At 45.1% G+C, this 67,342-nt stretch overlaps 1 pseudogene across 1 annotated transcript; it reads left to right on the forward strand.

Moving 5' to 3' along the window:
• The first annotated feature begins 11,945 nt into the window (after positions 1-11,945).
• LOC311127411 (sodium-dependent organic anion transporter-like) lies at positions 11,946-35,990 on the forward strand (annotated as a pseudogene). Its single transcript has 5 exons — positions 11,946-12,330; positions 13,058-13,146; positions 20,788-20,876; positions 21,012-21,187; positions 35,918-35,990. The product of its transcript is annotated as a sodium-dependent organic anion transporter-like (transcript).
• The last annotated feature ends 31,352 nt before the right edge of the window (positions 35,991-67,342 follow it).

Below are 67,342 nucleotides of genomic sequence, written 5' to 3' on the forward strand. Positions count from 1 at the left end.
CGTGGGGGCTCCCGGAGGAGTCCTCACGGGAAGAGGAGTGCCGACGACGGAGACCCAAGAGGCAACCCCAATAACATTTTTGGGGGGGCACACGGGGTGGATGACGAGGCTACAGGAGGCTAAAAGGGAGAAGGAGAGTGTAGAGGCACGGCGAGAGGAGCTGGTTAGGCAAAAGAAGGAGCGGGGGTTAATAAAGGAACCCAGTCCCGCTCCTCGCACCAAGCAAGTGGTGCGTGTCGCCAGTCCGGTCCGGCCCGTTCCTGCTCCCCGCACTAAGCCAGTGGTGCGCGTCGCCTGCCCGGTCCGGCCTGTTCCTGTCCCTCGCACCAAGCCAGTGGTGCGCGTCGCCAGCCTGGCCCGGCCTGTTCCTGTCCCTCGCACCAAGCCAGTGGTGCGCGTCGCCAGCCTGGCCCGGCCTGTTCCTGCCCCTCGCACCAAGCCAGTGGTGCGCGTCGCCAGCCCGGCCCGGCCTGTTCCTGCCCCTCGCACCAAGCCAGTGGTGCGTGTGTCCAGTCCGGCACGGCCTGTGCCTGTTCCACCGGTGCCTGAGCAGTCCGCTCCACCGGGGTCCAGTCCAGATCCGGTCAGCGGCTCCACTCCGGAGCCAGAGCAGTCCGCTCCACCGGTGCCCAGTCCAGCTCCGGTCAGCGGCTCCAGTCTGGAGCCTGAGCAGTCCGCTCCACCGGTGCCCGGTCCAGCTCCGGTCAGCGGCTCCAGTCCAGACCCAGACGTCAGCCACTCTCCAGGTTCGGGGTCTCCCACACCAGGGTCCAGACAGGGCTTGGAGTATAGTGGAAGGAAGGAGAGGGGAAGCAACGCGCCGAGGTCTAGACCAGACCAGGGAGGCGAAGAGTGAGAGGTCGTCACGCCCTGAGCCGGATCCGCCTCCGAGGTGGAATGCCCACCCGGCCCCTACCCTGTTATGTTTATGTTGTGCGGTCGGAGTCCGCACCTTTGGGGGGGGGGATACTGTCACGCCCTGACTCTGGGGACTCTTATTTGTTGAGTCAGGGTGTGATTTTCTATGTTGTATTTTCTATGTTTGGATCTAGTATGTTCTAGATCTATGTTGGCCGGTGTGGTTCCCAATCAGAGGCAGCTGTCGCTCGTTGTCTCTGATTGGGGACCATACTTAGGCAGCCTATTGGCACTAGTGGGTTGTGGGATCTTGTTCCGTTAAAGGTATGTTGTTTGTGTCTATCTTGGACGTTTCGTTTATTGTTTTGTTGAGTGTTATTTAAGTTTAAATAAACATGTATGCATATCACGCTGCGCCTTGGTCCGTCCCGTCTATGAACGAACGTGACATACAGTATAAACATGTCGTATTAAACAGCTTATTAACACTCCAAATAGGTCAGGAGCCAGACAGGTAGTCTAAGAAGGAAAATGAATTATTTAGGCTATATTATTATTAGCCTATTTTTTCAAGGCTATAGCCTATTAAGAAATAAATTGTGAAGCATTTGCAAGTGCGACACACTAGGCTGGCACGAACATTAATGTCACGACTATACCCTCCTGCGCCTGACTCCTTCTAATCACACTCATCACAATGAAGTGCTCAACATTTAAATAACATTTTGTTTTATTAAATCATTATAGTCTATAAATTGAGCATATAGGCTGTGACTTACTTAGAATTAAATAAAAATGTAAGTGCCTTCAAATTCACTTTTAGAAACATGAGTTTGGCCAGAGTCTGTGGGTTCAGGCTCATGCTATGGTGCCTGGAGAGCAGGCCAGCAGCGGAGAATACCCTCTCCGCACTTGCAGAGTCACTGGGGATGCTAAACACCCTTCGGGATACTCTTGCCAGGCTGGGCAGGGATGTGATTATTATTATTTTCTATAGGTAGGCCTAAAGGTTTTTAGGCAAAATAACCCTATCAAAACGTAAAGCTCCTTGAAAGAGGTAATATGTCAGGCCTATTGGGCCAAAATCAATAATAGCCTATTGTATAAATAATAGAATGAAAATGAACTGAACTTTTTAGATGTTTTTGTTTATAAATACTTTGCTACAATGACACACTTAGCTAGCTAACCACCTTGTTCTTTTCTGTTAGCTTGCGGGATACGTGTCTATTGACTATTGCTCTTGGTTCTCCTCATCTTTGTAAGTCACCTTGATTTTGCACATGTGAGTTTTATCAGTTTATTTATGAAAATATTTAGCGAACTCCATGACAGTAGCTAAAGCAAGGGGCTATAGCAGCACACAAGTAGCCTACAAATGCATGCTAGGCCGGGCATGCCCTGAGATCTTGAAGTGAGCAGTACTGGGGCGAAATTGGAGTGGGTGAGAAGGCTGCGCTTGGGCCTTTTGGAAACTCGCTCTGCTCCAGCTCCACCCCACTCACATAATGTGCTCTCTCTGCCCCATGGCAAAATGTATAGAATTGTTGGATTTTGTCCCTTGTTATATGCCAGCACATATGCTAGATTCCTCCTCTTCTGTGTAGAAGTCCTGCCAGGTTTGAAGTACTGTTAAATGTCATGTAGGCTGTGCTAACTGCTAACTAAACCATGCTGTTGTTTACTAGGGGCGACCCACAGAGTTGTCCACAGAGGCTAAGACCCAGGACTATGGAGAGATGGAGGCTAAGGACTACATCCCTGGAGCAGAGGTTCTGGAGGTGGAAGAGAAAGAGGAGGGAGAAGAGGTGGATGATGGTAAAGACTGGATGTATAATCCTCATTGTGTGGGATTATAGCACTGCAAACTTGTTTGGATTACATTTCTGCTGCAAGGACTCTCATTTGGATTTAACAAGGACAGGATTTCAGAAATGTACTAGACGATGTACATTTATGCTAGTATGTTCTGTTTGAAAATAGACTAGTTTAAATAGTTTAAAATATTGATTATTTGGTCAAAAGATAAAACAGTACATCATATAACATTATTACACCACTACATATCTACAATACAAAATGTACAATACAAAATGTATAATACCACCATACAACAATATTACAATGTATGTGTGTGTCTGTACCTTTGTGTGTGTCTCTTCACGGTCCCCGCTGTTCCATCAGTTACCTCTTTTTAGTTACCTGATGTGGAATAGAGTTCCATGTAGTGACGATGATGAAGACGGAGAATGGATCGATGTTCACCACTCCTCTGATGAAGACACCACAGAAATGGTAAGATTCTGAACCAGACATGTCCAATAAGAAATATTAAGTTATTTTTAAAAAACGTTTTAATACGTTTTGCGCTAATGGTGAATAAGGCATTCTGATTGGTGAATAAGGCATTCTGATTGGCGAATAAAGTATTCTAATTGGTGAATAAGGGATTCTGATTGGCCTGTGTGTGTGTCTTCCCCTCCAGGCTGAGAAGCTCAAGAGAATGGCTCCAGAGGAGAGGATGGCCAAGGCAGCAGCGGTCAGCTCCAGTCGACTCCTCACTCAGGACGACTTCAAAAAGATCTGTCTGGCTCAGATGGCTAAGGAGGTCAACTCTGCCCCTGGTAAAGGACAGAAGAGGATGGTCGTTGACGATGATGATGGTGAATGGTAAATTGTTGTTTTTTACCACGGATTAATAGATTTCAAAATGGGGTTGTTATAATGTTTATTGTGGTTATACAGTTGAAGTCGGATGTTTACATACACTTAGGTTGGAGTCGTTAAAACTTGTTTTTCAACCACTCCACAAATTTCTTGTTAACAAACTATAGTTTTGGCAAGTTGGTTAGGACATCTACTTTGTGCATGACACAAGTAATTTTTCCAACAATTGTTTACCAGATTATTTCACTTATAATTCACTGTATCACAATTCCAGTGGGTCAGAAGTTTACATACACTAAATTGACTGTGCTTTTAAACAGCTTGGAAAATTCCAGAAAATTATGTCATGGCTTTAGAAGCTTCTGATAAGCTAATTGACATCAAAATGTAGTTTAAATGTATTTGGCAAAGGCGTATGTAAACCTCCGACTTCAAATGTAGGTTTTGCCTGATGGGAATATCCTATTTAAAACACATTTAGTGTGATTAACAATTTCCAACAGTATGCACATGTGATCTGTGTTTAGCTGCCATTGATATGTAATACAGTATGTATCACGACTCAGGATATGACCCAGATGCAGACACAGGAGGCGGATAGTACAGTTCTCAATGATAATTTATTAGAACACGGGGCAGGCAAAGGGCAGGTCAAGGACAGGCAGAGGTTCGTAATCAGGTCAGAGTCAGGCAGGTACAGGACGGCAGGCAGGCTCGGGGTCAGGGCAGGCAGAATGGTCAGAACCGGGAAAACATGGAAATAAACACTTGAGAAACAGGAAAACAGCAAACCATGCTGGTAAGACCTGACAAGACAAGACGAACTGGCAACAGACAAACAGAGAACACAGGTATAAATGCACTGGGTATAATGGGGAAGATGGGGGACACCTGGAGGGGGTTGGAGACAATCACAAAGACTGATGAAACAGATCAGGTTGTGACCGTATGTGTGTACATCTTAACTAATAACATGCCTAACCGTTTTCAGAGGGGAAATCCTTACCTTGAGAGACATTGAAAAGCTGCACTAGAAACCCAAGGCAGACAAGGAATCACGATTAGCAACTGCACAGGTGAGAATCTCATCCCAATCAATCCCAACCAATCAATCTCTGAATTCTAGGAAATGGTTAGCCTCAGTTCGAGTCTTCAGCCGAATGATGAACAAGCCTTGGGAGTATGGTCATGCAAAACTAGGGAAGTGTTGTCTCATGCGAGTGTTGGTTTGGTTTTGATCAAATGCTGGCCGGTCAGAGAGGAAGGACTTTGTGAGGAAGAGGAAGGAGAAGCTTAACCCATTCGCCTCCTCCAGCAACAAGAAGAGGAACAAGAACTTGATGAGACAATTGCAGCATAATTGTTAGATCTTCATTTATGTCAGTATTATTTATGTGTTTTATTTACATTTACATTTTTAGTCATTTAGCAGACGCTCTTATCCAGAGCGACTTACAGTTAGTGAATACATATTTTTTAACATATACTGGCCCCCGTGGGAATCGAACCCACAACCCTGGCGTTGCAAACGCCATGCTCTATCAACTGAGCTACATGCCTGCCGGCCATTCCCTCCCCTACCCTGGACGACGCTGGGCCAATTGTGCGCCGCCCATGAGTCTCCCGGTCGCGGCCGGCTGCGACAGAGCCTGGATTCAAACCAGGATCTCTAGTGGCACAGTTAGCACTGCGATGCAGTGCCTTAGACCACTGCGCCACTCAGGAGTATAATATTTATGTACTTTATGTTGGATCTATTTCTATCTCTCCATACAGATTGCTCTAAGAGATGCACTCATAAAGAGAAAGAAGCAATACAAATAGCAACATCATTGTGTGCCGTGGACTATGAAAATGATGGCTTTCATTAACTTGGGATGTTAAATGAAGATGGGGAATGGTATGTAACATCTTGCTGTCTTTGTAATTTTTCTGTATATGTAGTAGGCTATAATCACATTGCTGTCTATTAAAATATTTACAGTCAATCGTTTTCCCATTCTCCTATTTGCCTTTTTTTCAGTTTACTTAACATTTTTACACACCTTTGTGACCTCATAATGTGACGATAATGTTCCCGGAAACAAATTAAACGTAACTCATCTAGTCTGATTTATGTAATTGTGTAAATGTCCCAACAAGATTCCCAAGGAAAACACACATATAATGTGCAGACAGAAATCGGGCCACGCCAATTTTACTATGATGCCACCTTCAACCCCTTTGCCTACAAGTAAGCACAGTTAGAATCTGACCATTAGAGTTCATGTAATAGTTCTGTCATCTGGAATTTATTCACATTTGCAGCTATGGAGAGTTGAGTGGAACATTCCTATTAGAGATGATTATATGCACTTTTCTTTTAGGCAGAGACTTCTAGGAGTCACCCAGTTTACAGATTAGTTTCTTGCCAACTTCAGAACAGAACAACATTACAGTTTACCAATATCACAGGAGATGGATTTGTTTCACACTAAGTACCTGAAACGTGTCAAGATCAAATGTGCTGCAACTATCAATGTAGATGGTAAGTAATTTATGAGAAAATCTATGCCCCCTGATAGTTTTAATCGTAGTGGATGTGGTCAATATTAATATATTTTTTCAGCAGAGAATAATAGGTTTGTGTCTAAAACTACATAAGTACATCCACCATAGGTATACTTTTTTTTGTTTAACTTAATTTATAGGACTTGATAATGTCCTGACCTGTGCAGGTCCGCTGTGCACTCAAACAAACAACTACACTCAAACAAACAACAAACAACTGAGTTCTGACTCTTTCTTAATGGTGAAGCTCTTGAGGAGGCCAGGTGTTGTGAGGCCTTCCGCCTGGAGCACCTGTCTTCAGGACCTGCTATTTGTCTCCAGACCCAGACACTGCAGGACAAGAGGGGATTCTCACGATCACCAAAGGCCCCCAGACCACCCCCGAGTTAGGAGAGTACAGAGAGACCTCAATGTTTCTCCCCATTAAACCACTGGATCATGTCATCAATGGAAATCATAGTTTGGTTATTCCACTGGTATATTTGGGTGTGTGTATCTTAGCCTCTTTCGCTCTGTCATCCATTACTGTGACGAGTACTGAGTATACGAAGAGGCAGGATGCAGACGCAGGAATTAACAAGGTCAAGGTCTACTTAACAAAGATAAATAACAAAGATAGAGTAAACGACACGAAGCTAAACAATCACACATAACATCATATAGCACAGTCCAGGGCTAAATAGGGGTGGTGATGAGATAATGAGGTGCAGGTACGCAGGAGGTGATTAGGGTGCATTGGGTTTCCATTCCGGTGTTGTCGAGGTGGTGTGCTCAGACCGGTGGCTCAGTACACTGGTGAATCAGAGCGCCGGAGGGGCGCAACGGGAGGAGACGTGACAGTAATCCCCCCCACCCGGACGCGCGGCTCCAGCCGCTGGACGTTGCCGGCCAGGAGTACGACCCCGAGGACGAGGAGCGGGCCGGTCAGGGCGGCGACAGAGGAAGTCCCAAATTAGTTTTGGGTCCAGAACGTCCCCAGCCGGAACCAAGCTCCTCTCCTCAGGACCATACCCCTCCCCGTCCACCAGGTAATAGAGCCGACCCCCACGGAACCTGGAGTTCAGCAGGTCCCTCACCGCATCGTCAATGTCCAGGGGCGGAGGAGGCGTATCCTGGGGGACGGCATCCGCCAGAGGACCAGGAACTACCGGCCTGAGGATAGACACATGAAAAGTGGGTGAGACACGGTAGTGAGGGGGAAGGAGCAGCTGGTATGATACCTCATTTATCCGTCGGAGGACCTTAAACTGCCCCACAAACCGGGGGCTCAGTTTCTTGCAGGGCAGGCGGAGAGGGAGGTTTTTTGTGGACAGCCAGATACAATCCCCAGGCTGGAATAGAGGGGCCTCACTGCGGTGGCAGTCGGCTTGGTCCTTCTGCCGACGAATGGCCCTCTGTAGATGGACATGGGTGGCATCCCAGACCTGTCCGGCCCTGTGGAACCACTCGTCGACAGCGGGCGCATCGGTCTGGCTGGGTGTCCAAGGGGACAGGGCCGGCTGGTACCCCAGGACGCACTGGAAGGGAGTGAGCCCCGTAGAGGAGTGAACAAAGGAGTTCTGGGCATATTCTGCCCAGGGAAGAAACCTCGCCCACTCACCCTGCCGGTCCTGATAGTGACAACGAAGAAACCTCCCCAGCTCCTGGTTCATTCGCTCCACCTGCCCATTCGACTGAGGCCTATACCCGGAAGTGAGGCTGGCCGTGGCCCCGATCTTCTCCAGGAAAGCCTTCCACACTCGGGAGGTAAATTTGGGGCCACGGTCCGAGACGATGTCCTCCGGAAGTCCATAATGCCGGAAGACCTGTTGGAACAGGACCTCAGTGACCTGGAGAGCAGAAGGAAGACCAGTTAGTGGCAAAAAACGGCATGATTTGGAGAACCGATCTATGACCACCATGACTGTGGTGAACTGTCAGAACGTGGAAGGTCGGTGACAAAGTCTATGGACAGTTGTGACCAAGGTCTCTGAGGCACTGGGAGAGGAACTAGTTTGCCTGCCGGGGCATTCCAAGGTTTCTTCGTTTGGGCACATACGGAACAGGAGTTGACATAGCGGGAGACATCAGAAGCCAAGGTGGGCCACCAGTATTTTTGGGCTAGAGAATGCAGGGTGCGCTTAATACCAGAGTGCCCTGCCGTAAGGGTAGTGTGAGCCCAGATCAGCAGGCGTCACGGACACTGGTGGGTACATACACGCGCCCCGGAGGGGCGTTGGCAGGCACTGGGTCCTCCTGAGCCGCCAGGCGGATGTCTTTGTTCACATCCCAAACGACAGGTGCAACGATGAGAGACGGAGGCTGGATAGGACCCCCCAGATCCTTCCTTTCTCCGGCATGGTGCATCCTGGAGAGTGCGTCGGTCTTCACATTCTGGGATCCTGGGCGGTAGGACACAATGAATTGGAAGCGACTGAGAAATTGAAACCACCTGGCTTGACGAGAGTTCATCCGTTTCGCTGCCCGTATGTGCTCCAAATTCCGGTGGTCAGTAAGAATCCGGAATGGATGGACTGCGCCCTCCAGCCAGTGTCTCCATTCCTCCAGAGCGAGGACCACCACCAACATCTCCCTGTCTCCAACTCCATAGTTCCTCTCTGTGTGGGTAAGCTTTTTAGAGAAAAAGGCACAGGGATACATTTTCTCTGGCTTACCGTGCCGCTGGGAGGAACTGCACCCACGCCCTCCTCTGATGCGTCCACCTCCAAGATGAAAGGACGAGATGGATCTGGGTGTTTAAGGACGGGGCGCTGTGGTGAACCTCTCCTTCAGCCTCTTTAAGGCATTGTCAGCCTCAGGGTTCCAGGCCAGTTTCTGAGGCCCACCCTTAAGGAGAGAGGTGAGCGGGGCGGCTATGGCGCTGAAGGACCTGATGAAACGCCGGTAGAAATTAGCGAAGCCCAGGAAGCTCAGTAGGCCCTTGATGGTGGTGGGAACTGGCCATAACCTGATGGCATCCGTCTTCACTCCTTCCATGAACACCCCCTGAGGACTGATCCGGTATCCCAGGAAGGAGATGGCCTGTTGGTGGAATTCGAATTTCTCCCCCTTCACCAACAGGCTGTGTTCACGGAGGCGGAGTAGGACAGCTCGGACGTCCCTGATGTGCTCCTCGAACGTAGCCGAGTAGATCAGGATATCGTCAATGTACACCCCTTCCTGTCCACTCAGCATATCCCGGAACATGTCATTGATGAAGGACTGGAACACAGAAGGTGCGTTGGCGAGGCCGTAGGAAATGACGCAGTATTCATAGCGGCCTGAGGTAGTGCTGAATGCCGTCTTCCACTCGTCTCCTTCCCGGATTCAGATCAGGTTGTAGGCACTCCTCAGGTCCAAATTGGTAAGGTACCGGGCCCCTCGTAGCTGCTCGATGGCCGACGGAAGCAGAGGGAGGGGGTACCGGTAGTCAATGCATGATCTCAGTCCTCCGTCTTTTTTGGCCACGAAGAAGAAGCTGGCGGAGGCAGGAGAGGTAGAGCGTCTGATGAACCCCTGTTTCAGGCTCTCCTCCACATACTTCTCCATGGCCTCAGACTACGCCATGGAAAGGGGGTAAATGCGACTCTTCGGGAGGGTGTTGTCCCTCCAGCAGGTCAATGGCGCAGTCCCAGGGATTGGAAGGAGGGAGACACTTAGCCTTTAATGAAGAGAAGACGTTGGTGAGATCTGCGTACTCACATGGAATGTTGGGCTGGAGGGCGGACTCCGGACTCTCCACTGACGTGGAACAAGAAACCACTGGCAGGCAGGTCTTCCGGCATGAGGTTGACCAGGCTGTGATCCTCTTGGTGCTCCAATTGATGGTGGGGTTGTGTAGTCTGAGCCAGGGCAATCCCAAGATGATCCAGTGAAGGGGTGACGTGACGATGTGGAATGACAGCTCCTCGTGGTGCTCCGGTAGTGTGGGAATGGTGATGGTGATGGGGTGTGTGACGTGCGTAATGGTGCCTGAACCAAGGGGTTTATTGTCCAGTGAGGTGACGTGTAGCGGAGATGGCAGTGGCACGGTGGGCAACCCCCATTCAGAGACCAGCTCCCTATCTATAAGGTTCCCCGCTGATCCGGAATCTATCATAGCAGTAGAAATGGAAGAGAAGGAATAACCAGACACCGTTATGGGAACTAAAAACAATGGTTTTGTGATAGGAGCTGACGTAACACTCACAGAGCGGCGACGGGAGTCATACCGCCTAGATAGGGAGCCGCCAGGAGATCTGTGGTCCGTGGTGGTGTAGGGGGTGCTGCCCACTTCCATGGGTGAGGACTCGGAAGCTCAGATAGGGTGAGCGTCGAGACTCCGGGAGGTGTTGGGAACGCCGTCTTGATGTCCTCCCGTAAACCTCTCCTGAAGGCCGTACGCAGAGCACGCTTATTCCAGCCGGAAGACGCCGCCACCATGCGAAAGCTCAGAGCGTACTCGGACGCAGGCCCCTCTCTCTGTTTTAGATGGAGGAGACGCTCACCCCCGTTCTTTCACTCCGTGGGATGATCAAACACCGCCCTGAACCGAGCGAGGAAGGTGGGGTAGGGTAGTGCCACTGCTTCCTCTCCTTCCCAGATTGCTGTGGCCCAATCCAGCGCCTTTCCTTTAAGTAGCGAAATCCCCAGCGATTTCCTGGCTTGGTCAGATGGATATGCCCCAGGCTGACACACCAGATAAAGTGAAACCTGTAGCAGGAAGCTGCTACATTTAGTAGTTTTACCGTCATAGCGCTCCGGTAGGGCGAGGGTTCCCGCAGAAGTGGGTGATAGCATGGGAACAGGTGGATTGGGGGCACTCACCGCTCCCTAAAGGTGGAACCGGAGCGTTGGGCAGATTATGCAGAGTTTGGATCATTTCCTGCATGGCGGCGTTGAACTGGGCAAGCTGCTGCTGCTGCTGGTGCTGGTCGAGGCACTGGGAAACTCCTGCTGCATCTATTTTGGTTTGGTGTGTGACGAGTACTGAGTATATGTAGAGGCAGGTCGCAGACGCAGGAATTAACAAGGTCAAGGTTTACTTAACAAAGAGAAATAACAAAGATAGAGTAAACGACACAAAGCTAAACAATCACACACAACATCATACAGCACAGTCCCGGGCTAAATAGGGGTGGTGATGAGATGATGAGGTGCAGGTGCGCAGGAGGTGATTAGGGTGCGTTCGGTTTCCATTCCGGTATTGCCGAGGTCGTGCGCTCAGACCGGTGGCTCAGTAGACCGGCGAATCAGAGCACCAGAGGGGCGCAACAGGAGGAGATGTGACAATTACATTGGATTCCCATCGCTGAAGTTTGTATAATCATGCCACCAGAATATTTGCCAGTTTCCCATAACCTGTTTACTTACCAGAATAATTACCTGTTTCCGAAAAACATTTCTCATTACCGAAGGCATATCTTTAATCTGGAATCCAATGTAATGGATTAATAATAATAATAATATGCCATTTAGCAGACGCTTTTATCCAAAGCGACTTACAGTCATGTGTGCATACATTTTTACGTATGGGGGGTCCTGGGGATCGAACCCACTACCCTGGCGTTACAAGCGCCATGCTCTACCAATTGAGCTACAGAGGACCATTAACGAATGACTGAGTGAAAGTGTGTGTGCTGCCTTCGTACGCTAGGAAAGGGTCAAGTTCATGATTTGGACCAGGGTAGGGGTAATCTAACCAACTAAAAAACAACTGTAGAGTTAAGCGGATTACTATCGGTTGCCAATAGTAACGGGTATTCCATAGGCCATTCACTCATTCCAGTGTTTTTCAATTAGGGGAGTGCAGAGCTGAGGAGGGAAGGGAAGAAGACTGGGGCTCATATGGCCCTCCTGCCTTCCAGTCCCCCTCAGTCTTTGTTTTTATCCATCTGGAAGTTGGACTGAACATGTTGAACAGCAGCAGTGGTTTCACAGCGGAGTGTGATGGCGAGGGGAATGGGTCCCTGGCTGGGCTGGGTGGTCTAGGGGTGGATGGGTCAGACGGCGCTCTACACCGGGCCCTGGGTGTTGTCCTAACTGTCATGTTAGCCCTGGTAGTCTTCTCTCTGGGCTGCACCGTGGATGTAGGGAATCTCTGACTCCACCTGCGCCGGCCCAGGGGTATCCTGGTAGGGCTGCTGTGCCAGTTTGGCTTCTCACAGCCTACCTGCTGATTCTCGGATTCTCTGTCCAACCTGTGCAGTCAGTGGCTATAATTATCATGGGCTGCTGTCCTGGAGGAGTCATCTCCAACATCATCACATACTGGATCGAAGGGGACATGGACCTCAGGTTGGTGGGTTTACTTTGGTTGCGTCTCAAGTGGCATCCTATTCCCTATATAATGCATTACTTTTGACTAGAACCCTGGTCAAAAGTAGTGCACTATGTAGGAAATAGGGTGCCATTTGGGATGTAGACTTTCTTTTGTGGATTCTCAAATCAACAGTCAACAAAACCTTTGTTCTAAAGGTAAACGTGATGTCAGCTGTATGAGATAAGATTCCATGGCAGCTCCATGGACACCTAGGAATGGGAAGGGACTTGATCTAATGAATAATGCTCACTGACTTTAATAGTATGTATATAAGCAGAATTTCATAGCAAGTACACAGTAATAAGGAGCTTATTGCACACCTACACATCTGTGTCAATCTTTAGAAACCTTTACTCCTCCCTTCCCTTTCCCATATTATAGGATGTTAACATTATATGATGATCTATGAGAATGTATGAAATGCCTATTACAACAGGTTTGAATTGTATGGTCCAGCCATTTACAGCCATTTTGTTGGATATTGAATCGAACAGTGAGGGCGATATTAAAGTGGTCCAGTGTAAACATTAACTCAGGTGACACAGGGGCTCCATTCAGAACCTGATGGAGTTGACACTTATACCCCATGATCAGCTGGTTCTCTGTGAACACGTCTCCTATCATTACAAGGTCATGGGCTGGTCATCCTGCTAGGCTAACCCGTCTGTCTGTTGTTTTGTCTGTTGCCGTCTATTGCTGTAGCATCACCATGACGACAATCTCTACAGTTCTTGGTTTGGGTATGATGCCTCTGGGTCTGTACGTCTACACATACTCCTGGGTGGAGGCAGGCACCATCTGAGTACCCTACTTTAATATTGGTAATGACCTTTTGGTTCTTTCACATTTCAATAAATTGCAGTTTAAATTTGTTTGCCTTCTTGATGTTTTGAATCTTCTCTCTCTTCGGTCTCGCTGTTTCCTTCTATCTCTCTCTCTCTCTCTCTCTCTCTCTCTCTCTCTCTCTCTCTCTCTCTCTCTCTATCTATCTATCTGACTATTTCTCTCTCGCTCTCACACTCTCTCACTTTTTCCATCTCTGACTCCTCGACTTTTTAATCTGGGAGAGAGCAGTGTGATAACTCTGTAGGTCAGAAACTGTATGAACATTCAAATGCACTGGAATGGAATTATAGTTCACCAGCAGTCTAGGATTAGGGCTTGAAACGATGGCTACGTAACATGTTGGTCATTTGGAGTCATGCTTCTGGTCTGATGTTATTCAATATGTCACGATTCTCTAAAGCGGAATCCAGAAGCAGACCAGGACAAGGTGAGTAGACTGAAGGTGAGTATTTATTTAAAGACTTAAATGTGGAAGCAGGAGAATCCAGGTGACTGAGCTGGCAGTGGAGGTGAGTTGGTGGGAGTGAATGGGCAGATCCAATGATGTTTCTGAAGCCACAGACGACCAGGCAGAGGTGGAGTGAATATTCCGGGAGAGTAATGTTCATGGCTAATGATCCGGCAGGGAATGGATGTCAGGTCAGAGCTTATGAAGTGGAGAGGTGATGATCAGAACCAGGTGTGCAGATAGCTGATGAGATGCAGGTGCGGGTAATGGAGAGATCTCCCGCCTTGCTTCGTCGCCCGGTAACCAGACAGGGTGCGTTCAGGAAACTCAGGAAAAAAGACTCCAGGACAGAAAACAGGCAACTCAGGCAGAAACCGACTCAGGAAGCGGGGTTCATGACAGTACCCCCCCTCCGACGAACGCCACCGGGCGGACTACCCGGAGCGCCAGGATGGAAGCGGTAGAAGTCACGAAGGAGGTCAGCATCAAGGATCTGATGCCGAGGAATCCAACTCCTCTCCTCAGGACCATAACCCTCCCAGTCCACGAGATACTGGAAACCCCGACCCCACCGTCTCGAATCCATGATGCGGCGCACTGTGTAGACAGGACCACCGCCGATCATCCGAGGAGGAGGAGGACGAGGAGGAGGGGGCAACAGAGGACTGAGGAGAACAGGCTTGAGGCAGGAGACATGAAAGGCGGGATGGACTCTGAGCGTTTTAGGCAATTTGAGTCGAACCACAGCAGGATTAATGACCTTCTCCACCACAAACGGACCAATGAACTTAGGTGACAGTTTCCTCGACTCTGTCCGCAGAGGAAGATCCTGTGTAGCCAACCAGACCTTATCTCCGACGGAATAAGCGGGGGCTGGAATACGGCGACGATTAGCCTGGAGCTGATACCGGTCAGAAACTCTAAGGAGGGCCTTTCTGGCCCGATGCCAGGTCCAGTGGCAACGGCGAATGTGGGTTTGGACAGAGGGAACCGAGAGATCCTTCTCCTGAGAAGGGAACAAGGGAGGTTGGTAGCCGTAAAGGCACTGGAAGGGAGACATCCCAGTGGCAGATGTAGGGAGAGTATTATGGGCATACTCGACCCATGGCAACTGAGAGACCCAAGAGGTGGGGTTGGAGGAGACAAGGCAGCGAAGCGTGGACTCCATCTTCTGGTTGGCTCTCTCAGCCTGACCATTAGATTGGGGGTGAAATCCAGATGTGAGACTGACTGTAGCTCCAATGGCCAAACAGAAGGATTTCCAGACAGCAGAGGTAAACTGAGGACTACAGTCGGAAACTATGTCACTGGGCAGCCCGTGGACCCTGAAAACCTCCCTAACAAGGATCTCGGACGTCTCAGAGGCAGAGGGAAGTTTGGAGATGGGCACAAAGTGGGCAAACTTGCTGAATCTGTCCACAATAGTCAGAATGACAGTGTTCCCATCAGAAGCGGGCAACCCAGTGACAAAGTCCAGGGCCAGATGCGACCATGGTCGCCGGGGAACAGGTAGGGGGTGAAGAAGTCCAGAGCTGGGCCGATTGGTACTTTTATTCTGCGCACAAACTGGACAGGCAGCAACAAAACTCCGGGTATCTTCTCCCATGGCAGGCCATCAAAATCGTCTGCGTAGTAACGCCGTAATCCGAGCCACGCCAGGGTGACAAGCCATCTTGCTGGCGTGGGACCACTGGAGGACAGCAGAACGGACAGACTCTGGCACAAACAACCGACCGGGTGGACCTTTACCGGGACCGGGCGGCGTCCGAAGGGCCGCCATAACCTCCTCCTCAATCTTCCAAGTAACTGCTCCAACGACGAAGTTCTGGGGAAGAATCGTCTCAGTCTTGGCCCCACTCTCCTCCGTTTTGGAGAACATCCGGGACAAGGAGTCCGCCTAGCCGTTCTTAGAACCAGGTCGGAAAGTCAGGGAAAAATTAAAACGTCCAAAAAACAAAGCCCACCTGGCCTGACGGGAGTTGAGACGTCTAGCCGATTGCACGTAAGCAAGATTCTTGTGGTCAGTCCAGACAATAAACGGTTGCTCCGCCCCCTCCAACCAGTTGCGCCACTCCTCCAAGGCGAGTTTAACAGCGAGAAGCTCCCGGTTACCCACATCGTAATTTCTCTCCGCAGGCGAAAGACGACGAGAGTAGAAGGCGCAGGGATGTAGTTTACTGTCAGTGGAGCTTCGCTGGGACAAGATGGCGCCAACCCCCAATTCAGACGCGTCCACTTCCACGACAAACTGACGGGAAGTGTCAGGTTGAGCGAGAATAGGGGTGTTGGTGAATCGGCTCTTCAAGTCCAGGAATGCTCGGTCTGCCTCAGGATTCCAACAGAAGGTTCTGGGGCTAGAAGTCAGGGCAGTTAATGGAGTGGCCACACGGCTGTAATCATGGATAAATCTTCGATAGAAATTCGCAAACCCCAGAAACCTCTGGAGCTGCAATCTCGTACCGGGCTGGGGCCAATCAAGAACCGCCCTAACCTTCTCTTGGTCCATCTTAATCTCTCCCTTGGAGATTATGTATCCGAGGAAGGATGTAGTGTGGGCGTGAAAATCACACTTCTCTGCCTTCACAAACAGACGGTTCTCCAATAATCGCTGCAGGACCTGCTTGACATGCTGGATGTGGCTGGAAAGCTCCTTAGAGAAAATTAGAATATCATCCAGGTAAACGAACACAAAAAGACCGATCATATCTCTCAGAACGTCATTCACCATACTCTGGAACACTGCTGGATCATTGGTCAGTCCAAACGGCATCACTTGATACTCGAAATGTCCCATAGGTGTATTGAACCCAGTCAACCACTCGTCCCCCTCTCTGATCCGGACCACATGATACGCATTGCGTAAATCAAGCTTAGTGAACACAGTAGCACCCTGTAAGGAGTCGAAAGCAGAGTTCATCAAGGGCAGGGGATACTTGTTCTTGACAGTGATATCATTCAAACCCCGATAATCAATACAAGGTCGAAGAGAGCCATCCCTCTTGTTCACGAAAAAGAATCCTGCTCCCAGGGGTGATGACGAGGGACGAATGAGACCGGCAGCTAGAGACTCCTTTATGTAGGTCTCCATGGCTTCACGTTCAGGTCGAGAGATACTGTATAAACGTCCCTTGGGATAGGCAGCTCCAGGGATCAGATTTATAGCACAGTCATATGGTTGGTGGGGAGGAAGTGACAGAGCCTTCTGCTTGCTGAACACTTCACCCAAATCGTGATATGTTTCAGGAACTAGGGACAAATCTGGGAGGGGGGCAGAATCAATGACCTGACTGGGAACAGAATGAGAACAGGCAGTCTTAAGGCAGTTAGCATGACATTCAATACTCCAACTAGTTACCTTGCCAGTCACCCAATCGAACGTGGGATTGTGTTCTCTCAGCCAGGGGTATCCAAGAACCAGGGGGGCACGGGGAGATGGCAGAATGAAGAAGGAGATGAACTCTGAATGATTACCTGACAACAGCATTTTAACAGGTTCAGTTCTCATAGTGATTCGTGCCAGAAGTCTGCCGTTCAGAGTGGTAGCTTCAATGGCTTCCGGTAATTGCTCCTTGGAAAGCCCCAGCTGTTCCACCAAGTCGGCATCCATAAAGCTGCCATCGGCACCTGAATCGATAAAAGCGTTAATCTCCAAAATCTGATTCTTGTTCATGAGGGTTGCAGGAAAACGGGGTCTGACAGGGTTATTGAGAGACTGAAACTGTCTCGCTAAAAGTCCTCCCAAACTTAGTGAGCCGGGCAGTTTAACGGGCGCTGGGGACAAGCGGAGATGTAATACCCAGGGTTACCACAGTAGAGGCAGCTGTTGGTCTCACGTCTACGTTGGCGCTCCTCCTTGGTTAACCCGTGCCGCCCCACTTGCATGGGTTCAGGATCTGGAGGCAGGAACTCTCCTTTAATCTCGTGTGGTGAATAATGATCAGCTCGTTCTGGTCCATTTCCTGACTTGAATGGTAACCGAGTAGATGAGTGTTTGGAAGACCCCCATCGCGTCTCCCTCCTTTTCTCTCGGATTCTGTTATCCACCCGAATAGATAACGCTACCAAACTGTCCAGGTCACTAGGCTCAGGATAAGAGATCAGTTCATCTTTGAGTTGCTCCGACAACCCCTGATAAAAAGCTGCCTGTAGTGACTCCTCATTCCACCCACTCTCCACAGCCAATGTCCTGAATTCAATTACAAAGTCTGCTACACTGCGAGCTCCTTGGCGAAGAGAAAACAGACGATTAGCTGCATCCTTACCTCGGACTGGATGGTCAAAAAGCTTCCTCATCTCTGCCGCGAACTCCTGGTATGATGCCATGCTGGTGTCCTGTCGTTCCCACAAGGCTGAAGCCCACTCCAGAGCTCTTCCACGCAGCAGTTCAATTACAAAGGCTATCCTGGCCTTGTCTGTGGCGTAAGAGTTGGGCTGCAGGTCAAAATCTAATCCACACTGCATGAGAAATGAACGGCATCTTCCCAAATCCCCTTCGTGCTTCTCTGGTGTCGGAACCTTGGGCTCACGGAAGGAAACAGCTCCAGAAGCGGAAGGCGAGGGGGGTGAAACAGGTGGTGGATTCTCCGCCGGCAAACTGAGCTGAGCCTGGATACTCGTCAGACTGGCAGAAAGGTTCCGAACCGAAGACGCTATCTCCTGTAGCGCCGTGCTGTGTTGTCCCAACATCTTCTCTTGATGGGTAATGGCATGGCGACCGGATTCCAGGTCCGCTGGGTTCATCCTTGGCCGGATCGTTCTGTCACGATTCTCTAAAGCGGAACCCAGAAGCAGACCAGGACAAGGTGAGTGGAATGAAGGTGAGTATTAATTTAAAGACTTAAATGTGGAAGCAGGAGAATCCAGGCGACGGAGCTGGCAGTGGAGGTGAGTTGGTGGGAGTGAATGGGCAGATCCAATGATGTTTCTGAAGCCACAGACGACCACAGACGACCAGGCAGAGGTGGAGTGAATATTCCGGGAGAGTAATGTTCAAGGCTAACGATCCGGCAGGGAATGGATGTCATGTCAGAGCTTATGAAGTGGAGAGGTGATGATCAGAACCAGGTGTGCAGATACAGTGGGGAAAAAAGTATTTAGTCAGCCACCAATTGTGCAAGTTCTCCCACTTAGAAAGATGAGAGAGGCCTGTAATTTTCATCATAGGTACACGTCAACTATGACAGACAAATTGAGATTTTTTTCTCCAGAAAATCACATTGTAGGATTTTTTATGAATTTATTTGCAAATTATGGTGGAAAATAAGTATTTGGTCACCTACAAACAAGCAAGATTTCTGGCTCTCACAGACCTGTAACTTCTTCTTTAAGAGGCTCCTCTGTCCTCCACTCGTTACCTGTATTAATGGCACCTGTTTGAACGTGTTATCAGTATAAAAGACACCTGTCCACAACCTCAAACAGTCACACTCCAAACTCCACTATGGCCAAGACCAAAGAGCTGTCAAAGGACACCAGAAACAAAATTGTAGACCTGCACCAGGCTGGGAAGACTGAATCTGCAATAGGTAAGCAGCTTGGATTGAAGAAATCAACTGTGGGAGCAATTATTAGGAAATGGAAGACATACAAGTCCACTGATAATCTCCCTCGATCTGGGGCTCCACGCAAGATCTCACCCCGTGGGGTCAAAATGATCACAAGAACGGTGAGCAAAAATCCCAGAACCACACGGGGGACCTAGTGAATGACCTGCAGAGAGCTGGGACCAAAGTAACAAAGCCTACCATCAGTAACACACTACGCCGCCAGGGACACAAATCCTGCAGTGCCAGACGTGTCCCCCTGCTTAAGCCAGTACATGTCCAGGCCCGTCTGAAGTTTGCTAGAGTGCATTTGCATGATCCAGAAGAGAATTGGAAGAATGTCATATGGTCAGATAAAACCAAAATATAACTTTTTGGTAAAAACTCAACTCGTCGTGTTTGGAGGACAAAGAATGCTGAGTTGCATCCAAAGAACACCATACCTACTGTGAAGCATGGGGGTGGAAACAACATGCTTTGGGGCTGTTTTTCTGCAAAGGGACCAGGACGACTGATCCGTGTGATGGAAAGAATGAATGGGGCCATGTATTGTGAGATTTTGAGTGAAAACCTCCTTCCATCAGCAAGGGCATTGAAGATGAAACGTGGCTGGGTCTTTCAGCATGACAATGATCCCAAACACACCGCCCGGGCAATGAAGGAGTGGCTTCGTAAGAAGCATTTCAAGGTCCTGGAGTGGCCTAGCCAGTCTCCAGATCTCAACCCCATAGAACGTCTTTGGAGGGAGTTGAAAGTCTGTGTTGCCCAGCGACAGCCCCAAAACATCACTGCTCTAGAGGAGACCCCACCTCTTTAAGGAACACCTGGGATAGGATAAAGTAATCCTTCCACCCCCCCAAAAAAAAAAAGTATAATTGTAAAGTGGTTATCCCACTGGCTATAGGGTGAATGCACCAATTTGTAGTCGCTCTGGATAAGAGCGTCTGCTAAATGACGTAAATGTGCCCTTGAGCAAGGCACTTAACCCTAATTGCTCCTGTAAGTCGCTCTGGATAAGAGCGTCTGCTAAATGACTAAAATGTAAATTTAATATGCATGGAGGAATGGGCCAAAATACCAGCAACAGTGTGTGAAAACCTTGTGAAGACTTACAGAAAACGTTTGACCTGTGTCATTGCCAACAAAGGGTATATAACAAAGTATTGAGAAACTTTTGTTATTGACCAAATACTTATTTTCCACCATAATTTGCTAATAAATTCATAAAAAATCCTACAATGTGATTTTCTGGATTATTTTTCCTCATTTTGTCTGTCATAGTTGACGTGTACCTTTGATGAAAATTACAGGCCTCTCTCATCTTTTTAAGTGGGAGAACTTTCACAATTGGTGGCTGACTAAATACTTTTTTCCCCCACTGTAGCTGATGAGATGCAGGTGCAGGTAATGGAGAGATCTCCCACCTTGCTTCGTCGCCCGGCAACCAGACAGGGTGCGTTCAGGAAACTCAGGAAAAAAGACTCCAGGACAGAAAACAGGCAACTCAGGCAGAAACCGACTCAGGAAGCGGGATTCATGACACAATATGTATAAGCTGCCATATTCGCCTACGTATAAACGTATTCTATTTTTAGGCATCACTCTGATCACCTTGGTTGTCCCTGTGGCGTTGGGTGTTTTTGTAAACTACAAGTGGCCCAAAGCAGCAAGGAAGATCTTGAGGGTATGTCTAATCTGTCTACTTTTTAGTATCTTGTTATTGTCATGCTACAAATCCTCAGACACTGGCCCTTTACTGGCATCCCTTTCTGTCTGTGTGTCTGTCTGTCTGTCTGTCTGTCTGTCTCGCTCTCTGTAGGTGGGTACTGTGGTGGGAGGTCTTCTCCTGATGGTAGTAGGAATTGCAGGTGCTGTTCTCTACCGAGGCTCGTGGCATACAGACACCTCCATCATCATTATAGGAGCCATCTTCCCCCTGATAGAATACAGTGCCTGGTTCATCATTGCTGTCATCGTCAGGGAGCCATGGCAGAGGTGAGAGGTCAGAAAAGATCAGGGCCCATATTCACAAAGTGTCGTAGTGTATGAGTGCTGATCTAGGACAGGGGTCATCAACGTTTTCTGAGTCAAGATCACTTTCTGAGTCAAAATGCAAGCCGACATCTACCGCTCAGATTTTCTTTTTACATTACTTAAAAAACGGAAGCCTATGCATTAACCTATTTGTATTTGTATGTATTATGGATCCCCATTAGGCAGCAGCTACTCTTCCTGGGGTACAGCAGAATTAAGGCAGTTCATACAATTTTAAAAACATTACAATACATTCACAGATTTCACAACACACTGTGTGCCCTCAGGCCCCTACACCACCACTACCACATATCTACAGTACAAAAATCCATGTGTACGTGTGTGTATGCATGTGTCTGTGCCTATGTTTGTGTTGCTTCACAATCCCAACTGTTCCATAAGGTGTTTTTTATCTGTTTTTTAAATCTAATTTTACTACTTGCATCAGTTACTTGATGTGGAATAGAGTTCCATGTAGTCATGGCTCTATGTAGTACTGTGCGCCTCCCGTAGTCTGTTCTGGACTTGGGGACTGTGAAGAGACCTCTGGTGGCATGTCTTGTGGGGTATGCATGGGTGACCAAGCTGTGCGCCAGTAGCTCAAACAGACAGCTTGGTGCACCCATCATGTCAACACCTCTCATAAACACAAGTAGTGATGAAGTCAATCTCTCCTCCACTTTGCGCCAGGAGAGGTCGACATGCATGTTATTAATATTAGCTCTATATGTACATCCAAGGGCCAGCCATGCTGCCCTGTTCTTAGCCAATTGCAATTTTCCTAAGTCCTTTTTTGTGGCACCTGACCACACGACTGAACAGTAGTCCAGGTGTGACAAAACTAGGGCCTGTAGGACCTGCCTTGTTGATAGTAATGTTAAGAAGGTAGAGCAGCGCTTTATTATGGACAGACTTCTCCCCATTTTAGCTACTGTTGTATCAATATGTTTTGACCATGACAGTTTACAATCCAGGGTTACTCCAAGCAGTTTAGTCACCTCAAGTTGCTCAATTTCCACATTATGTATTACAAAATGTAGTTGAGGTTTAGGGTTTAGTGAATGATTTGTCCCAAATACAATGTTTTTAGTTTTAGAAATATTTAGGACTAACTTATTTCTTGCTACCCACTCTAAAACTAACTGCAACTCTTTGTTAAGTGTTGCAGTCATTTCAGTCGCTGTGGTAGCTGACATGTATAGTGAAGAGTCATCCGCATACATAGACACTCTGGCTTTACTCAAAGCCAGTGGCATGTCATTTTTTATATTTTATTTTATTTTTTTCACCTTTATTTAACAAGGTAAGAACAAGTTCTCATTTACAACTGCGACCTGGCCAAGATAAAGCAAAGCAGTGCGATAAAAACAACAACACAGAGTTACATATGGGGTAAAAAAACATAAAGTCAAAAAATACAACAGAAAATATATATACAGTGTGTGCAAATGTAGCAAGTTATGGAGGTAAGGGAATAAATAGGCTATAGTGCAAAATAATTACAATTAGTATTAACACTGGAATGCTAGATGTGCAAGAGATTATGTGCAAATAGAGATACTGGGGTGCAAAAGAGCAAAAATAAATAACAATATAGGAATGAGGTAGTTGGGTGGGCTAATTTCAGATGGGCTGTGTACAGGTGCAGTGATCGGTAAGGTGCTCTGACAACTGAGTCTCCAGCTTCAGAGATTTTTGCAATTTGTTCCAGTCATTGGCAGCAGAGAACTGGAAGGAATGGCGGCCAAAGGAGGTGTTGGCTTTGGGGATGTCCAGTGAGATATACCTGCTGGAACGCAGACTACGGGTGGGTGCTGCTATGGTGACCAATGAGCTAAGATAAGGCGGGGATTTGCCTAGCAGTGATTTATAGATGGCCTGGAGCCAGTGGGTTTGACGACGAACATGTAGTGAGGACCAGCCAACAAGAGCGTACAGGTCACAGTGGTGGGTAGTGTATGGGGCTTTGGAGACAAAATGGATGGCACTGTGATAGACTACATCCAATTTGCTGAGTAGAGTGTTGGAGGCTATTTTGTAAATGACATCGCCGAAGTCAAGGATCGGTAGGATAGTCAGTTTTACGAGGGCATGTTTGGCAGCATGAGTGAAGGAGGCTTTGTTGCGAAATAGGAAGCCGATTCTAGATTTAACTTTGGATGGGAGATTCTTAATGTGAGTCTGGAAGTAGAGTTTACAGTCTAACCAGACACCTAGGTATTTGTAGTTGTCCACATACTCTAGGTCAGACCCGTCGAGAGTAGTGATTCTAGTCGGGTGGGCGGGTGCCAGCAGCGTTCGATTGAAGAGCATGCATTTAGTTTTACTAGTGTTTAAGAGCAGTTGGAGGCTACTGAAGGAGTGTTGTATGGCATTGAAGCTCGTTTGGAGGTTTGTTAACACAGTGTCCAATGAAGGGCCAGATGTATACAAAATGGTGTCGTCTGCGTAGAGGTGGATCTGAGAGTCACCAGCAGCAAGAGCGACATCATTGATATACACGGAGAAAAGAGTCGGCCCAAGAATTGAACTCTGAGGCACCCCCATAGATACTGCCAGAGGTCCAGACAACAGGCCCTCCGATTTGACACATTGAACTCTATCTGAGAAGTAGTTGGTGAACCAGGCGAGGCAGTCATTTGAGAAACCAAGGCTATTTAGTCTGCCAATAAGAATGCGGTGGTTGACAGAGTCGAAAGCCTTGGCCAGGTCGATGAAGACGGCTGCACAGTACTGTCTATTATCGATCGCGGTTATAATATCGTTTAGGACCTTGAGCGTGGCTGAAGTGCACCCATGACCAGCTCGGAAACCGGATTGCATAGCGGAGAAGGTACGGTGGGATTCGAAATGGTCGGTGATCTGTTTGTTAACTTGGCTTTCAAATACTTTCGAAAGGCAGGGCAGGATGGATATAGGTCTGTAACAGAGTGTCACCCCCTTTGAAGAGGGGGATGACCGCGGCAGCTTTCCAATCTCTGGGGATCTCAGACGTTACGAAAGAGAGGTTGAACAGGCTAGTAATAGGGGTTGCGACTTTTTCGGCGGCTAGTTTTAGAAAGAAAGTGTCCAGATTGTCTAGCCCAGCTGATTTGTAGGGGTCCAGATTTTGCAGCTCTTTCAGAACATCAGCAGTCTGAATTTGTGTGAAGGAGAAGCGGGGGGGGGGGGGGGGGGGTGCAGAGTTGGTGGCCGGGATAGTGGTAGCCAGGTGGAAAGCATGGCCAGCCGTAGCATAATGCTTGTTGAAATTCTCGATTATCGTAGATTTATCGGTGGTGATAGTATTTCCTAGCCTCAGTGCAGTGGGCAGCTGGGAGGAAGTGCTCTTATTCTCCATGGACTTTACAGTGTCCCAAAATAAGGCGGGGAGTTAGTGCTACAGGATGCACATTTCTGTTTGAAAAAGTTAGCCTTTGCTTTCCTGACTGCTTGTGTATATTGGTTCCTAACTTCCCTGAAAAGTTGCATATCGCGGGGGCTATTTGATGCTAATGCAGTACGCCACAGGATGTTTTTGTGCTGGTCAAGGGCAGTCAAGTCTGAGGAGAACCAGGGGCTATATCTGTTCTTAGTTCTGTCTTTTTTGAATGGGGCATGTTTATTTAAGATTGAGAGGAAATTACTTTTAAAGAACAACCAGGCATCCTCTACTGACGGAATGAGATCTATATCCATCCAGGATACCTGGGCCAGGTCAATTAGGAAGGCCTGCTCGCTAAAGTGTTTTAGGGAGCGTTTGACAGTGATGAGGGGTGGTCGTTTGACCGCGGACCCATTACGGATGCAGGCAATAAGGCAGTGATCGCTGAGATCCTGGTTGAAGACAGCGGAGGTGTATTTAGAGGGTAAGTTAGTCAGGATGATATCTATGAGGGTACCCATGTTTACGGATTTAGGGTTGTACCTGGTAGGTTCGTTGATAATTTGTGTGAGATTGAGGGCATCTAGTTTGGATTGTAGGATGGCCGGGGTGTTAAGCATATCCCAATTTAGGTCACCAAGCAGTACGAACTCTGAGGATAAATGGGGGGCAATCAATTCACATATGGTGTCCAGGGCACAGCTGGGGGCTGAGGGGGGTCTGTAGCAAGCGGCAACAGTGAGAGACTTATTTCTGGAAAGGTAGAAGCTCAAACTGTTTGGGCACAGACCTGGATAGTATGATAGAGCTCTGCAGGCTATCTCTACAGTAGATTGCAACTCCACCCCCTTTGGCAGTTCTATCTAGACAGAAAATGTTATAGTTGGGGATGGAAATTTCAGAATTTTTGGTGGCCTTCCTAAGCCAGGATTCAGACACTGCTAGAACATCAGGGTTGGCGGAGTGTGCTAACGCAGTGAATAACTCAAACTTAGGAAGTAGACTTCTGATATTTACATGCAAGAAACCAAGGCTTTTGCGATTACAGAAGTCAACAAATGATAGTGCCTGGGGAGTAGGAGTGATACTGAGGGCTGCAGGGCCTGGGTTAGCTTCTACATCACCAGAGGAACAGAGGAGGACTAGAATAAGGATACGGCTAAAGGCTTTAAGAACTGGTCTTCTAGTGCGTTGGGTACATAGAATAAAGGGGGCAGATTTCTGGGTGTTGTAGAAAAGATTCAGGCCATTATGTACAGACAAGGATATGGAAGGATATGAGTAAAGTGGAGGTAAACCTAAGCGTTGGGTAACAATGAAAGAGATAGCATCACTGGAGGCACCAATTGAGTCGGTCTCCGCGTGTATGGGGGGTGGGACAAAGGAGCTATCTAAGGCAGGTTTAGCTGGGCTGGGGGATCTACAGTGAAATAGTACAATTAGAAATAACAGAAACAACAATAAGCTAACCATGTTGACATGGGAGAGAGGCATAAAGCAATCACAGGTGTAATTTGAGAGAGCTAAGACAACAGCTGGTAATGACGACACAGTTTGGGCTGAGGCTAAACATAAACAGGATGCGGTACCGTAAAAAGGAACAGTCCAGCAGGCATCAGCTGTATAGCTGAGTTATCATAAGGTCTGGTGAACAGCAATAGGATAGTTCGGAGGTAGTTCGGGGGCTGCTAAAGCACTAGCGAGCAAGAGTCCACGGCTATCGTGTGCTAGTGGGCCGGGGCTAGCAGATGGAATCTTCGTGGTCGACGTCGTAACGGGAAGCCTGTTGTAACCACATCAGACGATTTCGTTGGCAGACCAGTCGTGTAGGATCGGCGGGGCACTAGGTGTTCCCGTCCGGTTGACAGAGAGGTAGATAGCCGGGAGATGGGCCTAGCTCAGGATGATTAGCCAAACCACAACGTCCATTTTGTTGCAGCTAGCTGGTAGCGATGAATCCGGAGTTAAAGGTCCAGTGATTCAGTGATTCCGGCAGAAAAACTGATATGTTCTGGGTCGATAACACGCTGTGCAGACAGTGCAGACTGGCCGAATAATAGTCCAGGCTAGAGCTGGCTGGTAGGTGGTGCAGGCCACGGACAATGGTGAAAAACCGCTAACGGTAGCTGATAGCAAGTAGCTAGTTAGCTGGCTACTCCCGTCCGGTAGACCGAGAGGTAGATAGCCGGGATATGGGCCTGGCTCTAGGCTAGCTCGAGGCTAACTGGTGCTTGCATCGGGGGCAGTGGTGATTAGCCAAACAGCAACATCCATTCGGTTGCGGCTAGCTAGTTGCGATCCGGTGATTAATGTCCAGTGATTAAATTATTCCGGCAGAAAAATCCAATGTTCTGGGTGAAATACCGCTAACTGTGGCTAATAGCAAGTAGCTAGTTAGCTGGCTAGCTAGTTTCAACTGGAGATTCTAGATAAAAGGTAAGTCAATAATAGAATCCGTTCCACATTGAGTGAGGCGGGTTGCAGGAAAGTATATTTTGTAGAAGGATGAAGAGTCTGATAGGGAAATATGTACGAAAAATAAAAAAAACAGGGTATTTACAGGCTATTTACAGACACACGACAAAAACAGGACTGCACTACTACGCCATCTTGGATATACCATTAGTAAAGATTGAAAAAAGTAATGGGACCAGGGACGGCCTGTTCAATAGGGCGATATGGGCGACGCACTGCCAAACGGGAAAAGGAAGGGATTTTTTTTCTAATCAATTATATCACGGCAACAGTAGTTATCAGTGTTCTAATCTGATCTGACTGCCACTAAATGTCAAATCAGGCTAAAGTCGTGCTTCAAATGGCCCCGCCCGTTTTTGGGGCGATTTCAGTCAGGTTGAAAATCGCCCAGAAGTCTCTCATAGCCTGTCATGTAAAATCTATTTTTTTCAAATTTCAAAGCTTTCAATACAATCTCTATGGGTGTCTTAGGGCTTGCACTTACGCGCTTTCGTCATACGTGACGTAACCATGAACGTAACTAAGAAAATAGCGGCTAGCAGCGTCTCTGTTGCGACCTGCAGTGTGGCGTTATCTTATGTTTTTAATTTGTACACTTAGTGGCGTTATTTTATGTTTTTAATTTGTACACTTAGTTTACAAACATTCTGCCAACCATGGATTTCCAGTGGTGGGTTTTGGACTGATCTTGTTGATCGTGTACATACCCGCTACGAACGGACTAAATAATGAAAACGCTGCTGGCAGCGGAATCCAATACAGCTGGGAGACTTGGCTGGATGACAGAGTCCCGGACAGAGAAGTGGAGCCGGCCGGCTTCACCCTGGTCAGAGCGGACCGCGATCCTGGTAAGAGAGCGACTCTGTACCCCCGACATTGAACTGCTTTCTGTGTCACTGCGACCTTACTATCTGCCCCGTGAGTTCCCCCAATTGTTTGTTACCGTTGTGTACTGTTGATAATCACAAGTTTACTGGAGAACTGAGACCAAGTAGAGACTTTGGACAGGGTGGATATGGTATAATAAAGGCAGTTTATTCAGAGGTAAAGATATCTGGAATCGCGTGCACGGACTCGTTCGTCAAACTCTTAGGGAGCTATCTGAAGAGAGCCCCGAAAACATTGTGTGCAGACATTTTATACAATAAATGATGTAGGTTGAATCTAGTAGTTCTGATCTTCTGATTGGTCCTGATGAGTTGGGCGAGGTCCCCTCCACTGTTGCATTGGCTCTGAGTCGGGTTCTCTGTCTTCAAATGTTCAGCCTAAAGAGAGGGGATTTTTGTGTGTGTGTGTGTGTGTGTTTAACAGTGATGATGTGTGTGTGTGTGTGTGTGTGTGTGTGTCCTCAGAGCAAGAACTCGTGAGTTGGAAGAACTGAGAGACCTATGGCGTGGGTGTTGTCCTTGGCCACCTGCTGACAAGGCTGACAAGATAGGACTCTTTTGTCCATTGTTATAGGATAGGAACAGCATTGATTGAAAACAAACGCCCAACACAAAATGGGTCATGCACAAGATTTTAGTCAGACCAAGCTATAACATTATATATTTACTACGACAGTACATTCAACCAAAAGCTAATATAACAAAGGCATCAGAGATTATTTATAATCTGTCACAGAAACTGGAATCCATCTCCCCAGATCAGTCAATAAATGCTTCTGGTATTGACTTATATGCTGCCCCTGTCTTCATGTTGTTGCTGGACATATCTTTTTTAAAATGTGTGTAGGTCACCTAAATCATCAGAAAAATTGCCCCTCCTGAGAATTTTTTCAGGAGCCGCCACTGAATGGGACTAGACAGCTGCTCTATTAAAATCAGTACTCTATCAATGAGGTGTGTGCAGTAAACTATAGGCCCAAGACATTATCACTGCATATTGGTTTTAATTCAATTTCCCTGCCAATGCATTGTTTTTCGGGCCATTAAAAAATATATATATTTCCAAATTTGAGGTAGGCTATATGATAACACTGGTAATAGATCAGTTGTTGTATTACTTGTGAGGCACAGCTGAGTGAGCATACATTTAAATAATTTGCTTTTTATTTTACTGGGCTGATGGTGCCTGCATCTGATGGTCAGTCTCAGCGGATGGAGAGAACAGCAGACTGAGGGTCCGCCTGTCAACGTCCCTCCGCTCTCCCTTTCCTCCGCTGACGCTGATGGCAAAACTCGTGTCGCACTGCATTATTTCTGCCTCATGCACATTCATGTTGTTACTCCTATGAACAGAGAAAGTGAAATTCCTCTATATTAAAAAAGACCCAAGCCGCTAATAATAACAATGCAAGCTTATCGATACACTTTCCTACTCATTCATTACAGCTGCAGTGCTGATTGTAGCATGAGTGGAAGTAGAAAGAACTCGCATTTTATGGCTTATAAAAGTGTTGAATAAAAAGTGTTGACAGTGCTGAGTAAGAACTTAAACATCAACTCACTCATTAAAACAGAAGCTCTTTGCTGTATTCGTTGACAGTCTGTTGTAATGAATACTCGGACAGAGTGGTAAGATCCAATCGCAGAATAGCGATGCTTTATTAGAGTACAGACAAGGGTATAGCTTAATCGTGGTCGGGCGGGCTGTGGTCAAAACCGGGCAAGGCATAGACAGGCAGAGGTACCAAAGGAGCGGGCTTAGTCGTAGTCGAGGGCACAGGCACAGGATCAGAGCACGGTAATCACTGGGGTAGACAAGCAGAGGATTAAGCAATTCGGGGAGTCAAACAAGGCACAGGTCGGATACACGGTTAATCAAAACAACAAACTCTCTCTCTCTCTCTCGGAACAAAACGCTTAGCAAGTCACAAAGGAACAATACCTCGCACCGACTGAACTTCTGAGCACACCTTATATCCTACCCTAATTACGGACAGGTGTGCTCAGAACTCAGGTGAACCAGATCGAGTCTGATGACTCCCCCTCTCTGTAGATCGGGGAAGTGTCAGACTCTGTCTAGACCCAGCCAACCCCCGATCCCTTACAGTATCCCCCTCCCCAGGGCCGGCTCCTGACGGCCTTCTACTTCTACCGGGTGGTCTTCCTCTGGGTCGGGGTTCGGGATGATCTGGGTGTTCAGCGTGGAAAGTGGCCTTGAGAGCGGGGTCTAGTATGTCCTTAGCAGGGACCCAGGACCGTTCCTCCGGTCCATATCCCTCCCAGTCCATGAGATATTCGATGCCCCCTCGTCTCCGTCTTGACTCCAGTATCTCGTGGACTGTATAGGTGGTGTCCTGTTCATCCTCCAAAGGTGGTGTAGTAGGTTGTTGAGCGATGGGTGGATACATCGGGCTATAATGGACAGGTTTCAACAGGGAGACGTGGAACGTTGGGTTTATCCTGTATTGTCGAGGGAGTAACAGACGGTAGGTGACCGGGTTAATACGTCTCTGTACTTTGAAGGGACCAATGTACCTGGGTTGGAGCTTCTTGCAGCTCCGTCGGAACCGCAGGTCTCGGGTAGACAGCCACACTCGTTGCCCGGTTTGATAAGTGGGAGTAGGTCTCCGGCGTCGGTCGGCATAGGTCTTTTGCTGCTGTGAGGCTTGACTGAGATGTTGATGGGCCGTCTCCCAGACCTGCGCACTCCGACGGAACCACTCGTCCACCGCCGGTACCATCCCGGGTGCGGTATCCCACGGGAACAGGGGTGGTTGATACCCTAGAACACACTGAAAGGGCGTTAGACGTAGGGAGGTGTGAATGAGTGAGTTCTGAGCATACTCTACCCAAGGCAGGAATCGGCTCCACTCTTGCGGCTGCCGCGAACATTGTTGCCGTAGATACTTCCCAATTTCCTGGTTGAGCCGTTCTGTCTGCCCATTGGCCTGGGGATGATATCCGGAGGTGAGGCTCACCGAGATGCCCAAGCGTTTGCAGAAGGCCTTCCAAACCCGGGATACGAACTGGGGTCCCCAGTCGGAAACAATATCCTCTGGAACACCAAACTGCCGGAACACCTGGTTAAATATAGTCTCCGCCATCAGAGTGGCGTTAGGTAAACGGGTCATGGGTACTAACCGACACATCTTTGAGAATCGATCGATGACCACGAGAATTACAGTATGGCCCTCTGATTCTGGTAGGTCGGTAACAAAGTCCATCGCAATGTGCGACCAGGGTCGTTGAGGAGTTGGCAATGGCATCAGCTTACCCTCCGGTAGTGCTCGAGGCGCCTTGGACTGAGCACATACTGGGCAGGATAATACGTAGTCTCGGACGTCATCTGTGAGGGAATCCCACCAGTATTTTCGACTGATGAGTCGGATAGTTCGAGTGATTCCGGGATGACCAGATCCTAGCGACGTGTGGCACCATTCCATCAGTTGAGGTCGAAGCGGAGCTGGTACAAACACCTTCGACACCGGGGTTTCTGGAGGGGCTGGTTCCGCTTGTAGGCTCTCCTGAATCGTGTCGTCGATAGCCCACCTCACAGGACCAGCACGGCAACTCATGGGGAGGATAGGTTCTGGTTCAACCGGTCTGTCCGCGCGCTCGAACCGTCGGGAAAGCGCGTCCGCCTTACAATTCTTGGACCCGGGAATATAAGAGACAGTGAATTGAAAACGGTTGAAGAACAAAGACCACCTTGCCTGTCGGGAGTTCAGTCGTTTAGCACTGTGCAGATACTCCAGATTGCGGTGGTCCGTAAGCACTTGGAACGGATGAGCTGCTCCCTCCAGCCAATGTCTCCACTCCTCCAGCGCTAACTTCACCGCCAGTAATTCACGATTTCCCACGTCGTAGTTCTGCTCGGCCGGATTCAGCTTCTTCGAAAAAAAAGCACAGGGTCGTGATTTGGGAGGCTCACCTTGGCGCTGGGATAGCACGGCTCCAACTCCAACCTCCGAGGCGTCCACCTCCACGATGAACGGCAAGGTAGGATCCGGCTGACATAAAATGGGGACAGTGGTAAATCGTTGTTTCAATGTCTCAAAAGCCCGCACTGCCCCCTCCGTCCATTTCAGACCACGCCCCTTGTGGCTGGTCATCGCCGACAGGGGAGCAGCGGTGGTGCTGAAATTACGCACGAACCGTCTATAGTAATTGGCAAACCCCAAGAATCTCTGAAGCTCTTTCACCGTCTGGGGTTGAGGCCAGTCTCGTACAGCTTGCACCTTGGATTCATCCAGTCTTACCCCGTCGGGAGTGAGTATGGCCCCAAGGAAGGAAATCGTCGTGACATGGAACTCACTCTTCTCGGCCTTCACGAACAGAGAGTGTTGGCGGAGTCGGTCCAGAACCTGTCGTACATGGGACACATGTTCACTCAGAGAGTTAGAGTAAATTAGGATGTCATCAATGTACACTATGACGAAACGATCAATCAAGTCCCTAAAAATGTCATTCATGAACGCCTGGAACACCGAGGGCGCGTTAGTAAGTCCATAGGGCATGACACAATATTCATAATGTCCTCGATGGGTGATGAAGGCGGTCTTCCATTCATCCCCCTCTCTAATGCGCACCAGATTGTACACACTCCTGAGGTCCAGTTTACTGTAGATGGAGGCCTGCCCCACCTGCTCGAGGGCTGCTGGAATCAAAGGAAGGGGGTAACGATTTTTAATGGTGATATCGTTCAAACCTCGATAGTCTATACAAGGACGCAGTCCGCCATCCTTTTTCTTAACAAAGAAAAAACTGGATGCCGCTGGAGACGTAGATGGGCGAATGGCCCCTTGCTGAAGTGCCTCGTCAATATACTTGCTCATTGATTCCCGTTCCGGCTGTGACAAAGGGTAGATTCGTCCGCGAGGAGGTGTAGCCCCGGATAGCAGATCAATTGCACAATCCCAGGCCCGATGCGGTGGTAACACGGTAGCCCTCTCCTTGGAGAACACCGGCGCGTAATCCTGGTACTCTGTAGGAACAACAGTAGACACCGCACCCTTCGCATCCTCCACAGTAGACGTTTTGCAAGGTAAAATGAGGCACTCAGCCCTACATACTTCACTCCAAGCCGTGATATCGCCAGATTTCCAGGAGATGACCGGATCATGGGTAACGAGCCAGGGGTGGCCGAGGACTAGCGGCTCCCTTGGAGCGGAGATGACGAACAGAATGATGTTCTCATGGTGCAGAGAGCCCACTTGTAACTTGATCTCCCCGGTACGGTGCGTAATGAACCCAGTGCCCATGGGCTCACCGTCTAGCGCGTTGACTCGCAGGGGAGGTTGAATTGGGATACGTTGAACCCCCAACTCCTCAGCAAGACCCATATCCAGAAAGCTGGCCGCCGCTCCGGAATCAATAAGTCCTTCCAACCTGCGCACTTTCTCTCCGACAGATAAGGTAACCGGTACATACATTTGTCTAGATGTAATGTTCAAAACGGGAGTCTCACTCACCGGTTTGGCAGTTCCGAGGCGATATCCTGGTGTATGGTTAGGTCGTACCGGACATTGACGAACGAAATGACCCGACTGACCACAATACAGGCATAGTCCGTCTTGCCGACGTTGTTGTCTCACCGACCCTTGTAGAGGTGACCGTCCCAGTTGCATAGGTTCCTCCTCAGATTCTCTCCTCCGCTCTGTCGATTGCATAGGACCAGTGATCGAGGGCTCCCGAACAGTGGATGCCTTGTGTTGCACTATAAGATTATCAATAGCGATGGCTATTTTGATAAACTCATGTAGCGCAGTGATATCTCCCCGACAAGCCAATTCAGTCTGTACGTCTTTGCGCAGCCCTCTTCGGAAAACTGTGAGCAAAGCAGTCTCGCTCCATCCGCTACCGGCTGCTATAGTACGGAACTCTAAAGCGTAGTCGGCTACTGTGCGACGGCCCTGCTGAAGTTCGCACAGTTGGTCTCCCACACTACGCCCAGATACTGGGTGGTCGAACACCTCTTGAAACAGTCTCTTGAACTGAACTTCCGCATTCAGCTCGGGGACCTCAGCTGCCCAAAGCGCAGTAGCCCAATCCAGTGCTCTTCCCGTTAGCAGAGAAATCATGAAATCCACCCTGCTACGGTCATCGGAAAACATAGTACGATTATATGACAGATACAGGGACATCTGGAGTAGAAACCCCTGACATTTGCCAGGTTCCCCGTCGTACCTTGTAGGTAGAGAAATCGGAGGTGCATGACGAGGACTGACCGTGCTCGGTGTGGTGCCTTCAGCCGCACCAGCGTGGAGTAGCTGTAGGAGTTCATCCATCCGTTTCTCCTGTATCTCCCATCGCCTCTGTAATTCCGCTGGATCCATGGTAATGGCGAGGTATTCTGTAATGAATACTCGGACAGAGTGGTAAGATCCAATCGCAGAATAGCGATGCTTTATTAGAGTACAGACAAGGGTATAGCTTAATCGTGGTCGGGCGGGCTGTGGTCAAAACCGGGCAAGGCATAGACAGGCAGAGGTACCAAAGGAGCGGGCTTAGTCGTAGTCGAGGGCACAGGCACAGGATCAGAGCACGGTAATCACTGGGGTAGACAAGCAGAGGATTAAGCAATTCGGGGAGTCAAACAAGGCACAGGTCGGATACACGGTTAATCAAAACAACAAACTCTCTCTCTCTCTCTCTCTCTCTCTCTCTCTCTCTCTCTCTCTCTCTCTCTCTCTCTCTCTCTCTCTCTCTCTCTCTCTCTCTCTCTCTCTCTCTCTCTCTCTCTCTCTCTCTCTCTCTCTCTCTCTCTCTCTCTCTCTCTCTCTCTCTCTCTCTCTCTCTCTCTCTCTCTCTCTCTCTCTCGGAACAAAACGCTTAGCAAGTCACAAAGGAACAATACCTCGCACCGACTGAACTTCTGAGCACACCTTATATCCTACCCTAATTACGGACAGGTGTGCTCAGAACTCAGGTGAACCAGATCGAGTCTGATGACTCCCCCTCTCTGTAGATCGGGGAAGTGTCAGACTCTGTCTAGACCCAGCCAACCCCCGATCCCTTACATCTGTCTTTAATCATGGTTTTAAACGTTTTGAAATCTCTTGCTGAATTTTTTTTTATGCCTGCTACCTTACTCCAGACACGGTAATCTGAGCCATTCGATTGGCCAGCGGTAGGCCTATAATGCACTTGATTTGCTCTCCGGAAGGCAGCTGAATCGGGTGCACCTATCGTTTTTACATACATTTTGGACGATCGACTAGGAATGCCTTGGAGATCGACCAGTTGATCGCGATCGACCGGTTGGTGACCACTGATCTAAGAAAATGTTTTGCCTTTCAGATCGTAATGAATAAGACAGGAGGGTTCTGACCCTAGAACAGCGCTCTACTCTGAGACACTTTGTCAATATGGGCCATAAATTATGGGTAATGGAGTTGTAACTGTAGGTAATTTTGGTCCACGTAAGAGGAACTTGAAAATAACAACAAACATAAGCTTCTCCTCTCCTGCCAGGTTGAGAATGTGTAGCATGGCCATGGGGTGTAGGCAGGGGGCAGCTCTTTGTGATCTAGGCCTATGTAATCCTTCCTGTTGGTATGAACTTACTAATACATACTACTACTACTACTACACTGTTGTGTTCCTTTTACCTCGCTGTGTGAGACAGGAGGGCAGCGAAGGCCAGCACTTTGCTCACACAAAACAGCAACAACACGAAAACATCACGATGTTATGAGGCTCCTGGGTTCTTGGCTGGGATTGGAATGCTGCTGATATAGCGTATGGGGATCTGTGAAACTCACTCCTCAGCCTGAAGTGTCTCCCCTTGCGCTTTTGAAGAAGGCCCTTTTCAATGGCGCGATGGGTTGGAACGCTTCAGGAGGGCGGTCACATGTGTTTGAGAGGCAGAAGTCCTGAGTTTGGGTCTCAGTATGAGCTGAATCAGGAGAGAGTGGTACTTGCTAAGCAAGCAGCGTGATGTCCTTTACACTGACTTGGCTACAGGTGCCGGACAATCTCCATGGAGACCGGAGCCCAGAACGTCCAGATATGTTCCCTCCAGAGAAGCTGTTCCTGATGGTCACGTTCCCCCTTATGTACGCCGGCTTCCAGCTGCTTCACGGCCTGCTGCTGGTCACAGGTACAACTGCAACATCACACCTAGTCTACGTCCCAATAATATCTCCTTTCTCCTGAAGGTTGCACTCATTCACTACTCCCCACAAATGTAAATGCATTGGATTGGTGTAAACATGGGCTAGAGGGAGTTTCCATATATCAGACATATCCTTTAAAATCTATGAAGAGAATTGAACAAGTGCACAGGTTGAGAGAAAGGAGAGATTATTGGGACACACCCCTAGATTAATGAAATCCTGCATGAAGACATACACTACATGACCAAAAGTATGTGGACAACTGATCGTCGAACATCTCATTCCAAAATCATGAGCATTAATATGGAGTTGGTCCCCCCTTTGCTGCTATAACAGCCTCCACTCTTCTGGGAAGGCTTTCCACTAGATGTTGGAACATTGCTGTGGGGACTTGCTTCCATTCAGCCACAAGAGTATTAGTGAGGTCGGGCACTAATGTTGGGTGAATAGGCCTGGCTCGCAGTCGGCGTTCCAATTCATCCCAAAGGTGATTGATGGGGTTAAGATCAGGGCTCTGTGCAGGCCAGTCAATTTCTTCCACACCGATCTCGACAAACCATTTCTGTATGGACCTCGCTTTGAGCATGGGGGCATTGTCATGCTGAAACAGGAAAGGGCCTTCCCCAAACTATTGCCACAAAGTTGGAAGCACAGAATCATCTAGAATGTCATTGTATGCTGTAGCATTAAGATTTCCCTTCACTGGCACTAAGGGGCCTAGCCCGAACCATGAAAAACAGCCCCAGACCATTATTCCTCCTCCATCACTCGTATTGGGGCAGGTAGCGTTCTCCAGATTTGTCTGTCGGACTGCCAGATGGTGAAGCATGATTCATCACTCCAGAAAACGCGTTTCCACTGCTGCAGAGTCCAATGGCGACAAGCTTTACATCACTCGAGCTGATGCTTGGCATTGCGCATGGTGATCTTAGGCTCGTGTGCGGCTGCTTAGCCAGGGAAACCCATTTCATAAAGCTTCCGACTAACAGTTATTGTGCTGAAGTTGCTTCCAGAAGTAGTTTGGAACTCGGTAGTGAGTGTTGCAACAGAGGACAGACGATTTTTACGCGCTACACGCTTCAGCACTCGGTGGTCCCATTCTATTTTTATTTTTATTTTTAGCAGACGCTCTTATCCAGAGCGACTTACAGGAGCAATTAGGGTTAAGTGCCTTGCTCAAGGGCACATTGACAGATTTTTCACCAAGTCGGCTCAGGAATTAGAACCAGTGACCTTTCGGTTACTGGCACAACGCTCTTAACCACTAAGCTACCTGCCGCCCCTATGAGCTTGTGTGGCCTGCCATTTTGCAGCTGAGCCGTTGGTGCTCCTAGATGTTTCCACTTCATAATAACAGCACTTACAGTTGATCAAGGCAGCTTTAGCAAAAAAAAAATATTTCAGTCTTGTCCCATTGCTGCAACTCCCGTACGGACTCGGGAGAGGCGAAGGTTGAGAGCCGTGCGTCCTCCGAAACACGACCCCGCCAAGCCGCCCTGCTTCTTGACACACTGCTCGCTTTACCCAGAAGCCAGCCGCACCAATGTGTCGGAGGAAACACTGTACAGCTGGTGACCGATGTCAGTGTGCATGTGCCCGGCCCGCCACAAGGAGTCAAAAATTGCCGAATACAACAGGTGTAAACCTTACCATGAAATGCTTACTTACAAGCCCTTAACCAACAATGCAGTTCAAGAAATAGAGTTAAGAAAATATTTACTAAATAAACTAAAGTCATAAAATCGAATCAAATCAAAAAGTAACACAATAAAATTACATAACCATAATGAGGCTATATACAGGGGTTACCGGTACCGAGTCAATGTGCGGGGGTACAGGTTAGTTGAGGTAATTTGTAAAGTGACCATGCAAAGATAATAAACAGTGAGTAGCTGCAGTGTAAAAACAAAAGGGGGGGGGGGGGTTCAATGTAAATAGTCCGGGTGGCTATTTGATTAATTGTTCAGCAGTCTTATGGCTTTGGGGTAGAAGCTGTTAAGGAGCCTTTTGGTCCTAGACTTGGCGCTCCGGTACCGCTTGCCGTGCGGTAGCAGAGAGAACAGTCTATGACTTTGGTGACTGGAGTCTTTGACAAGTTTTTGGGCCTTCCTCTGACACCGCCTAGTATATAGGGCCTGGATGTCAGGAAGCTTGGCCCCAGTGATGTACTGGACTGTATGCACTACCCTCTGTAGCGCCTTACGGTCAGATGCCGAGCAGTTGCCATACCAGGCGGTGATGCAACCGGTCAGGATGCTCTCAATTGGGCAGCTGTAGAACCTTTTGAGGATCTGGGGACCCATGCCAAATCTTTTCAGTCTGCTGGGGGGGAAAAGGTGTTGTCGTGCCCTCTTCACAACTGTGTTGGTGTGTTTGGACCATGATAGTTTGTTGGTGATGTGGACACCAAGGAACTTGAAACTCTCGACCCGCTCCACTTCAGCCCCGTCGATGTTAATGGGGGCCTGTTCGGCTCACATTTGTCTTGCTCACATTGAGGGAGAGGTTGTTGTCCTGGCACCACACTGCCAGGTCTCTGACCTCCTCCCTATAGGCTGTCTCATCATTGTCGGTGATCAGGCCTACCACTGTTGTGTCGTCAGCAAACTTAATGATGGTGGGGACTAAGCACGCACACCTGAGGGGCCCCAGTGTTGAGGATCAGCTTGGCAGATGTGTTGTTGCCTACCCTTACCACCTGGGGGGCGGCCAGTCAGGAGTCCAGGATCCAGTTGCAGAGGGAGGTGTTTAGTCACAGGGTCCTTAGCTTAGTGATGAGCTTTGAGGGTACTATGGTGTTGAACGCTGAGCTGTAGTCAATGAACAGCATTCTCACATAGGTGTTCTTTTTGTCCAGGTGGGAAAGGGCAGTGTGGAGTGCGATTGCATCATATGTGGATCTGTTGGGGTGGTATTTGAATTGGAGTGGGTCTAGGGTTTCCGGCATGATGGTGTTGATGTGAGCCATGACCAGCCTTTCAAAGCACTTCATGGCTCCCAACGTGAGGGCTACGGGGCGGTAATCATTTTGGCAGGTTACCTTCGCTTTCTTGGGCACAGGGACTATGGTTGTCTGTTTGAAACATGTAGGTATTACAGACTCGGTCAGGGAGAGGTTGAAAATGTCAGTGAAGACACTTGCAAGTTGGAGCGTGATGAGACAAGGACATCCCGGCCGGCCAAACCATCCCCTAACCTGGACGACGCTGGGCCAATTGTGCGCCGCCTCATGGGCCTCCCGGTCGCGGTTGGCTGCGACACAGCCTGGAATCGAACCCGGGTCTGTAGTGACGTCTCTAGCACTGCGATGCAGTGCCTTAGACCGCTGCGCCACTCGGGAGGTCAGCAGGGCAGAAATTTGACAAACTGACTTGTTGGAAAGGTGGCATCCTATGACGGTGCCACGTTGAAAATCACTGAGCTCTTCAATAAGGCCATTCTACTGCCAATGTTTCCTATGGAGATTCCATGGCTGTGTGCTCGATTTTATACACCTGTCAGCAAGGGTGTGGCTGAAATAGCCGAATCAACTAATTAAAAGGGGTGTCCACATACTTTTGTGTATATAGTGTATGTACTCACTATACTAGATGACTGACAGCGGTCGCTGTTCTGAAACCATCGTCCGTCATTTGGATTCATTATACTATACACAAAAGTGGTAAAATGAACTCATACCTGGCCTGTTATTTTATTTCTGTGCACTTTCTCATTCTAAGGTACCATATAATTTACAGTGGCTGTTTTTTCCCATTAAAGTGTATCAGATTTATAAACAAACACGCTTATGGAGGATAGCTGACATCCCCTTTGGACAGGACCTTCAGAGCTTACCAAGTGTCAGTGGTGGACATGGGGAGGTCAATGTGGTTCAACCATATAACAGGGAAAGTTGTATACCTGTATAAAATTGAAAGTATTTTGTCAATGTATTTTAATGTATAAAGTACAGACACACCTAACTGTGATGTTTTTAATATATTCTACTAATACAAGTGTTACATTTTGTTAGGTTCTGAGTTCTGGTACAGTGATCCAGACGGACTCCATTAAAAGCTTATGTTAGATTTATTAAACCACACACTGGGTCATACAGCTGCAAAGAGATTTAACAGAATCTCTGTACATATATTTATCACCTTTGTCGATGCCCTCTTCCCAAACTAGTGAATCTATAAGACAGTGTTATAGGGCAGTAGTTTACAGTCTATTAGCTCTAACATATGACTCCTATCTCACTCTTATGGAAACATTATGTTTCAGAGACAGGCTCCCTTTGTACTTTGCCTCTGGCAAAATACAATTGCACATAGATCATTACATCTAACCCATAACACGTTTTTCACTATTGCTAGGCTACTTACAGTGGGGAGAACAAGTATTTGATACACTGCTGATTTTGCAGGTTTTCCTACTTACAAAGCATGTAGAGGTCTGTAATTTTTTATCATAGGTACACTTCAACTGTGAGAGACGGAATCTAAAACAAAAACCCAGAAAATCACATTGTATGATTTTTAAGTAATTAATTTGCATTTTATTGCATGACATAAGTATTTGATACATCAGAAAAGCAGAACTTAATATTTGGTACATAAACCTTTGTTTGCAATTACAGAGATCATACATTTCCTGTAGGTCTTGACCAGGTTTGCACACACTGCAGCAGGGATTTTGGCCCACTCCTCCATACAGACCTTCTCCAGATCCTTCAGGTTTCGGGGCTGTCGCTGGGCAATACGGACTTTCAGCACCCTCCAAAGATTTTCTATTGGGTTCAGGTCTGGAGACTGGCTAGCTCACTCCAGGACCTTGAGATGCTTCTTACGGAGCCACTCCTTAGTTGCCCTGGCTGTGTGTTTCGGGTCGTTGTCATGCTGGAAGTCCCAGCCACGACCCATCTTCAATGCTCTTACTGAGGGAAGGAGGTTGTTGGCCAAGATCTTGCGATACATGGCCCTATCCATCCTCCCCTCAATACGGTAAAGTCGTCCTGTCCCCTTTGCAGAAAAGCATCCCCAAAGAATGATGTTTCCACCTCCATGCTTCACGGTTGGGATGGTGTTCTTGGGGTTGTACTCATCCTTCTTCTTCCTCCAAACACGGCGAGTGGAGTTTAGACCAAAAAGCTATATTTTTGTCTCATCAGACCACATGACCTTCTCCCATTCCTTCTCTGGATCATCCAGATGGTCATTGGCAAACTTCAGATTGTCCTGGACATGCACTGGCTTGAGCAGGGGGACCTTGCGTGCGCTTCAGGATTTTAATCCATGACGGCGTAGTGTGTTACTAATGGTTTTCTTTGAGACTGTGGTCCCAGCTCTCTTCAGGTCATTGACCAGGTCCTGCCGTGTAGTTCTGGGCTGATCCCTCACCTTCCTCATGATCATTGATGCCCCACGAGGAGAAATCTTGCATGGAGCCCCAGACCGAGGGTGATTGACCGTCATCTTGAACTTCTTCCATTTTCTAATAATTGCGCCAACAGTTGTTGCCTTCTCACCAAGCTGCTTACCTATTGTCCTGTAGCCCATCCCAGCCTTGTGCAGGTCTACAATTTTATCCCTGATGTCCTTACACAGCTCTCTGGTCTTGGCCATTGTGGAGAGGTTGGAGTCTGTTTGATTGAGTGTGTGGACAGGTGTCTTTTATACAGGTAACGAGTTCAAACAGGTGCAGTTAATACAGGTAATGAGTGGAGAACAGGAGGGCTTCTTAAAGAAAAACTAACAGGTCTGTGAGAGCCGGAATTCTTACTGGTTGGTAGGTGATCAAATACTTACAGTGGGGGAATAAAGTATTTAGTCAGCCACCAATTGTGCAAGTTCTCCCACTTAAAAATATGAGAGAGGCCTGTAATTTTCATCATAGGTACACGTCAACTATGACAGACAAAATGAGGGAAAAAAATCCAGGAAATCACATTGTAGGATTTTTAATGAATTTATTTGCAAATTATGGTGGAAAATAAGTATTTGGTCAATAACAAAAGTTTCTCAATACTTTGTTATATACCCTTTGTTGGCAATGACACAGGTCAAACGTTTTCTGTAAGTCTTCACAAGGTTTTCACACACTGTTGCTGGTATTTTGGCCCATTCCTCCATGCAGATCTCCTCTAGAGCAGTGATGTTTTGGGGCTGTCGCTGGGCAACACAGACTTTCAACTCCCTCCAAAGATGTTCTATGGGGTTGAGATCTGGAGACCCAGCCACGTTTCATCTTCAATGCCCTTGCTGATGGAAGGAGGTTTTCACTCAAAATCTCACGATACATGGCCCCATTCATTCTTTCCTTTACACGGATCAGTCGTCCTGGTCCCGTTGCAGAAAAACAGCCCCAAAGCATGATGTTTCCACCCCCATGCTTCACAGTAGGTATGGTGTTCTTTGGATGCAACTCAGCATTCTTTGTCCTCCAAACACGACGAGTTGAGTTTTTACCAAAAAGTTATATTTTGGTTTCATCTGACCATATGACATTCTCCCAATCCTCTTCTGGATCATCCAAATGCACTCTAGCAAACTTCAGACGGGCCTGGACATGTACTGGCTTAAGCAGGGGGACACGTCTGGCACTGCAGGATTTGAGTCCCTGGCGGCGTAGTGTGTTACTGATGGTAGGCTTTGTTACTTTGGTCCCAGCTCTCTGGAGGTCATTCACTAGGTCCCCCCGTGTGGTTCTGGGATTTTTGCTCACCATTCTTGTGATCATTTTGACCCCACAGGGTGAGATCTTGCGTGGAGCCCCAGATCGAGGGAGATTATCAGTGGTCTTGTATGTCTTCCATTTCCTAATAATTGCTCCCACAGTTGATTTCTTCAAACCAAGCTGCTTACCTATTGCAGATTCAGTCTTCCCAGCCTGGTGCAGGTCTACAATTTTGTTTCTGGTGTCCTTTGACAGCTCTTTGGTCTTGGCCATAGTGGAGTTTGGAGTGTGACTGTTTGAGGTTGTGGACAGGTGTCTTTTATACTGATAACAAGTTCAAACAGGTGCCATTAATACAGGTAACGAGTGGAGGACAGAGGAGCCTCTTAAAGAAGAAGTTACAGGTCTGTGAGAGCCAGAAATCTTGCTTGTTTGTAGGTGACCAAATACTTATTTTCCACCATAATTTGCAAATAAATTCATTAAAAGTCCTACAATGTGATTTTCTGGATTTTTTTTCCACAATTTGTCTGTCATAGTTGCCGTGTACCTATGATGAAAATTAGAGGCCTCTCTCATCTTTTTAAGTGGGAGAACATGCACAATTGGTGGCTGACTAAATACTTTTTTTCCCCACTGTATGTCATGCAATAAAATGCAAATTAATTACTTAAAAATCATACAATGTGATTTTCTGGATTTTTTTTTTAGATTCCGTCTCTCACAGTTGAAGTGTACCTATGATAAAAATTACAGACCTCAACATGCTTTGTAAGTAGGAAAACCTGCAAAATCGGCAGTGTATCAAATACTTGTTCTCCCCACTGTATATGAATATAAACATACTAAAACGTACTCAAGTCAATTAGTCCGTTTCCAACTATTCTAATTTTACAGCTTTTTAGAAAAATTAAGATGGAAAAATATGTGAAAACAACCTTTGTGCCTTGAGTTAAATAGTTTTAAGTACTGAAGCTTTGTTCAGATATTGGACATGAGGTTTACCTTTTCTCATGTGAGCTCTGATAACAGGTCAGTTTACTTAGGATTCCCACTTTTGGATCAATCTGGCCTTATGGTAAAATGGAACTGAACAGATGCTACTGTGAGGTCAAAGATATTGCGTAACATCTTCCAAGAGCTGAGACTGCTGTAGTTGACGAGTTGAGTTGATAGGGTGGAAAGCTTTGCTCCCTTGTGCTGAAAGCACTACCACAGCCACACAGTTCCCAGTGTGGACATAGTGAAACTAAATCCAGGGGAGCAGCCAGTCAGACATGCAGCTGAAACCCTGCTCTGTGTTGCCACCTTTCTGATGGTGGCTGGCTCCACTGCCCAGGTGCTCCACAACACCAGCCTCAACCACTGTAAGTACAGCAGCTCTTTCTTTCTTCTCTCTCACCCCCACAATCACAATTTAGGATGCTTGGGCTAAGAGTTGTGTCTCTTATGCACTGGTTGGATCTTTAATTTAATCTCTAATCCGCCATGGATCAATGTAATTGTTGTCCATTTAAAGAATAATAACTGGGTAGTACGGTATGTAACAAAGCAGAAATGTATCTGTGATTATTCTCCATTATATAATAGGCAGATGGAAAGTAGACAGTGTGAACAGTATGCCAACCAGAAGTGTATTATGCTGGCTCTGATATTTTCCTGTCACATTATCCTTTCCAGCACGGTTCCAGCAACAATGGTGGATGCGTAACTAGTCCAGCCCAGTATAGCTCAGCTTGGCTTAGCCAGAGCCATATGTTTACAGAGTTCAGATAGCTCTTGTTTGGGGTTCACATATTGTTATGTGTCAGAGACGGAAAATCTATGAGAATTGAAACATCAGCATAGGGGGTAGCCATTTCCTTCCTCTACCCTACTGAGATAAGAAGATGTTAATGTATAATTTGTTGAAAGATTTGATTGGCCTGAAAAGTTCATCTGAATGGTTTTCCTTTAAATGCCTTGCATGCAAATTTTTTGTAACTTGTATAACACTGATACTTTAACCGATGCAAAACATTCAAGTGTGTTATGTACTGACGCTACTGTGAAATAAATGTCTGATTGTAATGGATTCTATAGCATTTCATTCAATCAGCATACTAGTTTGTAGTGGGTCACATAAGATAAGATAAGATTGATCTTCAAATGGGAAAAGTAATAGCTCCAGACATAAAGCATAAAAGTGTCGTTCCAAGAAGAGTGCACCAATATTGAATTTTAAAAGCCTATTATTAAAAGAAGTGCCCTTTAATGTAGACCACATTAATAATTCAATACAACTAATTTTTTATATGAATAGAAACTTGCTAAAATGCCAGAATTCAGCTTTTTGACATGTCCCTCTGTGCACCCTCTGTGACTTCCAGGAAGATTGTAACCCACTTAACCCCAACATTTCTACAAGTTATCACCATCATTGTAAAGCCCTAGTTATTTTGTTGCTTTGACAAAGTCCTTTTTTAAGATTATCGTTTATTTCATGTGATTCATTTACATCTGTCCCTCATTTTAAGGTCAACCCGGTTATGTGAACTGAACTCTCGTTTTAATATGGTGAAGCTATTCCTTCTAAAATATATTTTTTCAAAAGAAACATTGAACATCTATTAGTCAAATCATAGTGTAAAAGCAGGTGAGCGGTTGTACTCTTTTTGGCAATTTTCTGGTGTTTTGTGGTGGAAAACTGATCGGGTCGAGTATAACACGTCAACTCTGTTGCCCATAGATAGACAGGCTAAAATGTGAGATTAAATCATCAATCCTGTTACAGTCAATCATGATACTTTATTTGGCACTTAATAGGCACTTACTATAGTTTTTTATTCTATTTAACTTCTTGAGATGGGAAAACTAAAAATTGTAATAAGTTGAACATGTGCTCTAAAATTTTTACATGTTTAGTCATTTAGCAGACACTCTTATCCAGAGCAACGTACAGTTAGTGAGTGCATACATTTTTCATACTGGTCCCCTGTGGTGAAAAAAATAAACAATTGGGACAAAATTACACTTCTCAAAAGGCACGGAATTGGTGGAATGGCCCAAAAACAACATTGATTTTATTGATGTGTCCCATAGATGTTGCACTATGGCTCATCAGTGTATCCTTTGTCCATTTAAGTCAGATCTCATGGCCTGTTGGGAGCAGGCTGGCTGTCTGAGGAGCCTACCGGTAACTCCTCTGTTCCCCAGACCAACTCCTCAGACACTGGGCTCCAACTCATTAAGGGCTTCACCTCTCTGGGCCTGTCTGTCATCGGCTTTGGCACCTCTCTGTGTCCCATCAAACACACTGAGACCGGAGATGGTACCTGCTTATTATGTTCATGTGTTTCATTAATGTGTTTTAAAGTTGTCAATGTATTTGTGGTGCACTCTGAAAATATCACCATCTCAGTTCCTCATAAATTGAACTGTTAGAGTCAATTCATTAACTAACATTGCGATGTATTTGAATAAGTTGTAAGCTCTGTCTCATTCGCACTGATTATGTGTGTTCTGAATCTGAGTCCTATGGCTGGTGTGATATTTTGTTTGTCTGTGTGTTTTTTCAAGGCATGTTCTTTCAGTGTTCAACAACACTCTCTAGCTGGGGTCTCAGATAGTCTATATGATCCAGGGCTGCCCAACCATCTGGATGCTCAGTTTACTGGGGGGCTTTCTGTTCAGCGCAGGTAAGAGACCAGAGGATCATTTTAAATAAAGAATAACATATAGTACACATAGCACGCATGCACGGTGTGGGTGTGGGTGTGTGGGTGTGCTACTATACCGATCATAAAAACAATTGGACTCAGTATGGGAGTCCTCATCTAGTCAACATTTTCACTTCTCATGGCATGGGCCACTGCAAGGTGATGTGTATTTGAGTAATAAAGACTTCATTACAAATCTTGGGTAAAAAATACAGATAATTGAGACATGATGAATGTTACCCACTGGCATACAGTGAGGGAAAAAAGTATTTGATCCCCTGCTGATTTTGTACGTTTGCCCACAGACAAATAAATTATCAGTCTATAATTTGTAAATACAAATATAAATTGATTTGCATTTTAATGAGGGAAATAAGTATTTGACCCCATCTCAATCAGAAAGATTTCTGGCTCCCAGGTGTCTTTTATACAGGTAACGAGCTGAGATTAGGTGCACACTCTTAAAGGGAGTGCTCCTAATCTCAGTTTGTTACCTGTATAAAATACACCTGTCCACAGAAGCAATCAATCAATCAGATTCCAAACTCTCCACCATGGCCAAGACCAAAGAGCTCTCCAAGGATGTCAGGGACAAGATTGTAGACCTACACAAGGCTGGAATGGGCTACAAGACCATCGCCAAGCAGCTTGGTGAGAAGGTGACAACAGTTGGTGCGATTATTTGCAAATGGAAGAAACACAAAAGATCTGTCAATCTCCCTCGGCCTGGGGCTCCATGCAAGATCTCACCTCGTGGAGTTGCAATGATCATGAGAATGGTGAGGAATCAGCCCAGAACTACACGGTAGGATCTTGTCAATGATCTCAAGGCAGCTGGGACCATAGTCACCAAGAAAACAATTGGTAACAAACTACGCCGTGAAGGACTGAAATCCTGCAGCGCCCGCAAGGTCCCCCTGCTCAAGAAAGCACATATACAGGCCCGTCTGAAGTTTGCCAATGAACATCTGAATGATTCAGAGGAGAACTGCGTGAAAGCGTTGTGGGCAGATGAGACCAAAATCGAGCTCTTTGGCATCAACTCAACTCGCCGTGTTTGGAGGAGGAGGAATGCTGCCTATGACCCCAAGAACACCTTCACCACCATCAAACATGGAGGTGGAAACATTATGCTTTGTGGGGTGTTTTTCTGCTAAGGGGACAGGACAACTTCACCGCATCAAAGGGACGATGGACGGGACGATGGACGGGGCCATGTACCATAAAACCTTGGGTGAGAACCTCCTTCCCTCAGCCAGGGCATTCAAAATGGGTCGTGGATGGGTATTCCAGCATGACAATGACCCAAAACACACGGCCAAGGCAACAAAGGAGTGGCTCAAGAAGAAGCACATTAAGGTCCTGGAGTGGCCTAGCCAGTCTCCAGACCTTAATTCCTTAGAAAATCTGTGGAGGGAGCTGAAGGTTCGAGTTGCCAAACGTCAGCCTCAAAACCTTGACCGGCAATTAACATAAACACATTTAGCATCTCCTGGCTTCCACACATAGCCTACAAGCCACTGATGCAGACCTTTGGAATATCTACATTTTAAAAAGTCTAATAAATCCAGGTAATATAGCCTATACCTTCACAATAAATATATAGTCTAAAGAAGCATGACATGAAGAAAATGTAGTCTATTTCAGAAGAACAGAATAGCATACTCTGAGTTGTCCTTATGGTCGGTCCTGATCTGGCTATGCCAAATGGCTATGGGCTACATTAGTTCATTTAGCAGACAAGATTTGCTCAGAATTCTGTGGCATTATTTTTTTATTATTTTATAGTATGAAGAATACAATTGAACAAAGCTGAATAAAATATAAATATTTTCTCTAAATGATTCGAGGGAGTGCGCACATGCGGCTATTCTGTGTTGAGTGGTTAACAAATAAATAGGTTTTGATTTTGATTTTTGATTTCACCTTTATTTAACCAGGTAAGCCAGTTGAGAACAAGTTCTCATTTACAACTGCGTACAAAGGTACTCCTATATGCTTAATTTAGCGCTATTAATGTAACTTTTGTTGTTCTACAAACATTTGGCTATATGCATGATGCGACTCTAATGATGATTTGAAAAAGGTCGCTTGGAAGGCATGACCTCTGCTTTGTTTTTTGCGCAGGCTGTACACACTTCATTAGTCTCTCATTCACAATTTGACAAGCACTTGATAATGCCTCGAATTTCACGGCGGCATCCCCTTTGTGGCCGTAATGCACCCTAAAAATGCCTTTTGCGGCCAGTGGCCGTTGTGCCCTTGGCCCGGAGTGCTGCGTTGTGTCCTTCTCCCTGAGTGCTGCTCGCTCCTAAGCACCTCTCACTCACATGGCTCTCCATCACCTGATTGGGTCTTTCTCACAGGCTACAAGTGAAGACAGACACTTCGGGGACGCAACTGCGCGCTTCCTTATCCAATTCCTAGGTGCATATTGAAGATATTGTAAGAACTGTCCACATTTACTTTTCATCAGCCAACAAGATGAGTAGGCCAAACGAACAGCAAAAGCACTAGTCTATGTCAATCTACTATCCCCCATAGTACAAAAGTCGACCTATTCTATTCTGTGTGGGAAATAAATATTCCAAACATAGTCTGGGACAGTTGCGGGATGCAATAGATCCCAAATTAATACAACCACTAGCATCAAAAAACCTTTTTTACGCAATGTGGCTGACGCAACAGATCAGAACATTTAGCTTAAAAAGTTGATAAACTATTAGGCTATTTCTTCACATTATAAGCGCTGCAATGCGCACATGGCAGTAGGCTATAAGCGCAAATGTCACGACTTCCTCCAAAGCTGCCTCCTCTCCTTGTTTGGGCAGGCTTCGGCGTTCGTCGTCACCGGCCTTCTAGCCACTGCCGCTCCTCATCTCATCATTCCATTTGTTTTGTCTTGTTTTTACACAAACCTGGTTCATATCCCCTCATCAGTATCTGTATAAGTATTCCCTCTGCCCCCCATGTCTTTGTGTGTGCTTGTTTATTGTGGAGGTGACGATAGCTCGGTGGAGCTTTATATATTTGTATTGCCAGGATATTCACCCGTGTGCTTTGTTTTCTCCAGTGCGCCGTTATACCGCACTGTAGTGTTTTACGCATTGCTGCGAACCACTGAATTTGCAGAATAAACCATTTATTCTGTGATTTACCCTCCTGCGCCTGACTCCGTCCAAATCACCCGCTACAGCGAATGTTCCATTAGCCGGAAAACACCATTATCAAAAATGACCGCAAATGCGATTATGCATGTAATGCTTTTATTATAAAGGTGCATTTTTATGGTGAATATTATCTTCCCCAAACTTGAAACTCACGCACTGCTTATGTATGCCAGCTAAGCTCTAAACACCTTGTAAAGTAAATGAATGTGCTTAATTTTAAGAAGTTATTTGGCCACTTTAGTTGTGATACAAACCTTATCAAAACATGTAGGCCTATGGGCTAGGCTACATGAGGTGTGTGACTATGATTAGAAAAAGTCTGAAAAAGAAAAGGCTGTTTCTTATGCTGGACATCATTCACGAGTGATAATATATAATTCACAAGTGATAGGCTAATATTGTCACCCATCAGACTATTCTTGATTTAATCTTGTCTTTACATACAGTGAGGGAAAATAGTATTTGATCCCCTGCTGATTTTGTACGTTTGCCCACTGACAAAGACATGATCAGTCTATCATTTTAATGGTAGGTTTATTTGAACAGTGAGAGACAGAATAACAACAAAAAAATCCAGAAAAACGCATGTCAAAAATGTTATAAATTGATTTGTATTTTAATGAGGGAAATAACTATTTGAAACCTCTACAAAACATGACTTAGTACTTGGTGGAAAAACCCTTGTTGGCAATCACAGAGGTCAGACGTTTCTTGTAGTTGGCCACCAGGTTTGCACACATCTCAGGAGGGATTTTGTTCCACTCCTCTTTGCAGATCTTCTCCAAGTCATTAAGGTTTCGAGGCTGACGTTTGGCAACTCAAACCTTCAGCTCCCTCCACAGATTTTCTATGGGATTAAGGTCTGGAGACTGGCTAGGCCACTCCAGGACCTTAATGTGCTTCTTCTTGAGCCACTCCTTTGTTGCCTTGGCCGTGTGTTTTGGGTCATTGTCATGCTGGAATACCCATCCACAACCCATTTTCAATGCCCTGGCTGAAGGAAGGAGGTTCTCACCCAAGATTTGACGGTACATGGCCCCGTCCATCGTCCCTTTGATGCGGTGAAGTCGTCCTGTCCCCTTAGCAGAAAAACACCCCCAAAGCATAATGTTTCCACCTCCATGTTTGACGGTGGAGATGGTGTTCTTGGGGTCATAGGCAGCCTTCCTCTTCCTCCAAACACGGCGAGTTGAGTTGATGACTCCCGAGTGGCGCAGTGGTCTAAGGCACTGCATCGCAGTGCTAGCTGTGCCACTAGTGATCCTGGTTCGAGTCCAGGCTCTGTCGCAGCCGGCCGCGACCGGGAGACCCATGGGCGGTGCACAATTGGTCCAGCGTCGTCCAAGGTAGGGGAGGGTTTGGCCGGCAGCGATGTGGGTTTGTTTCCCACAGGGGGCCAGTATACAAAAAACAACAACAAAACAAAAAAAACATGTATGCACTCACTAACTGTAAGTCGCTCTGGATAAGAGCGTCTGCTAAATGTAATGCCAAAGAGCTCATTCAGATGTTCATTGGCAAACTTCAGACGGCCCTGTATATGTGCTTTCTTGAGCAGGGGGACCTGCAGGATTTCAGTCCTTCACGGCGTAGTGTGTTAACAATTATTTTCTTGGTGACTATGGTCCCAGCTGCCTTGAGATCATTGACAAGATCCTCCCGTGTAGTTCTGGGCTGATTCCTCACCGTTCTCATGATCATTGCAACTCCACGAGGGGAGATCTTGCATGGAGCCCCAGGCCGAGGGAGATTGACAGTTCTTTTGTGTTTCTTCCATTTGCAAATAATCGCACCAACTGTTGTCACCTTCTCACCAAGCTGCTTGGCGATGGTCTTATAGCCCATTCCAGCCTTGTGTAGGTCTACAATCTTGTCCCTGACATCCTTGGAGAGCTCTTTGGTCTTGGCCATGGTGGAGAGTTTGGAATCTGATTGATTGATTGCTTCTGTGGACAGGTGTCTTTATACAGGTAACAAGCTGAGATTAGGAGCACTCCCATTAAGAATGTGCTCCTAATCTCAGCTCGTTACCTGTATAAAAGACATCTGGGAGCCAGAAATCTTTCTGATTGAGAGGGGGTCAAATACTTATTTCCCTCATTAAAATGCAAATCAATTTATAAAATGTTTGACATTCGTTTTTCTAGATTTTGTTGTTGTTATTCTGTCTCTCACTGTTCAAATAAACCTACCATTAAAATTATAGACTGATAATTTCTTTGTCAGTGGGCAAACGTAGAAAATCAGCAGGGGATCAAATACTTTTTTCCCTCACTGTATACTAAATAATATATGTGTGAAATTTGTTTTGATTTAGAATGGACCATTATCATGCACCTGTCTCAAAACAGTGGCAGCGGAAAAAAGACATGTCATCTATGCACATAAATGGCGAATGGAGGACGCTTTTCTCGTGGTTCATTTTCATGCCAGCCAGGTAGGCTATACTCCTGTTGTAAAGATAAACAATATGCTTAATATTAGGAAAGTTGAGAAATAGATATAGTAGGCCTAGCCTATAGAAAGGTGATGGGATCCTCCTCTTTTTAGTAGAGGCCATCACTCTGTTTTCTCGCACAATTGCATAGCCTATAGAAATGTTGCGCAACATGAGCTCATGGGCTCTCATAAAGTGTTTGATTAGATTTTCGAATACATTTGCATTGATGTCAGAGTGATTAGAGGGACAATAGAGTGCTGAGTACCAGGCAGTTAGCAAGTTTGGTAGGCTCTAATGACCATCAGCAGCATCAGAGCTTGGAGAAGCCTAATTACCGTGACTAAACGGTCACGTGGAATTTGACTGACTTCATGACTTGTGACCGCCGGTGTGGCGGTAATACAGTCACTGCAACAGCCCTAATTTGGACTGGATCAGCAAGATATACCAAACCCCACATTCAATTACATTGAAACTGGACTTGCTACCGTAAGGTACATGCTTTATAATAAGTCAGATTTCAAGTTGTTTCTGTTAGTGGGATTGAGTTTCATGAACTGTAGATCAATTGAATCATCTGTTATAAGAGTAATCTATTTGAAATGAGGGTCTCATATTGTGTAATCTTTAAGCCATACCCCAGCTTCACCATGTGAGTTGTCATAAAGACAGAAGAAGAAAAAGAGCAGGCGCAGGATGAAGAGAGAAAACCATTGCTCCATTCTACCAACTAGGTTGGACTTCACAGTCCGTACTACTATACACACTAGAACGTAACAAAAAATATGGTATTGTACAAAAACCTTATCCAGCTCTAAAATTGTACTATCTGGCTTAAAGGAGCATGAACTGGAGAGGGTTTTTGTACAGGTATGAATTTACACTACAACATGCATAACACAGTAGCATTTGGATAGGATAGTACAGTAGCATATGGATACTGCACTAGTTACATGTTGAGAACAGCACATTATCTGCTTGAAAGAGCAGCACATAATTCAAAGTGTCATTTCCTGTTTTTGATCTTACAGTTGGACTTGGTGGATGATGACATCCTGCCATCCATTGCAGTTAGCAAGAGCTGGACTGAGAAGCTCAGTCCCATGAGCAGAAAGATCATGTAAGCTCTGCTTGCCTTGTTACTCTTTTCATTACCTATTCATGCAAAAGTTATTTATGTTCTGTGATTCAGTGGGTGCTACCTTTTTCTTCTTGAATTGGCTGCTTACTTGCTACATTTGCAGGGCTAGTATATGGATGCTCCTACACCCCAATCATCTACACAAAGGGGGTATGCAGTTTGTCAGTCAGTGTGGCTTCTTCATCGCTTGTTATTATCTTGGAACAGTAATAACATACCCCGTAGGATCAGCAATGAAAATCATCAGAGAACTTTACATTTTTCTTATATTGTCACAGATGAAGATAAATAACAATAATATCTAACTGTCCTTTATTCTCCATAATAACATAATTAATGTTTCCGCAGAGTCCTGTATAAGTGTCTTTGATATGGAGCTTATTCTAATACAAAGAAATATGGGTAACTAGGAAACGCCATGGATGACAATAACCAAATAATCAAGAATGAAGAATGTCCTCATATGAATTGATCACATTTTGTTTGTGTTTGACTTTGCTCTTTTGTTTTAGTGGACTAAAAACGTAGTCCTACTGGCTGCTGTCCTGATTGCTGTTTTGAGTGGCGTGACTTTGATCACTCTGTCAAAGATAGAATAAATGCTAGAAATGTATTTGAATGTGTTATTATGATTATGAGACTACAGTATTTTCAGTATTTTGTTTTGTGTTTATATTGTGAATGTGTTTTACCCAATGATTTATATATACAGTCGTGGTCAAAAGTTTTGAGAATGACACAAGTATTGGTCTTCACAAAGTTTGCTGCTTCAGTGTTTTTAGATATTTTTGTCAGATGTTACTATGGTATACTGAAGTATAATTACAAGCATTCCATTGGTGTCAAAGGCTTTTATTGACAATTACATTAAGTTTATGCAAAGAGTCAATATTTGCAGTGTTGACCCTTCTTTTTCAAGACCTCTGCAATCCGCCCTGGCATGCTGTCAATTAACTTCTGGGCCACATCCTGACTGATGGCAGCCCATTATTGCATAATCAATGCTTGGAGTTTGTCAGAATTTGTGGGTTTGACCACAAGTTCTCAATGGGATTAAGGTCTGGGGAGTTTCCTGGCCATGGACCCAAAATGTCGATGTTTTGTTCCCCGAGCCACTTAGTTATCACGTTTGCCTTATTGCAAGGTGCTCCATCATGCTGGAAAAGGCTTTGTTCGTCACCAAACTGTTATTGGATGGTTGGGAGAAGTTGCTCTCGGAGGATGTGTTGGTACTATTCTTTATTCATGGCTGTGTTCTTAGGCAAAATTGTGAGTGAGCCCACTCCCTTGGCTGAGAAGCAACCCCACACATGAATGGTCTCAGGATGTTTTACTGTTGGCATGACACAGGACTGATGGTAGCGCTCACCTTGTCTTCTCCGGACAAGCTTTTTTCCGGATACCCCAAACAATCGGAAAGGGGATTCATCAGAGAAAATGACTTTACCCCAGTCCTCAGCAGTACAATCCCTGTACCTTTTGCAGAATATCAGTCTGTCCCTGATGTTTTTCCTGGAGAGAAGTGGCTTCCTCGCTGCCCTTCTTGACACCAGGCCATCCTCCAAAAGTCTTCGCCTCACTGTGCGTGCAGATGCACTCACACCTGCCTGTTGCCATTCCTGAGCAAGCTCTGCACTGGTGGTGCCCCGATTCCACAGCTGAATCAACTTTAGGAGACGGTCCTGGCGCTTGCTGGACTTTCTTGGGCACCCTGAGGCCATCTTCACAACAATTGACCCTCTCTCCTTGAAGTTCTTGACGATCCGATAAATGGTTGAAAAGAGTGACTTTGCAATTAATTGCAATTCATCTGATCACTCTTCATAACATTCTGGAGTATATGCAAATTGCCATCATAAAAACTGAGGCAGCAGACTTTAAAATTAATATTTGTGTCATTCTCAAAACTTTTGACCACGACTGTACACTAAGAGTCTGACGCTATTTGGAAGCCAACGCGCCTCCAACTTGGCACTCCCCCAGCATTGTAAAAAATATTTTGGAAGCATTTATTAATGTCTACATTTGTTTTTGCAATGTTTTTATATTACAGACACCTTAATGCATACTTTTACATTATATTATGTGAGCTAAGCATAAACATTTGAAATTCCTTAAATTAGAAACATTTTAATACTTAAATACCATAATTTTGTCCTTCCATTTAATTGAAATACTGTAGAGTTCCATTCATTCCTATGGAGGACTGCTCCTTCTGGGGAGTGCCAATATGGCCGACCGGTGGCTTCAAAGCCTCTCATTGGCCAATACATAGCATCAGCATTCCAGGGTTTATACAAATATAGGCAGAAACTGATAGGCAGAAACTGCTTCTCCAATAGAAATCCTAGATCACACTTGTATGCTATGTCAGGGCGACGTTGGCTAGCTAAGCTCATGCGAAGAAAGAAACACGTCATCGTGTCTAACGGTTGTCTCGGGCCGAACTACGCATGTGCAGGCCTGTAAATCAAAGGCACTCCTTCGATATAATGTTGTTTTGTTTTTTTTACAAAAATGAAAACGTGTCAGTGTGTCACTTTCACGTGGTTGGAGTAATAACATGTTCAACTATTTAAGACATTGGCTCGAATCTAGGTTGTGCCTCATTGACTTCTCAAACCCCAAACGCAGGCCTGGTCTGTTTCGCTAGCGTTTCCGGAAATCTTGTGATGTTACGCTTCTGGGTTTAAAAACTCACTGTGTCATTGGTTGTACCATTGGTTTTACATGTCTGCAGTAGTCTGTCTGTTGGAGTCTGCAGTAATGAATTGATAAAGTTATTCAAATTATAACATTTACAACATGTTATGATGCGTTTCAATATTTTATTGAGTTTTTTAACGCAGTAAATTTGTTTTTACTTTCGATATTCTGAGTTCCCAAGTCAATCACTCTCCGACAGAAAGGCCTAGGATGATGAGAGTGATATATCTAGAATCAGATGATGGTAGAGAGCAGGGGCGGTGTGTTCATTAGGGCGATATGGGCGACGCACTGCCAAACGGGAAAAGGAAGGGATTTTTTTTCTAATCAATTATATCACGGCAACAGTAGTTATCAGTGTTCTAATCTAGACGTCTGATCTGCCACTAAATGTCCAATCAGGCTAAAGTCGTGCTTCAAATGGCCCCGCCCCTTTTGGGGCGATTTCAGTCAGGTTGAAAATCGCCCCAGAAGTCTCTCATAGACTCTCATGTAAAATCTTTTTTTTTTCAAATATCAGAGCTTTCAATACAATCTCTATGGGTTCCGGGAGGGCTTGCACTTACGCGCTTTCGTCATACGTAACATAACCATGAACGTAACTAAGAAAAGAGCGGGTAGCAGCGTCAATCAATTCACGTACTACTGTCAAGATGGCTAGCGTTCAGTGCAACTCGATTGTCTCTTTGAAAGAAGTTCCTTTTTGTCAGCGAACAAATCAAGATAAATTGGCAACGAAACAATTAGGACCTCCCAGACCAAATTTAATAATTCAACAGGTTTCTACTAAAGGGGGAAAGTCCTACACCCGAGGATTTTCCAAAAATTGGTACGAACGAAAAACCTGGCTAGCAGGCTGCGATGTAGCTAATGCAGTCTTCTGCTACCCCTGCTTACTCTTTCACCCTGAAGGCGGCACGGCAGACAGCACCGCTTGGACAGCGACTGGTGTAACGGACATGCACCATCTTTCAGAAAATATTAAGAAACATGAGCTGTCAAAGACCCACATGGATAGCTGTTTGAGATTGTCTGCTTTGGGGAGAGTGAACATTGCCACTCAACTGGATGAGGGATACAGGCTAGCTGTCCGGCGCCACAACGATGAGGTTAGCAAGAACCGCCACATCCTCAGCCGGCTAATCCAGTGTGTGAAGTTTTGCGGAGTGTTTGAGTTAGCTTTGCGAGGCAAAGATGAAACTGAGGGCTCCACCAACCCTGGTATTTTTCTTGGACTTTTCTTGGACACAATTAGATGAGGTGTTTTATGGAAATGCATATTGTTTATGCAGTGTTGAGGAATGTGAAAGAACACCCTTGATTATTTTTACTGTGATAACTTATTTTGCTTTTGTAAGCCAACACTTTTGAGATCAGTCAATAAATGCTTCTGGTATTGACTTATATGCTGCCCCTGTCTTCATGTTGTTGCTGGACATATCTTTTTTTAAATGTGTGTAGGTCACCTAAATCATCAGAAAAATTGCCCCCCCCTGAGAATTTTTTCAGGAGCCGCCACTGGTAGAGAGCAATGTACACCCTATGTTTTTACCAATAGTCGAACTCTTCCCTTAACAGAGCTAAAAAGGATGCCGTTTTCTGGGGCTCTGGTTTAGGGACCGTCATAAAAGTGCAATACCCGTGATTACGTGTAAGCAAAAAATATATATGTTTTTGCATTCCCATTCAGGAAGGTTAGCCCTATATGAAGATTACACACACTGCATAGGGCCTCCAGTCGCTCTAACTACTAAGTGTGCTATATTTGACCCATTTACAAGGATACTTTTCAAAAGCTTCCTATCCAGGTGAAATGGAGAGGTAAAACCACATAATGTGAAGTCACGGACCCCCCTCATCCATGCTACATTCAGTAGAATTCCAGTTCACCACTTCCCTGATTTTATTGGCATATTTCTTGTGATAGGTCTAACTTTCATTAGCTTCCTATCCATATGTGACTTGTTTCAGGAAACTCGGCGTATGTCACGTGTCACTACTTCACAGAAGAGCCATTTGAATGTTAACTTAGATTTTTTTATCAAAATGCATTTTTTTGGGCGGAAATGCCTTCTGGAACAAGTGAACTTTCATGTGCCTTAATAACAAACTTGAAGGAAAACAGATTAAAAGGGAAACGTGTTGCACTAGTGGTGGATAAATTATATATTGACAACCAAATGTTCAGAGACACAAAGACTACTCCATGGCTATTCTAAAAGTTGTAATAGAGGAGTCAAATATTGGAGCACCTGATACTAGCAATGATAGGGATTGTAATATTAAATAACATTTATAGTAAGTATAGTATTTTATAAATGGATAAAACGATATAACAAGCAGAATAATACATCTTTATATACAAATAATTAGAACATGGATTTTTTGGCGGGAGATTGTTGTTTTGGCGGATGGTTGTTGTGGTTGGTCCTGTGTTCTCTCTGGCGTCCTCTCCCCCTTGCAGCAGATGTGGATGCGGGTGCGTTTGCACGCTCGGCCCATTTCTTCCGCAGTCAACCATGTGGTGTGCATTTTTGTATTTGAAAAGGTACGGCGTTAAGTGAGTGAGAGGGGAAATGGTTGCATATCCCAGAGCCGACCGGGGGTCTATGAACAGGGGTAGTGAGAGAGAGAGCTTTCAATTTTGTGTAGATGAGGGATATACATTTTTTAATATAGTATACATCTAATCCAATTATTCATTGTCCTATCATGATGGAAAGATCCCTAACCCTATAACCTGGACACCCACCTGAGCGACCCATACACCAAAGAGAAGTTCCCATCTATTTTATGGACCTGCTGTGAATATGCAGCCTAAACAGAGAAATAAATGCGGTCAGAGACCTACTTGAGCAGCACCGCCCCCTCAAGATTCTGAGCCTGCCTGGCAGGGTTGGTCCTACAAAGCCAGAGCCCCCTGAAGGGAGAGCAAAATATACAAGGAAATTCTCAAAGCTGCTAATGAGAACCTTGACGACCTTTTACCTAGCCGGTGGGGATTCCGGTGGGGTACGCCCACCCAGGTAGTGGCAGTGCTGGCAACACTGGCTGCAGTAACCCATGGGGAGGGGGTCACACTCGGACAATCAGAGAGGGGGTTTATCATTGTGGCCCAGGTGGCACAAAACAATCAAAGGTCTGACCGCATGGAGATGCTTGGGAAAATGGTTACAACAGGGGATCAGAGTGTTTGTGTCTCAGGTGAAGAGGGTGGATCTGATCTCCATCACCTAGGACTTGACATAGATTAAGTAGATTAATCAAATCTCACATTGTTATCAATTTCTGCTCAATCTGCATGCTTTCTCAATCAGCTTTAACTGTATGTGCACTCGTAGATCAAGTTATTTCTCGAGTTGGGCTCTGGGATATAACAGCCGTTGAGTATCGGATTTTATGGTGGATTGTGGAGGAGGGGGGTTGAGTGTGTTGGAGTATGTGAGTATGTGCGTGTGTGCTGGTCTAGCATCTGTTGTGGGGGGGGTGGGGATGTTGGGGGGGGGGGTATGGGATGGACCGCGGGAATTATTTGCTAGGATAATAATTGCTTGTCAATGAATTAAATGTAATACAATGGCAATCCTGGTTATATGTTAGAATCCTATGCGTGAACTGCCGACATTATTACGCATATTAATTTATAATGATGGAAAATAGGATATGCATAATAAAAATAATAATAATAGTTATATAGATATATATATATATAGAGGTGAAAGCATTGGAAATGCTTTTGGCGGTTAACCTGCTTCTGTTTTGTGGGTGGCACTGTGTGCTGTTATCGATGGATGGGTCCTGGCCTCTCGGGGCCTTAGGGATACGGAGGGACGTGGGTGGGATGCTGATCACTGGGATGACGGCTCAACTTGGGATGGGGAGGGGCTTTAGCGGGTGAATTAGTGGAGAACAATTGAAGGGTTACTCCGTAGCAATGCAAATATCACGGTACAGCTATATGGACACTCAATCATTACGCTATTTTTTATTGATAAATTTACAAACATATATAATGATAAATAGACTTGAAACTTGTATCTCATTATGGTGTATGGTGAAATAAGTATAGCCAGTTATAATTGTAATGGCTTAGCTGATAATAACAAAAGAAGAACAATATTTACATGGCTCAAAGAGAAGGAATATAATATCTATTGCATACAGGAAACTCATTCAACAATTCGAGATGAAGTAGCGTGGAAAAAAGAATGGGGGGGGGGGAAATATACTTCTCCCATGGGCAAAGAAATTCAAAAGGGGTGATGATATTAATTAATAGTAATTTCGATCCAAATGTGCAAATTGTCCAAATAGATACGCAAGGTAGATGGATTATTTTAAATATGGTATTGGACCATAAACAGATATGGCTCATTAACCTTTACGGACCAAATAATGATGATCCACAATTCTTTGACAATATATATAATAAATTATCAAGCCTGCAAGCAACTCAAGACAATATTATTATGGTGGGGGATTATAATACTGTTTTAAATAGCTCAATGGACCGAAAAGGAAATCACACCACAAACAATCACCCACATGCTCTTAAGGAAATTGTGAATGTCATGGATACATTAGAACTAGTAGATATATGGAGGCTTAAATATGCTGATCTAGTGAGATATACATGGCGGAGACTGAATCAAGCTAGTCGTCTTGACTTCTTTCTTATCTCATTCTCGTTGGCACCAAAAGTAAAAAAAAGTGTTGATAGGGGACAGAATGCGGTCGGACCATCATATAATAGGCATATACATTACTCTGACTGAATTTCCACGTGGGCGAGGATATTGGAAATTTAATCAAAGCCTATTAGATGATAATTTATTTATAATTAGAACAAAGGAATTTATAACTGACTTTTTCCAACATAACATAGGTACAGCGAATCCCCTTATTGTATGGGACACCTTTAAATGTGCCTTTAGAGGCCATGCAATTCAGTACTCATCTCGAAAACAAAAGCAATTTAGGTTAAAAGAGTTTATACTAAGAAAGGAAATAGAAAGTCTAACAGAACAGATAGATGGCAATAAAAACTGTAACATAGAGGCTCAGAATAAATTAGAGGAAAAACAAAAAGAAATGGAAAAACTTATTCAAGAAAGATCAAGTGTAATATATTATAAAAATAAAGCAAACTGGATGGAATATGGGGAAAAATGCACAAAATTCTTTTTTAATCTTCAACATAGGAATGCTACCAAAAAGAACTTAATGAAACTGGTTACAATTGACGGAGTCACCCATAATTCACCTAATGATATTTTGAAGGAAGAAACAAAGTATTTTAAGCATATGTTTTCTTTTCAGTCGCCTCCATCTCCTCTAACTGAAGCTAATTGTAGAGATTTTTTTTCTATTGATAATGTCAAATTAACAGCCACACAGAAAGACTCATGTGAAGGTGAAATTACAGAGGAGGAACTTCTGGATGCAATTAAAGACTTTAAGTCCGGGAAAACTCCAGGGTTGGATGGCATACCAATCGAGGTATACCAAACCTTTTTTGATATACTAAGAGGACCGTTATTAGCATGTTTTAACCACTCCTATGTAAATGGTAGATTATCTGACACTCGAGAAGAGGGTCTGATCTCATTATTACTGAAACAGGATACAAGTGGAAAATATAAAGATCCAGTCCATTTACAAAATTGGAGGCCCCTTACACTTCAGTGTTGTGATGCAAAAATCCTAGCAAAATGTATAGCGCATAGAATTAAAAAGGTATTGTCGGATATTATTCATTCTAATCAAACAGGTTTTTTACATGGAAGATACATTGGAGATAATATAAGGCAAGTATTGGAAACAATAGAACACTATGGAAAATATGGGAAACCAGGCCTGCTATTCATAGCAGACTTCGAAAAGGCATTTGATAAAGTTCGACTGGAATTTATATATAAATGCCTGGAGCATTTCAATTTTGGAGAATCTCTTATAAAATGGGTCAAAATCATGTATAGTAACCCTAGGTGTAAAATAGTAAATAATGGCTATTTCTCAGAAAGTTTTAAACTATCAAGAGGAGTGAAACAAGGTTGTCCACTATCGGCATATCTATTTATTGTGGCCATCGAGATGTTAGCTATTAAAATCAGATCCAATAATAATATCAGGGGATTAGAAATACAGGGCTTAAAAACAAAGGTGTCATTGTACGCAGATGATTCATGTTTTCTTTTAGATCCACAACTAGAATCCCTCCACAGCCTCATAGAGGATCTAGATACATTTTCTAACCTCTCTGGATTAAAACCAAATTATGACAAATGTACTATATTACGTATTGGATCACTAAAAAATACAATTTTTACATTACCATGTAGTTTACCAATAAAATGGTCTGATGGTGATGTGGATATACTTGGAATACATATCCCAAAGGAAATAAATGATCTCACTTCAATAAATTTTAATAGAAAGTTAGCAAAAATAGATAAGATCTTACTACCATGGAAAGGAAAATACCTGTCAATTTGTGGAAAAATCACCCTGATTAACTCTTTAGTATTATCCCAGTTTACCTATTTGCTTATGGTCTTGCCTACGCCTAGTAAACAGTTTTTTAAATTATATGAGAAAAAAATATTCAATTTTATTTGGAATGGCAAGCCAGACAAAATTAAAAGAGCATATTTATATAATGAATATGAATTCGGAGGACAGAAATTATTAAATATTAAAGCATTAGACCTATCACTAAAAGCTTCAGTCATACAAAAGTTATACTTAAATCCGAACTGGTTCTCAAGCAAATTAGTAAGATTGTCTCACCCACTGTTCAAGAAAGGCCTTTTTCCCTTTATTCAGATTACAACCTCTCACTTTCAGTTATTTGAAAAGGAAATAATCTCCCAAATGTCACTATTTCTAAAACAAGCCATAGAAAGTTGGTTGCAATTTCAATTTAATCCTCCAGAAACGACAGAACAAATAATGCAACAAATATTGTGGTTAAATTCAAATATACTAATTGACAAAAAACCTTTATTTTTTGACAGAATGTTTAAAAAAGGTATAGTCTTCGTAAATGATATCATCGGTAGGACTGGTGGAGTTATGTCGCACATGCAGCTAACAAAAACATATGGAAATGTCTGCTCTACCCAAAATTACAACCAAATAATTGCAGCCTTACCGCAAAAGTGGAAGAGGAAAGTTGAAGGGGGAGAAAGTAAGGAACTTGTCTGTCGGCCTTGCATTAAAGAACATAATTGGTTAAGGAAAACTGTGATAAATAAAAAAGTATATCAGTTTCACTTAAGGACCAAAGGATTGACAGCCGTCCCATATAGATTGCAAAATAGTTGGGAAGAGATCTTTGACGTACCGATCCCATGGCATAGTGTTTATGAACTGACACGCAAAACGACACCGGATTCAAAAATTAGAATCTTTCAATTTAAATTATTATATAAAATTCTTGCTACCAATAGAATGTTATTTATATGGGGGATACAATCTTCCCAGCTCTGCAGATTTTGCTGTGAAGAGATAGAATCATTAGATCATTTGTTTTGGTTCTGTCCATTTGTAGCTTGTTTTTGGACACAGGTCCAGGAATGGCTAAAGGATTGCAATATTTACCTGGAACTAACCTTGCAGATAGCATTACTGGGTGATCTGAAAAGTCATAGTCAATCAATCAATAATATAATAATACTTTTAGCAAAAATGTTTATTTTTAATTCACAATCTGTAGAAGCAATGAGAATAGAAAGGTTCAGAATAGAAAGGTTCAGAACTTTTGTAAAACATCACAGTATGGTTGAAATATATATGGCAAATAGAAATCCTATATGGATGGTGTTAAGAGATAGATGGGAGGTATTGAATAGAGTTGAAGGATGGGACTAATAACAAATAACAACAAATAATAACAAAGATAGCTAATAATGTAAGCATACTGTGTCCATAATAAGTATATAGGTTGTATGTTGGGAGCTTTTGGGAAAGAGCACAGTTAGAAAGATATGGCATTTAGAAGCAAACCGGATGGACATCATGAAAATGATCGGAGAGGTTTAGAGTAGAAGAAGTTCAGGAGCAAAAAAATAAATAAATATGTATGTATATATATATATATATATATATATATATATATATATATATGTGTATGTATATATATATATATATATATATATATATATATATATATATATATATATATATATATATATATATATATATATATATATGGATATAGAATTATTGTAAAATTAACTCTGTCCATAAGGTGTAGATAGTAATTATAGACCGGAAGTAGAGGCCTGGGCGTTGTTGTTCACTAATTTACTCCAAGTAGGGAAAGGATGGTGGGGTTGAAAAGTAATAAAGGGGAATATATATATCTAAAAAATAAAAAAAAACATGGGGGATTGGAAGTGATGCAGACAATTACATTTATAGAAGATACAATCTATCTGCAATATTAAGCTGATCCATCCCCCCAAAGAAAAAAAAAAAAAAAAAAAAAAAAAAAAAAATTGTATGCCATCTATAAATACAAATAAAATTGTTAAATTACGAGCCTAGTTGGTTAAGCCACAGAAAAAGACAGCAACGTTCCCACTAGCCACGATTGGCTGAGATAATGAGTGGGCTGGACATGCCAAGAGAGTAGTTCGGATTGGTCTGCCATATATCACGCTTCTGTCAATTTGAGCTGGTCAGTCTGTGTAGGTAATCCTGTCTAACGCTGCTTTTTTTTCTATGTATATTGGCTGGCTTATGTGTATGATCTTATTATTCGTATCTCAGAGCCATTTGCTTGGCTAGTTGTAGCCTAATGTTAGCTACCTGCAGATTCATGCAGGGTAGTAACATCATGAGTTGGGATTGTTCATTGTTTAGCTAGCTAGCTAACATTAGTTGTTTGGCTCGCTAGCTAATGTTATGTGTATGATCTTATTATTCGTATCTCAGAGCCATTTGCTTGGCTAGTTACAGCTTAATGTTAGCTAGCTAACATTGAACCTGTTTGATTAATTACCTGCAGATTCATGCAGGGTAGTAACATCATGAGTTGGGATTGTTTAGCTAGCTAATGTTAGCTGGCCGGCTCGCTAGCTAACGTTACGTGAATGCTCTTATTATTCGTATCTCAGTGCAATTTGCTTGGCTAGTTATAGCCTAATGTTAGCTAGCTAACATTTAACCTGGTTGGTTAGCTACCTGCAGATTCATGCAGGATAGTAACGTCATGAGTTGGTTCATTGTTGGTTGGTTCATTGTTTACATAGTTAGCTAGCTACATGTCTTAACAAAAGACTCCACTATGCAAGTAACCATTTCGGGTGCGTTCGTAAATTCAGTCTGAGTATGCCAGGGTGCAGAATATCTAATGAATTTACGAGCGCTCAACACCCATTGAATATGGCCGGTGTCAGAAAAAGCGTAATTAAATTGTTGCCAGCAGCACAGTTACAGTCACCAACACTGGATAACATGAAAACAGCCAAACAAGCTCTGCCAGGGCGAGTAAAATGGTCAGTGGGGTGTTCTCTCATGAAAACAGCCTAACCAGCTTTGCTAGGGTGAGTAAAATGGTCAGTGGGGGAAAATGGTCATTAAATGAGGTAAACAATTAACCATAATCCCAATTTTGTGTCTGAAAGTAGCTAGCCAATGTTAGCTTGGGTGCTTGACTGCCGTTATGAGTTCAGAACGCTCAGATCAACCCTACTCATCGGCCAGATCGTCCAGTGTGCGCTCTGAACGCTCCGAGATCAAAACGAGATGGGTGGGGCTAAAGCTTAAGAGGGTGTGAACGACACTGAATGGGTGTAGACAAAGAAGAGCTCTTCAGTAGGTACGAAAACATTCAAAGGCCATTTTCTCAAAAGTGAGATTACAAGTTTATCAACATTCAGAGCAGAATTACTTTTCCATTGTTCCTCAAATGCAGTGTATGATATACCATTTTGTAGCTCTGTGTCTCTGCTTTTATCCAATGTAAAAAAAAAAAAAAAAAAACGTAAGACAGAATCAAGGCGGTCGGTCACATATGAGCTATAGATCTACAGACAAGGGCAGTGGGTTCCTTCACCTCTCTTATCAAAGCTACACCTTTTTTTTATTTCCCCCATTTGATTCTCTACAAATATTTTTCCTATTACAGCTTTAGGTATTAATTCATGAACAGATCTAATTTTCAATAGCTTCCAGTCCAAATGACATACATTGCATTTGGAACGTATTCAGACCCCTTGACTTTCCACATTTTGTTATGTCATAGCCTTATTCTAAAATTGATTAAATTGTTTGTTTTCCTCATTAATCTACACACAATACCCCATAATGACAAAGCAAAAACAGGTTTTTAGAAATTTTTGCAAATGTATTAAAACGGAAATATCACATTTACATAAGCATTCAGACCTTTTACGCAGTACTTTGTTGAAGCACCTTTGGCAGTGATTACAGCCTCGAGTCTTCTTGGGTATTACGCTACAAGCTTGGCACACCTGTATTTGGGGAGTTTCTCCCATTCTTCTCTGCAGATCCTCTCAAGCTCTGTCAGATTGGATGGGGAGCGTTGCTGCACAGCTATTTTCAGGTCTCTCCAGAGATGTTTGATCGGGTTCAAGTCTGGGCTCTGGCAGGAGTGGCTTCGGGACAAGTCTCTGAATGTCCTTGAGTGGCCCAGCCAGAGCCCAGACTTGAACCCGATCAAACATCTCTGGAGAGACCTGAAAATAGCTCTGCAGCGATGCTGGGATAAACCAACAAGTGATATAGGTTTTAGGAAGATTGGATTTTTGGCATTTATGGTTATCAACTGTACTGCAGGCAGAGCTAAGCAGTGGTCTAAGGCACTGCTTCGCAGTGCTAACTGTGCCACTAGAGATCCTGGTTCGAATCCAGGCTCTGTCGCAGCCGGCCGCGACCGGGAGACTCATGGGCGGCGCACAATTGGCCCAGCGTCGTCCAGGGTAGGGGAGGGAATGGCCGGCAGGGATGTAGCTCAGTTGATAGAGCATGGCGTTTGCAACGCCAGGGTTGTGGGTTCGATTCCCACGGGGGGCCAGTATAAAAAAAAAAAAAAAATGTATTCACTAACTGTAAGTCGCTCTGGATAAGGGCGTCTGCTAAATGACTAAAATGTAAATGTAATGAAACGTAAGTCACAGAAAATAGAGGTTGTGGTGGCAGCTGCAGAGAGGTATTTGGGTGTGCGAGACTTGACATCAGAAGAGTTACAGGGTGTCTTAAGTGGTGGTGTCTCATCCTTTCAGGCTGTTGGCCTGAAGTAGGAATAAATAGATTTAAATAGTGGAGTATGGTAGTTATTATTATTATTTACATTTTAGTGATTTAGCAGACGCTCTTATCCAGAGCGACTTATAGTTAGTGAGTGCATACATTTTTCATACTGTAAATATTGATTTATTTGTTTACATTTTTATTTTAGTAAAATTGATTGTATTTTTTTTGTGAGTGTAGTATT

The sequence above is a fragment of the Coregonus lavaretus genome, assembly GCF_964263955.1.
Source record: "Coregonus lavaretus genome assembly, chromosome: 4".
NCBI lineage: Eukaryota > Metazoa > Chordata > Actinopteri > Salmoniformes > Salmonidae > Coregonus > Coregonus lavaretus.